Source organism: Diprion similis, chromosome 10 (genome assembly GCF_021155765.1).
Source record: "Diprion similis isolate iyDipSimi1 chromosome 10, iyDipSimi1.1, whole genome shotgun sequence".
NCBI classification, from domain to species: domain Eukaryota; kingdom Metazoa; phylum Arthropoda; class Insecta; order Hymenoptera; family Diprionidae; genus Diprion; species Diprion similis.
Genome location: NC_060114.1, coordinates 2,105,908 through 2,173,262, shown reverse-complemented (window position 1 = coordinate 2,173,262; position 67,355 = coordinate 2,105,908). Strand labels below are relative to the sequence as shown.

Sequence of the window (67,355 nt, the reverse complement as noted above, 5' to 3'; positions counted from 1 at the left end):
CTAAATTAAAGTGTTGTGTAAAGAGAATTACTTCAATCACGCATAGTGATGGTTGGCACGAGCCTAATTACTTTACAAACTCTCAGAATTAATTGAGCCGAACGAGAAGAGTTGAGGAGCTGATCAGCAGATTTTCGAACATCAACTACGTAAGTCAAGAGATTAACCAAATCACGCAGTGAATCATAATCAACTCGTGGCGTTCCTCTCAGAACGTAACAGCTATATGGAATTCCTTAACGAACCTGCTCCTTCACCTAGCCAGGCAAAATCAAAAGGACAACACAAACCCCGGAACACCAACTGATAAACAGAAGGGACCACAGCAACAACCTAAGCCTTTAGATACGTCCTGGGATCAAATGCCACCAAAACCAAAACAATGCACAGGAATACATGAAATACACATGGACATGTCAATCAAACACGAGTATGCAGTGCCAATGCCATTCAATCGAGAAGTACCGGCCGCAAAATCGACGACATCATCATCCCACTACGAGCCACTGAACGGAAACAAAAGAACCGATTGACAGACAATACCAAGCAAAAGGCACTTGAAGGGCAGCAGGTAACTTATCAAAATACAGGACTAATGTATCCTGTACTGCCGAACCAAGCCAACTCTCCACCCCAGTCATCGCGACCAATACCAATCGTGAGGAACATCTCGACGTCAACAATGAAGCGCGAAGAAAATCCAACACTTTCATCTACCCAACAACCTACAGCACCGAACGACCGTCAGGAAGAATGATCGAGCAAGAAGTTCACCATTCTTGCATAAGGGGGAGGTGTAACATCCGACGGGAACGTCCGTATGTTTTATTGCTTATGACTATTCCCTAACATTAGTACCAACTGACCGAAACTCTAAATGTGAGAACTCTGTAAGACAGTCATTCCAGGAAACTGCCTAACCACCTGAATGCCCCTAGATGAGGTATAACAACAATTATCGTTAATCAGGAGTCCAGAAACCGTATTACAGGATCCTCACATTATAGGAGACTATGATATTATTATTTTATTATCACAATTCACTAATACTATTATATCCAAATACTACATAATACTTAGCTGCAAACACGGAGTTTAGAGCCACATTATAGGCAACCTACGCTACACCCTACAGCTCGGGAGATAGATAAGACTTTAACGCAAAAGATTTATAACCAATATAATATAAAATTAATAACATTACAGAAATGAACTATAAAGGCCAGAGACTGCAATACCTCCAAAAACGTAAATACAAATTATCCAACATGAATTATAGAATCCTTTCCGAAACGCCGTATTATAGGCAACACGCCCAAACATGGAGGTAACGAAGACCTCTATTGCAGAACCGTACAGAACGCCACCTGAAGAGTATATCAGTAACATAATAAGAAAACCACCGAAGGTAAACTAACATACGGGACAATTCTGTAGGGCGAAGCAATCAAAAGGCAACCTAGAAAAATAATGATAAATAGACTATTATTAAATCATAAAAATCAAAACATCTACATTATTTCTGGAGACGAAATATAAAAATGTTCCAGAATGAATTATCTTTGTACTCCGATAAAATATATCAAACATTATATTATAAAACGCTCTTGTATCGCAGCTAGACATTAGGCAAATTAATCAATTATCTTCTACATCATCCATCATTATATTCTTTAGCACACTAGAAAATTCTAGAAGTAAAACTACGTTTGTAATATAACTCCCCGTACGCTCGAGAACGCTGACGTTGTATAAAATCAAAACCAACATAATGATGCAGGTAAGGCTCACACGGATTCTACCCTAGGAAACGGCGATCTAAGTCTGTGCGGCGATCTCGAGCATATGCGCGTTACGCGGCCGAAGGCTACCCCATAAAGTTCTGTTAGATTTCCTACTCCTTCAGTACAGCTATCAATGGACTGCACGCCTATTGCACATATATACACGAAGCTCGTACCCATAACATACACTAATTCAAATCCTAAAAGATGAACACCACTCTAGTTTTCAGTTTTAGATTACTTGTGAGAAGAAGTGGTATGGGACAAAGATAGTTGGGGGGACACTCCAAAGTCCAACTTTGCACCCGGCACAAATAAATCCCATAGCATAGCATACCAACCTAGTTTTAATTCTTAGAATAGGGGGGAGAAATGCGTTGTTGTGGGGCAATGCTTGAGGAGAGGGATTTACACTCCTACTGCTATCGATCTGAATAAATACGAGCACCCAGGGATCATTCGCTGTCTTGGTTTTTAGCTCCAGTAACTACTAGTACTCAATATATCCTCGCAGTAAAATCCTCTAGCACTTGCATTCCAACGACGAATCTCTGCCCGATTCATTATCCAATTTTATATTATTAAAATTGTTCATTCTTATTCTGTGTGTTTAATCAAAATATATACCATTTTAAACCAATTCCGAATCTAAATTCAGTGTTCATTCAAAACAAGTTCCTTAATCACACCTATTCAACGGTTCCAGAAGAAGCCATCTTACAAAAGGTAAAGTAAACTTCATTCCTATAATTTACAACAATTTCCAACTTCCCGTTAATACCCAATTACGCGAATTCGATCAAGTAGTCCATTTCACTTCAGTGATTAATCGATATTGGCGACCCACAACTACCGATGTGAAGTCCAGCTAAACATCCGCGATAATCTCTAGTGGCAGGTCTAAGGAATTTTCGTGGAGTGCCGCTCCGACGTCACATCAGCTCGAAAAGAGTGTCTCTAGGGGATGAGGCTCGGCGAATTAGCTATCGAACTATTAGAACGTAACGTAGCGTAGCGATTATCTGTCAGATCCGTTGACGTAATTTGAATAATATCCGTAAAAGTTTGATCATAGTTTTTCTTACCGACAGTCGCTAGTTCACATTGCCTCAAGTATTTGAATCGATAGAAGTCTATAATTGGGCACTCAACATTAGCCCAAGAGATAGAGAGAGCTCTTTAATAAATAAAAGATCTTCCTAACGAATATATTACAATCTAAAGGTAAGATTTCATGAGCAGTAAAAGCAGCAGCAGTTTAGTAACTTACTAGATGTTACTAACATTGGTTTAGTACTTAGAGCATATAGTAGATGGAGGGAGCCACGGACTTATGGACGGAGCGCAAAGTGACATTATCGACACGGGGGGCTATCCCACAAGACGAAAGGGGAATCAGAACGGCAGCCATTTGCGCGCAAAATTCAACGCGGTTCTCGTACCAGTTGAAAATTGATTCTGAATCCGTGTTCTAAATTCATGCCGCTTGTTCGTTTTACAACAGTCCAAAAAGAAATCGGAAGGCCGTGACAGTGAAGTATATTGGTGAAATAATATAAATTTATGTACTTGGTAAGTATGTGCATCTATGTAGAAATTTACTTATTAGAATATCAGATATATTTATATGTAACCGCGTGTGTAACCGCATCCAAATTTATTTTCATTTGCGTGGTAGCATTATTTGTAAACTATAAATAATACATGGTCGATTCGTATGCTTATTAATTCAGTTTTGAGCTCTGGACAACATGCCTCACTGTCTGGCAAAAGGTTGTCCTCATCGATCCAACAGAAAAAGCAGGGCTCAGTTGGAGCTTGAAAAAGACAACAAAATCACATTTCATGCGTAAGATACGTGTGAAAATTACAAATATCGTAGTGAAGGGCTCAGTATTATATTTCATTTCTATATATATTTTAGTTTTCCAAAAAGTGGTGACAGGAGAAAAATATGGATCGAACGTATGGGGTTGACGGAAGCTTCTCTACACAAATCCTGCTTCTTATGTTCATATCACTTTTCAAGTGAGTCATTCGATCGAACTTCTGTGAGCAGACTTAGGCTTAAAAATGATGCTGTTCCAATTGTGAGTTTCATCAACTATTTGTGAGGTTTTCCAATATAAGTAATAAATGACTTTCAGCTGTGCAAATGTGCAATATGTGTTTATCTAGGTCCATGCAGTTTGTGACAAATCCAATAATACAAATGACCAGGAAGAAGTTGTAGTGTTGAAAGAGGTATGCAACATAAATAGTGCTCAGAAAGTAACCACACGTAAGCGCTCCAAAGATGATAAAGCCTTTAGTGCAGATGAGGCTGAAAAAACATCTAAAAAGCTGAAATTTCATCATGCATGCATTAACGAAGCAACAACCACATGCCCCATAACCCATGAGCCTGTTTCTGTGGATGAAGTTGAAGAATCGACGGGCTTCAGTGATCGAGAAAAAGAGGAAATTGTTATTTGTAAATCACCAATTTCACTCAAATTCCACGTGATTGTTATTGCAATAGATCATTATCGTTTAATGTGTATCTTTTCAGCTGGTAAGGACTATCGTACCATGAAAGACTCTGCTTCTCAAACACCGCTACCACCAACATCAGTTGATAAAGCCACATCGGTTTCGAAGTCCATTATTGTTAACTCTCCAACAAAGTTACGATTACGTAAAATAATAAAACAGCAAAAAATCTCGTATCAGCAACGGATAAGAGATTTGAAACGAGGGACTCGCCTGAAAGAAAAACGAATCGCATCATTGAAGAATGCATTGTCTGGGTTGAAAAAACACAACAAGGTCACCGATGAAGAGCTGGATGTTTTACAAAATATAGGTACGTCCACCAAAAATCTACTGAAACGTGTAGTAACACAAAATAAACATGGCATGCTACCAAAAAAATTCGCACCTGAGCTACGCTCATTTGCTTTAACCTTGCATTATTACTCCCCACGTGCTTACAATTACGTACGTGAAAAATTTGACTCGTGTTTGCCGCACCCTAAGACATTGTCCAAGTGGTATAGATCAGTAAATGGGGAACCTGGCTTTAGCATTGAATCTTTTAATGCTATCAAGGAACGTGTTAACACAGTAGATCATTTATTGGTTGGTTCTCTGGTTTTTGACGAGATGTCCATACGCCAGCATATCGAGTATGATGGACAGAAATTTAGCGGCTATGAAGATATGGGTACTAATATAGCTAGCGATACACAAACCGTTGCCAAAGATGCTTTAGTGTTTTTGTTTGTGTGTATAAACAGTTCATGGAAAATACCAGTCAGCTTCTTCTTAACTGGTGGCATAAATGCGAATCAAAGAGTCACTCTAGTCCAACAGTGTTTAACCATGTTGCAAGAATCCGGTGTAAAAGTGATATCTTTAACATTTGATGGAGCTCCCGCCAACATTTCTATGGCAAAACAACTTGGTTGTAAGTTGGATGACCCGGCTACTCTGCAACCATAATTTTTTCATCCAGTGACATTGGAAAAAGTATACATTATACCAGATCCTTGTCACATGGTTAAACTGGTACGAAACACACTGGGGGATTCAAAATGCACAATCACGAATGGAAATGGACACTTGATTTCATGGGGTTATATAAAAAAGATCCATGAAATACAAGAAGAAGAAGGGCTTCATTTAGGCAATAATTTACGTTCAGACCACATAGCCTATCACAAACAAAAAATGAAAGTGAAATTTGCCACACAGGTACTTAGCACATCTCTTGCAAATAGCATTAAATTCTGTCGAACAAATTTGCAGCTGGATTATTTTAAAAACTCTGCACCCACCGAAGAATTTCTTGAATTATTTAATGATCTATTTGATATATTCAATTCTAAAAATTTGATGCAGGCAGGCTTCAAAAAGCCAATCCATTCTGAAAATAAAGCAGAAGTAATCACGAAACTTGATGCATGTCGGGATTACATATTAAGTTTAAAACAACGTGACACGGGACGCAGTATTCTCAATACACAACGAAGAATGGGCTTCTTAGGATTTTTAATCTGTATCGAAAGCCCGAAAGGTATTTTCCATGAACTGTGCGAACAAACAAAAGTACTGACACATCTACCAACATATAAGTTGAGCCAAGATCACGTAGAGTTATTTTTTGGCTGCATTCGCTCACATGGTGGTCATAATAATAACCCCACAGTCCGACAATTTAAAGCAGCTTTTAAAAAACTCCTCATACATTCTGAAATTCGAGACACAGATGCAGGCAATTGTATTCCGCTAGAAAACATATCGATATTACATGTCACATCCGCACGAAAACCAGAAGATATAATTAACTCTTCTACACCTGCTGCTCAACTGATCAATAGTGACTCAATATCCAACTTAAGTAACAGTTCTGCTGTTCTTGATGATCATTCGTATCTACCTGATATACGAAGTATATCAGAATTTTCTGATAGGATTATTGTATATATTGCCGGTTTTGTCGTCAAGCATCTGAGTAAGACTGTCATCTGCGAAACATGTATCAATGCTTTGTCAGGTACTGAATCAGATCCAAAAAGTGCTTTGATATCATTGAAAAGTCGAGGTGGTTTACATTACCCATCTGATAGCGTACAGCCATTTGTCGTACAGCGGAAAAAGTGATACGCTTTGCTCTAAAAGAAAGTGGTGGCAAATTTTTACAGAGAAAATTCTCAGAGGACTATTTGTCAACTTGTGTTCTGTCAAGTTTGACAGAAATGAACACCTTGTTCTATGATTTACATGATCATTGCCACGACCAAATGGCCTTAGAAAATCATTCTGTCCATTTGACATCAGCCATTGTCCGGAAATATGTGAAAATTAGATTGTATTACATTGGTAAAAAAATTGTAGATACGGCACGTAGTGACAGGCATACATTCAATAAGTTGACACTGTTCAGAGGTCAATGAAGGCTGTCTGTACAAAAATACTATTATGCTACTAATATTTTTTCTGCGGCTGTGGTTCTTTATATTTGTGACTATTTTTTATAAGCTATTTAACTGTCTGTGCCTGATAGACTATAAGATGTTTTTCAAATTCTTCATAATTTTGTGACATATTTTTTTAACCGCATGTTAGTTGATATCGACATTTAGTCGTCTTGTACTCACACTTTTGATACGTACTACATTCATTCCTACTGTGATAGAATTTAAGATGTTCACATTCTTTCTAATTTTCTTACATATTTTTTTAACCACATGTTATTTGATATCGACATTTAGTCGTCTTGTACTCATACTTTTGATACGTGCTACATTCATTAATTCCTATACTGTGATAGAATTTAAGATGTTCACATTCTTTCTAATTTTCTTACATATTTTTTTAACCACATGTTATTTGATATCGACATTTAGTCGTCTTGTATTCATACTTTTGATACGTACTACATTTATTCCTACTGTGATAGAATTTAAGATGTTCACATTCTTTCTGATTTTCTTACATATTTTTTTAACCGCATGTTATTTGATATCAACATTCAGTCATCTTCTACTTATTTTTTTGATACGTACTACATTCGTTTCTACTGTGATAGACTACAAGATGTTTTTCACATCTTTCCTAACTCTGTTATATGTTTTTTTTAACCGCATAATGTGGTGGTGTTATATTGTTAGCCTTTGCAACAAAAAATTAAAATTCCGTACATACGTCTATTTCATCATTTCATATTGCGAAGATTACCTACAGCCACGTTTTTTTGCAGATATTTTACACCGGAGTTGATTTGGCGTTACCTGTGACTAGGAGACTTCATTTAGATCCAAGGTAATATTTACTGTGGACAAGATAAGGTGTCGTACCCCTGAGCCGAAACCAATTTCTATATAAATATCGTACCTCACTTTTATTTTGAAAAGAGAAATGAGTTTGGCGCTGTTTTCAGCAAATTCAATCACAGAATGTATCTTAAATAATGTAAATTTACCCCACCAAAATCCTAATTTCTATACCCCGAAAAAATACTTCAACAAGCCATTACTATGTATAGTTAAACATTTAACTTTAGTCAATATTCATATAATCATTAGAAAAATTACTATTTCTGAATAAAACAATATAAATTATTATTCAAGAAAATAAGACACTGAATTCAAGCTTATATTTATCAGCAAACTCCATCGATAGTAATTATTATGTGCGGTGATCTGTTTGAACGTGGCGCGCAATTGGCTCCTATTAAGATGGCTGATCGAGCCGATTCCCCTTCCGTCTTTTGGGATACCCCCGCAACGGAATGCTCCGTCCATAAGTCCGTGATCGCCACTTATGGGCCAGGATAGGACAGACTCCCACCATCTACTATATGCTCTAAGGTTTAGTAATTTGATGCAGCAGCAGCGTTGCTCATGAATTTGCTGCTCTGCTGTTCGGATGAACGAACTTCAAGCAGGCAAAACTTACGCCGGAAATACCAGTAACTTCTAATGAATTACTGCATTTCGATATTAGCTCTCAGTGCTGTCAACGATCTTTCATCTCTTTTGCGCTGACGAGTTCGGGGCTGCTCTGCCTCTGTCCTAGGGAGTTTTTAACGATGCCAGCTAATTTTGGAACGCACCCTATAGTGGGTGTATTCCGCCAGGGAACTGTGGCAGTCCAGTAATAGTAAATTTTTCATCTTGTAACTAGCGGCTAGTAATATTTACTGGTCATTAACTGCCAAGGTGTTCCACCGTGCTGGACAGTAAATGAGTGTTATTGTTGTCAGAACTCAGAATAGCGTCTGGAATAAATCCTGAATAAATATATTTTATTGTCATCTTTTACATTTCAAATATAATCATTGTCTTTATTGACAATTGTTTTTTGAGAAGTGTTCCGTTTCAATAATTTTCAAAAATCAATCAAGTGACTGAATTCTTACTCAACTAACTTAACGTAATTGACAATTATTGTTGCACGTCAAAATATTGCGGAATTCTACTTAATTTTTATACTCACGAAATTATTATGGATAACGCAGAAGTATATTCATAGTCGCTTTGCATAGTCGTAGATCATTTTTTTACTACATCTAGTAGTAGTGATAGTGATGATGATATGGATGCGACTCATTATGAAATCCTCTTCAAAAATCAGGTTATACGAAGAATACCTCGAATAGAAAATTTCATTGACACGGTTATTATTCGTTACACAAATGTAGAATTTCAGCAACATTTCCGATACGTATTCAAAATACAAGATGAATCATTATTTTGACATGAAGCAATTTAATATAACATATTTTATTTCGTTATAGCATGAGCCGCACAACTTTTGTGTTTTTTTCGTTTCAGAGTCAGTGGTTGTTAATTTCTGTGTGAAATCCATTGTAATTTCAATTTTGATTTTCACCCGAAATTGAAGATCAAATGTATCACTCTTACTGTCCAGCACGGTGGAACACTTTGGCAGTTAATGATCAGTAAATAGTACCAGCCGCCAGTTACAAGATTCAAAATTTACCGTTACTGGACTGCCACAGTTCCCTGGCGGAATACACCTGTCTTAGACACCTGTATGCTCTTAAGAATACACCCAGTGTAGTGTGACGTCGGAGCGGCACTCCACGAAAATTCCCCAAAACTGCCACTAGAGATTATCGCGGATGTTTAGCTAGACTTCACATCAGTAGTTGTGGGTTGCCAATATCGATTAATCACTGAAGTGAAATGGACAACTTGATCGAATTCGCGTAATTGGATATTAACGGAGAGTTGGAAATTGTTATAAATTATTAGAATAAAATTTACCTTACCTTTTATGAGATGGCTTCTTCCGGAACTGTTGAATAGGTGTGATGAAGGAACTTGTTTTAAATGAACACATAATTTAGATTCGGAATTGGTTTAAAGTAGAATATATTTTTATTAAACACACAGAATAAGAATGAACAAATTTTAATAATATAAAATTGGATAATGAATCGGGAAGAGATTCGTCGTTGGAATGCAAAATGCTAGAGGATTTTACCGCGAGGATCTACTGAGTAATTGTAGCTACTGGAGATAAAAACCAAGAGAGCGAATGATCGCTGTGTGCTCGTATTTATTCAGAGCGGTAACGATAGGGGTGTGAAATCCTCTCCTCGAGCATTGCCCCACAACAACGCATTTCTTCCCCTTATTCTAAGAATTAAAACTAGGCTGATATGCTATGCTATGGGATTTATTGGTGTTGGGTGCAAAGTTGGACTTTGGACTGTGCCCCCAACTCTTTGCTCCATACCCCCTCTCTAAGATTGAGAACTAGAGTGGTATTCGTTTTTTAGGATTTGAATTAGTGTATATTATGGGTATGAGTTTCACGTATATGTGTGTTGGTGCAACGCGCTAGTGTATTCGTCGATAGGCGCGCGGTTCCTTGGTAGTTGTACTGAAGGAGTAGGGGGTCTAACAAAACTTTATGAGGTGGCCTTCGGGCGCGTAACGCGCGTATGCTGGAGATCGCCGCTTCCTAGGGTTGAATCCGTGTGAGCTTTACCTACATCATTATATTGGTTTCGATTTTATACAATGTCGGCGTTCTCGAGCGTACGGGGCGTTATATTACAAGCGTACTTTTATTTCTAGAATGTTCTAGTATGCTAGGGAATATAATGAAGGGTCATATAGAAGATAATTGATTAATTTGCTTGCTTAATGTTTAGCTGCGATACAAGAGCGTTCTCTAATATAATATTTGATATATTTTATAGAATATAATTAATCCTGGAACACTATTATACTTCGTCTCCAAAAATAATGTGGATATTTTGATTCTGATGATTTAATAATAGTCTATTCATTATTATTTTCCTGAGTTACCTTTTGATTGCCTCGCCCTACAGAATCATCCCGTGAGTTGTTATTATGTTACTGATACACTCTCCAGGTGGCGTTCTGTACGGTTCTGCAATAGAGGTCTACGTGACCCCCAAAGTTTGGGCGCGTTGCCTACAATACGGCGTTTTGGAAGGGAATGTTGAATAATTTGTATTTACGTATTTGGAGGTGTCGCAGTCCCTGGCCTTTACAGGTTATTTCTCTAATGTTATTAATTTTTCTATTATATTGATTATATATCTTCATGTTATAGTCTTATCTATCTCGTGGGCTGTAGGCTGTAGCGTAGGTTGCCTATAATGTGGCTCTAAACTTCGTGTTTGCAACTAGGTATTGTATAATATTTCGATATAACGGTGTTAGTAAATTGTGATAATAAAATAATAATATCATAGTCTCCTGTAATGTGAGGATCCTGTAATATGGTTTCTGGACTCTTGATTAATGATAATGGTTGTTATGCCTCATCTAGGGCCTTTCAGATGGTTAAGCAGTTTCCTTGAATGACTTTCTTACAGAGTTCTCACATTTAGAGTTTTGGTTAGTTGGTAACTAATGTTAGGGAATGATCATAAACAATAAAACATACGGACGTTCCGGTCGGATGTTACAGCCGCTCCGACGTCACAACACCATGATCCCTTGGTAACCTTCCTCTAGGGGTTTTTCGTAGACTTAATTAGGTTGCGTTCCAAAATTAGCTCCCAGTGCTATCGGCAATCTCTTATCTCTTTTGCGCTGCCGAGTTTGTGACTAGCTCTGTCTTTGTCCTGAGGAGTTTTCAGCACTGCCAGCTAGTTTCGGAATGCACCCTTAGTCGCCAGAAGAACGGCTGCAAGATTCTGAGGTTAGGTGTGATTAGTTGAGGTTATGAAAATAGAAAACGAATAACTTATAGCCGGGCGGTCGGATGTTACCAGCGCAAGCCGTTATTTTACGGATTTTTGATGCCAAATCATATGTATAGAGCTCAACTCCTTTACTCTAGTCTCCATGGTTATCACAATCACGGTGGTCCGTGCTCAGCACAGTTCAGTAGTACATTTTGTATTATTTCAGTTGTGAAATCAATATTTTCGTTTTTGTAAAACTGGAAATATACACCTATCAGAAGACAAAATAAAGCATGACTCGAAGAATAAGAACGGTTATGATAGACCTCAGTGGAACACTTCACGTAGACAATAACGTCATACCAGGAGCTGTGGAAGCTTTAGAAAGGTCCTCAAGCTATATTCCAATTCGCGATCAATTAGCATACTTTGAGCATTTGTGAACTGTGTGAACTTGGAATTAGTTGCAATGACATTACACCTTGCATTGAATGTTGCTATTTGTTTGTGCTGTGTGCCTGATTCGTTTATTTCATAGAATTCTTAGAGAACACAATGTTTTTATTTATTATTGATATTATATGCACTGGACTATTGTTAGTCATAACTATGTGATTTTACTACAATTACTTGCAGGCTACGGAATACCAATGCATCCATAAAATTTGTCACCAACACGTCAAAGGAGTCGATGAGATACTTGCATGGTCGTTTAAATGAAATTGGGTTTGAGATCGATAAAAATGAAATCTTCAGTTCGCTCAACGCAGTCAAACAAGTATTGATATCTCGCCAACTAAACCCTCTGTTGTTAATTGATGATGCGGCAATGGAAGATTTTACAGACCTTGTCAAAGACAGTCCACAAAATGCTGTGGTTGTTGGATTGGCACCTTCCAAATTTCATTACCATGAATTAAACAAAGCCTTCAGGTCAGTTTCCCTAAGCCAGCATCTACAATTACTGAAGTCGACTCTTCATAACTTGCAAAAATCTTTTATACCACATGGCTGTAGCAGAATTATAAATCAAAGGGTGACATAAGAAACAATTTCACGTAAGCAACTTATGAAAACATCTTTAACTCTGCAGTTTCTAAATATGTAGATTCGTGTGTGTTGAAAAAATCCAGGAAAAATCAAGAAATGTGAGTTAAGGTCTGAAAAAATCAGGCGGTTTCGAAAATAGATCAAACACTTCAAGTTGAGTAGTGTAGTTTATTCTGAATTTTTGACACCGAATTTAAAGTTGGATTTGTGGAAGTTTTTTTTTACACACTGCAGTGATGTTACTTGAAATTTTAGAATGTATGAAAATTTTTCAACTCACTATTCCATAACTTTGAATCAGGTTTTGATAGTGTATCCGTGATCATTTTACAACCTTTGAGCTTTTCCGGAGAAATCTTTTGGTTAAGCTAAATCAAAAATTCTCGTATATCATCAAAGGCTCGTAAATAATAGAAGAACTGCCAAGTGAAATGCGACCTTAATTCATGTAGTTTAAAACGAGGTTTAGAAGGTTTTGTCAAGAATAATTGAACAATAATTCGTCTCAATTGACCTTTTATTCGTACCTTTCAGAAGTGTTTTACTCATTGTTAGTGATTTTTGAGTTATTTAAAAACGTATATCAAGAAACTTTACTTTTGCCTTATTTGGTTAAAATCAGAAACGAAAGTAGATAATTCATTAGACATTTTATTCGTGATGATAGGATTAGGAAGATAAATGAATGAATCATAACAGCAAAACCATTGGTACATATTTAGTATTGCATGATGCATAGTATGTTTTTTATAGAATCAATATGGTCGAGACTCAAAAAGTATTGATCATCTGTGTTGCTGATTGCTTGCTTGTTTCTGTTCTATACTGGAAAATGTAATGAGATACAGTTCATTAGAACTCAATAATATGGAAAACCAAATAATGACTTCGCTATTGCGGAGAAGTCAGGAAAAATCGGAAATCTTAGCTAGCAAAACCAGGAAAATTCAGGGTATTTTAATATCAAGATTGTGTAGCCAGCCGAAGGCAAGACTTCACTGCCAAAGTCCTGAAGACAAGAAGTTATGGAGAGTCTATTGTGTGAGAAAAAAAAATTTTGTTTGTCACAAAATTTAATAAATCACTTCGAGAATGCTGCAGACTTCTTTTAGAAGGTGCATCATTGATAGCTATCCACGAAGGACGATACTACAAGCGTGAAGATGGCCTGGCATTGGGACCTGGACCATTTATAAAAGGCCTGGAGTATTCCTCAAATATGAAGGCTGAGGTAGTCGGTAAACCTACGGCTGAATTTTTCAAAGCAGCCTTAGGAAGTACGAGGCCAGAGGAAGCAGTTATGATAGGCGATGTAGGTTTTAAACATAGGTATATAGCATGAGTTTGTTCTAATATTGTTTAACAATGACGTGTCATGAAGGATAAATTTCAATGTAAGGATGTGAGAGACGATGTGGCTGGGGCCCAAGCAGTAGGGATAAGAGGAATCCTTGTGCAGACTGGAAAATACAGGGAGGAAGACGAAAACAAGATATCACCAGCACCGTACAAAGTATGTTCGTCGTTTGTAGAAGCTGTCGAGGCTGTCATACAAGAAATGTCTTGAGCATTTGGGTTCATCAATTGCGATTTAGGTAAAAAAAAATTAATTCAAGATTAAGTCAATAAACGGAGCCTGAACCCTCTATAGTACCCTGGGTCTTTTGAAGCACAACCCAAATTTTTTCCTTGAATATCTCCGAAACGCAGGAAGGGCGGAACCAAGGGGTTCACCACTCGGCGATTGACCGTACACCTGACTTCAAGCCTTCATGAAGTCAACTGACTTCGACTGACTTTGACTGAATCCAACTTTAACTGACTTCAAGTGACTTCAACTGACTTCGAGTGATTTCGACTGACTCCAACTGACTTCGACTGACTTTGATTGACTCACTGACTTCAACTGACTTCAAGTAACTTCGACTGACATCTACTGATTTCAGCTAACTTAAACTGACTTACTGATTTCAATTGATTTGTGATGACTTTAAGGGACTTCAACTGACTACACATGACTTCAATTGACTCCAAGTTATTAAATGGTTTTGGGGCAAAACAACACTTTTCAATTGCTGATATTAGGTATTTATTAATGGATGTGCGAGTGTGTATGTTTCTATGTTATTCATGTTTATTTAGGGGTAAGAGTACATATTCAGGTAATTTAATAACATTTTACGTAATAATATCACAAGTATCACAGTATTACCCGGTATCACCATACATGTTCATTATTAATTATATGTTATTATTAATATATAGCATAGTATCAAGTATCACCCGGTATCACCATATACCTACATATATTCATTATTAATTATAATCAACTATTTCTATTTACGAATTTGCTTGCAAATTACATTATAGTAATTATCATAAAATACTTTACTTATACTACGATAACATAAAAAAAGTAAAAAAAAATTCCGTTTTATTTAAAGAAATAATCTATGACTTATCTTATCGATAACTTAGCTGCTATATTGAGGAACGTTATCTTCAAACAGAGGTCAAGGAAGCGTACATAAATACCCTTCAATATTGCGATAATAAGTTTGTTCCGGATGAATAACTAAGTTATTTGATTCAGCTACGAACCATGGGGAAGATAAACACATGATACCCTTAAGATTCTTAACCAGAGCTTCGACAGTAGCACTCTCAGCGGAATACTCAAGTTTCCGACCTTTTCCAGAACTGTCAACAAACGCGAGAATTTTACCAATAAATACATCACACCCTTTTTCACCAATATAGGCACACCATTGACCAATATGAACATCTTCGCATTGCACAACATCCGCCGCAGAATATTCGTCTGATCCATTGGAAACCCTTTGTCCAACTTTGCTAGAGTCCCGACCCAACAATGCGCCTTTGACTCTATGTAACCGGTCACTACTCAACTTATTATAACCACTAGAATAGATCCAGCACATCATACTCTTTCTCATTATACCTTTTCGACCATTTGGGTCAGTGTAGTGAATAAATGGTCCGTCTTGGGGAATTTTCAGCTCTCTCACGATGAGTACTTTCTGGAGCGCATATCAACAGAGATAAATCTTCGTTAACGGTTTCACTCTCGTTAATACTGAAACAACTTCCTCTTCTTCCGTAGGTATCTCGGCAGGTACTAATTCATCGCTATTCGAAACTATCCCACTTTCGTCGTCCTCGTCAAAAAGATCATTTTTTATATCTACCGATTTAAGAGATGAAGGAATATTATCAATTATTCGAGGTTTCATTTCGAAAGAAATAACAATATCACTTGCGTCGCATCGGGCTCGGTCAATTGTAGTCCAGATTTTAGTTTCGGTCAATAATTTCATATCGCGAAAAATGTTCCAATTTTGTATTCCACATTGACTTTGTCGTTCGAATCGCGGGAAAGAGTAATCCTATCCGAGATCTTGCATAACTTGAGACTGGGATAGAATTCTTTGAACGCAGTGAATAAATTCGAGCATGCTAGAGTTTATCACGGTTGAACGCGTAAAAGTCAAATATCTTGCCCATCGGAAAAATTGTTCACATGGTTAGCTACTGAACAACCATGGAATGAAAAGTTCTGGAGATTGTTGCAATCTGAAGAATTTTATGGCAGCTACTATAGCATATCCTCAGTCAACGTAGCATGGGCATTGAGCTCTAGGTATACAAGAATACGCATTACTCGTTATAAAATTTCGTGTAACACTATAGTCATTATCCATAAGCCATTGCTGCCAGAGGCGCAAGAAGAAAACGCTTTTCCAAATGAGATAAATTCTTTCAATTGCAGCAATATCTTTATCCAAATAGGAATCCAGAATGTTTTTAACTGTTTGTAGAAAAACGATAGTACCACCAGTGGATGGAATTCTACGTAACAGATTGATAACTCGGGGGTTGCAAATTTTTTGAACTGCTTGGAAATTTATTTTGTCAGCTCTATTTAAATCGGTCACAGTTGAGGCATGCTTCCTTTGCTGATTCATCAATTAGTATTTTGAGATGAGTTTCCGAAACTACGAAATTTCCAAGTGGTACGAGGATTGACGGCTTCAAGAATACGGTACGTAATTTTGTACCGATATGTGTATTATCTTGAATGTAAAGATGCGACTGCTGTATAAAGATTTAATGAACCAACTATTCCATTCTATCGGCAAAATTGGCGGCTGTGGGATGGCTTCACACTTGATTGCTTTTAATAAACGTGAGTTGCCATCTGAAGAAAATCCTATCAGAGTTATTCCGTCAAGCGCAGTTTGTTTTCTCCTCCAAGCCCATCTTCGTATTACATCAATTGACGTGAATCGGTTGTCCGTTCCGAAAAATGACAGGCAAAACGGAACAACACCTTCCTGGAGAGGCTGCGCCATTATCACATACACGTAGTTTGCAATAGTCCCCGTTTAAAAATATTTCTGAATTAATTCAGCGGAAGTAGCTTGAAATGAACCACAGACTGGTAAGCCATCACTATTTAATGGCGGTACAAAACCAACTACCTGATTAAAACGAGAGTCATATTGGATACGACCAATTATTCGTGTTGCGTCTTCACTCACCCATTCCTGCGGCGGAAGAGACCTTTCTTGTAAGTAGAGACCTTCGAATCATGAAATCAAAATTGTCCTCCGCATACTGGCTCATTGACCTTTTTGATACACCTACCAATAGTTTTGACTGACGGAAGAGAATCAGGAAGATTTTTTTGTAAAATTTCGTACATATATCTACCGCATAAAATAAATATATATGACGCGAACAATGTCAAAGACTCTTCATATCTATTACCACCGTTTTGTTTTTTCATGTTACTATCAGCTGTCTGCATCAAGACTTTTAGAAAATGACTTGAATTTTTGGTACACTTTGAACCGAGCGTTGAACACTCCGTCCTAATTTCTTTTTCTTCTAAATAAGCTGTCCGGGTTTCTCTTAGTTCATTATTTTTTTTTTTTTTTTTTTATCAGTTATTGTATCTCATGCAGAATAGGATAATAATCTGTAATGCGAGATTGATTCCCGGTTTGACGATTCAAAGTTCTTTTTCGTCTGTTTGCTCTGGAGTATTTAAGCAATTTCCATTTCGACCGTCTACTCGGCTGGGATCGATAATTTCACTGAAGAGACTTGATCCCACTGGACGCTCCAGATTTTGAAAACTTGATTGGACCTTGGATTGGACTTTCGCTTCAGTTCCTTCAGACGTTTCAGACGGAGTTGTAATTTCGGCTTTCACTTCCATCTCCTCGGTCGGTGTGTTGTACCTGCATCTCTTCAAAGTCTTCGATTTCGCGCTTTCCTTCGAGTCAGGTAATCCGATGTCATTAGCGAGGTCATTACATGATTTTGGTAATGTTCTTTTTTTTTCCTCCGTTTGCTCGAAGAACTCCTTTTTCGTCGTCAGCTTCGTCCTCTCTGGTATCCTGACACACTATGAATGGGTTAACATCTATTGTTACCTCTTCCGGTTCTTAACTAATAGTTTTTCTGAACAAGGAACTGTTGGCAGCTTTGGTGTTTGAAACTGCAGAGGTAAAATTTTTTTCCCGTCAGCAGGAAGTACTTCCGGACCGTGCTTAGTCTTTAGATGCCTCCGGTAATTCGATACAATCCATCTGTTTTTTACTTTACGCGCTGTCACTGACATGCAACAAAAAATGCACTTCGTCGTATCCGAGTGCGTTGAATCCCTACACTTTCGTCAATTTTGATAGTGATTTCTAGACTTGCTAGTCTCTCAATTTCAGTTTCTTTCAATGCGACTTTGTTATCTTTGGCGAAAGCATTAATAAAATGCTTTATCAATTTGGTCACGTTTCTTCGTTCGGCATTGAGATCAGTAGCTTCTTTGTCGTTATTCGTTTTACGGAGATCGGGCCTCGACGGATCCAACGGAAAATGAGATGTTGACTAACTAATTTTACCGAAATCGTCGTCGTAAAAATTATACACTCTTAACCAATTTTTTCATGTTGTTTTCAAACACAAGATGCTCAAATGTAAACAAATTCCATATAGAAAATCGATTGTAAGCACTTTTTTACTAGACTGTTGTACAATCGTTCTTGATGAATTAGGAAAAATTTACGCTACGTCATGATTTAAAAAAAAATAGAAACAGTTATAAATCATTCAACGTATCCGAAATAAAAAGCACGATTTTCGTTATTTTTCTCAACGCAATCACAGCTTTTTTCAACTCCAAGTCCGTGAATAAGTACCTATAATTGACGGTCAAATTTTCCAGTGAAATATAACGGTGCTAAAAAAGCATTCAAATTTGTTATGCAGAAAAGCCTACAACAAAATTTGATTTCTTTCACGTAACTAATCAAAAAAAATTAAATTTGTTTTTAGATAAGGTTTGCTTTTGCCGAAACCAGAATAATATTTCGGATTTCAGGAGGAGTTAACATTCATTGTAAATAATAATTAAACAAACTTTGGTTTCGCATTTAAATTTTTTAATAAAAGTGATTTAAATGCAAAACTGAAGTTTGTTTAGTTGTTATTTACATCAAATGTTTGAGAAAATAGGCTACATTAAATATTTGAATAAATATAAAATTCTTCATAAAATCGGAAATATCGTTCTGGTTTCTACAAAAGCAAACTTTCTCTGATAAAACTGTATTTTATTTTATTAGTTACATAAAAGAAATGAAAATTTTCACATCTAGAACCCAGGGTCAAAATTCGTGTTGAATTTATCAACGCAAAAAACACAAAAGCAAACTTTATAAGTAATAAATGGAGATTTTGGTTATTATTTGATGGATGGAATCAAAATTTATTTACAGAAATTTAAACTCATGAAAAAAACATTTTCTTTTTGTTGACCTCGTTCCTAATTCGTTCGTGTTTTTTTTTTCTTTCTTTGCCCTCTGATATGGAAAAATGAGTAAAAATGGGATACAGATGAATGTGTCATACCTGCATATTTGGAGTAACCGTTTTTCATTTTTTTGTTCCTATTTTTTTTTCATTAGGTTACATATATGTTTTCCAAAACTACCAGAACGTTCGGGGAATATCGTGTGGGTTCTTACTCTCTCTGCCACAGATATGCGTGTATGTAGATAAACGGGGGGAACACGATCCGCGTCGTTGGGGCTCATTTTTTGCACCACTACCCGCGTTTCGGTTCGGCTCCATTGTTTTGGCAAATATTTTTGCGTCACTTACGAAAAAATGTCGCTTTGTACATCAAATGCTCGTATTGCAAATTGATTTTAAATATTTATTAAATGTTTATTATATTTATGTAAGACAAATTTAATTTAGCTATCTACATAGTAAGTAGTTCAATAAGGGTCAAATTGTGATTAAAAGAAGTTAAATACAATCAAAGGAAACTTACAATTTTGGTTTTCATAACTTTAGGCAAAATAAACTATAAACCATATTTGTAGAAATTTGTAAAGTCGTTGAAATTTCAAATCGCATGAAGTGTTTGTAGTGAAAAATTATTATTATTGGATCGAATAAAAATAGAAGATCGATCGATACGAGTACAAAATGCAGAGGCAATTCTGTAATTCAATTTCTCTGGGTACAAAATACAAGTTTTATATGTAATTCATTTCTTCTTCATTACATAAGGCGAATGTAATTTGCAAATAATTTACTCCGCCTAAGGATCACAAAATAATACCGTATACGTAATATATGGGGAATTCCATGCGAACCCGACCAACGTCGGACTCTCACCATTTCTGATTTTGTTTAAACATTTTCTGCAATTCTTCTAACTCTGAAACAGTGTCCTTAATTTTTTCAGATTTTTCATTGAACTGTTCAATTATTTATAAATATTTAAAGTGATTTTGAAAAGTACCCTTCTAGAATTGTCAAAAAATTCTCAGAAACTTTATTTTATATTCCAAACATCCCTCTGCTGGGCCGAATTCTGACCATTTTTTCCAACACTTTGAATTTATTTTGGACAGCTAAAACATTGTTTGGACGGCACATTCATTTTTTTTCATATCAGCTTCATAATTAACCCGATCTAGATATGCTCTAAGTGAGGAACAGAAGTTTTTATAATTTTTCGGCAATTTTCATACCGTTTGAACAAAGTATTAGTTGACCAGAAAAATTAAAACAGCTCCCGGTGTTGAAATTGTTGGAATAGAAGATAGAGTGCTGGAAAATTTTTTGAGATTTTGAAAAAAGGTTTTTTTCAAAATCACTAAACATTTATAAGGAATCAACGAGTTGGATAAGTAATCTGAGAAAATTCAGGGTATTGTTTCATAGTTGGGATAATTGCAAAAAAAAAAAGAAAAATCAGAACAATATCAAAAAAGGTGAGGGTCTGACGTAAGCGTATAGTAAAAGTAATGAAAAATTCTTGTGATTTTTTGAGGACAGCGAAATTCCACTTATGCTGGCTAGCTATGCGAGAGTAACAAGCATCGTCGTACATATTGGCTTTGTCTATTTTTCTAGGGTAGCCTTCGTCGCTCACAAAAATAAATAAAATTCCTGATCGATTAATGAGATGAAAAAATCGCGCATTCAGTTCGGTTCTTGGAGGCGTCCAAACAGATGTAACCCCTTAATAAATTTAGCATGAGGATTTCACGCCACGCGTTAACCGGCCTTCAAAAATGTCAGCAATTCCAATATATGCCGGTGAAATTTGCGTTCGGGAAACCGGACCGTTTCATCTCGGAAATATGCGATGGCACTGCAGAGGCGGGTATGGATTTCAGAAAGTTCAGACACGAAAACGCCCGCCGTCTATGAGAGTTCACTTCAGAAAGTAGGAGTAGGGGGAAAAAAAATTGCACGTCAACACGGATGAAAATTTTTGCATGGTCAATTTGAGTTACGCCAAATAAGTCGAACTGCCAAACAGAAGGTACAACGTCATAGAACAGGGAACTTCGACAAAGAAGAACCTTAAGGGGGCACATTCGAGTAGATGGCTAGAAAAGTTGGTGAATGTTGATAGTTTTTATCTAAGTATCCGGAAAATGGTAGCTATAAAAATATTTTTCTGTTGGAAAATCTGGCAGATTTTTCCTCAAGCGCATTACAGTTTTTCTGGAATAATTGCGAGGCGAACAAGGTTCGCTCAGAGCGGATGAAACTGCGTTTAAACATAGACTTATAAGATAGACTGAGCGCTCTTATGAGTCGCTTGAAGCAAGGATATAAAGGACAGAGATATGCCCGGAGTATTTCTCTCTCTGTTTGGCGATATTAGTGGCGGGGTTTGAGTAGAGGAGAACGAGGAGAAATACGCATATGACAGGCGCAAAGCTGTTCCACTTCCACTGCTCCGTTGTCTCCCACAATGAGGCCGATTGAAAAGAGAAAGCATTACTCCCGGATATCTCTGCCCTTCATATGTAAGCGTCAGTGCCTCTTATAGAAGCGCTCGGTCTATCTTATAAGTCTGTCGAGGAAGAGCCTCGGAAAGGCGATGAAGACGAAAAATGATCTTTCTGGTTTAAGTTACTCATCTTCAAGCGTAACGATCCCGACACGTCTGGTCAACTCTCTCGTTTTCCCGTGACTGTCGATTTCATTCAAGCGTAGTTATCAACAACCCATTTGTTTGTTACTAAGGTCCATCGCTATGCTATATTCATAGCTTACCAAAATAACTCTTGACGCTTGATATGACAGACTCATCAAGAGTTCAAGTTCTTATTTATTAATTTCAATGTGATAAATAAACAAGGATTTGTCAAAGAATACATCGACACGTATTTGAAGTACTCCGACAAGTCTATGCGTTTAAATTGCGTCTCAACATAAGTATGTAAACGAGGAGTTCGTCGGTAGGACTTGAACCACTAGAAAGCAGCTGCAGGCGGCTGCTGAAAAGCTTGCGTCTTGAGACGTCGCGCATTTATTGGCGCGCCTAGTCTAGCCGGATCTGACGTGCTCTCTCTCTCTCTCTCTCTCGCTCTCTATCTCTCTCTCTTCCTCCCTACCTCCCTCCCTCCCTCCCGCCCTCCCTCGCTCCTTCCCGGCCTCTCGCTCTCTCTCTCTCTCCGCAATTTTGCCCGACGCATCGGCGACATCCTTTCACCCAGTATCCTTAAACCCCTCCCCCGCCCCTTCCGTCCCTGGCCGGCGAACTTGGCAATGCTAATTTGTCTCCGGTGCTCATTTTCCCTCTTATACCTAACAACACTTTGCGTAGCAAAGAGCGCGCGATTTGAAAGATTAGATGAAGCTTTTGCCGTGCGCGGGAATAACGAAAGAAAAATACAACGCACGTGCTCAATTGGTCACGTATTATTTCACCGATTACGGCCAATGGTCCGCCACTTTTTACCTTCAGATCTTGAACGGATATATGCAGTGGATGTGCCGCCTGATCCGGAAAAAATTTCGAAATATGCTCTAAGTACCAACACCGGTAAGTCTAGATAATCTCATATGAAGACTGAGTGGTTTTATTGATTCTTTGTTCATCAGAGTGTAACTCCCAAGTAATCTGTACCGCGCCTCAATTTTTACGAACATATCACGTGTCTCATGATATAATAACGTATTTGCCGAGGGCGAATTTGAAGTTGAAGGGCCGTATAACTTTTTTTACAATTTTTGACACCTTATCTGCACCTTTTTCTGGCAAATTTAGTTTTACCGAGATTGAAATATGACTATATCTGAAAAGTTGCATGTGTGTGAAGTTGGCCCAGCACTTTTTGAAAATTGTAATTATAAATATTGTGCCAAGTTGTGCTAAACGTGTGCTAACTTGTGCCGTTTACGCGCTTGTCTTAATTTCAACGTTTTTCGAAAAAATTGCAAAAATCGAAAATGTGATAAGCCCAGCACTTTCGGAAAATCAGCAAAATAAAAATTGTGCTAGATTGTGCTCGATTTGTGCTACCTTGTGCCGTGTTCGGTTTTTTCAAAAATCTGTACTTGAGCAAAAAAAAAAAAAAAAACTGAAAAAAAATTGAAAAAAAATTAACGAGTTGGGATGAGTTGTGCTAGGCAAGAACGTGAACTTTTCCCTTTCACTAAAATCCCTCCGGCCTACCCGTGCACTCGTAAGGATGAATTTTTATTCCAACTGACTTTCAAATTTCCGAAATTTTCAAAATTTCGAAAATCCGAAAATTGCGCTGAGTTGTGCTAGGCGAGTACGTCAACTTTTTCCTCTCACTAAAATCCCTCCGACCTACCCTTGCACCAGTGAAGATGAATTTTTATTCCGGCTGACTTTCAAATTTCCGAAATTTTCGAAACTTAGAAAATCCACGTATTGTACTGAGTTGTGCTAGGTAAGTACGTGAACTTTTTCCTTTCACAAAAATCCCTCCAACCTTCCCTTGCACTCGTAAGGATGAATTTTTTTTCCGGCTGACTTTCAAATTTCCGAAATTTTCTAAATTTCGAAAATCCGCAAATTGTGCTAAGTTGTGCTAGGCGAGTACGTGAACTTTTTCCTCTCACTAAAATCCCTCCGACCTACCCTTGCACTAGTAAAGATGAATTTTTCTTCCAGCTGACTTTCAAATTTCCAAAATTTTCGAAATTTAGAAAATCCGCAAATTGTGCTGAGTTGTGCTAGGCGAGTATGTGAACTTTTTCCACTCACAAAAATAGCTCTGACCCACCCTTGCACTAGTAAAAATGAGTTTTTCTCCAAGGTGACAATCGAGTTTTCAAAATTTTCAAAGTTATTCGTTTTCTCCAAGTTGTTCCGAGCTTGCGCCAACTTGTGCCATAGCCCGTTCTTCTAAAAACTCGCACAAGACTCGAATAACTCCGAATATTTGTTCGAAATAGACGAGAAAAGCGAATTCTGATGTTCAACTCTAATATAAACTCTAAATAAAAACTTTTCACTCGTTTTCTGATAAATTTTATTCCTTTCTGGAATGACTTCTATAATGTTTTTTCTGAAAAGTGAAAATATCAAACGTGTACGTAATTCAAAGGGCAGTTTGCCGAAACAACCAAAGTGCCAGATTTTAAATTGTTTTGGAAAAACAAAAACTTCGTGAGAGATAAACACAAATGTTGACAGCCAGTAGATTTTGGAAACTTGATTACTGACAGCCTTGACCAGCGAAAATATCAACTGGTGCATTTGAAAAAAAAATTTGCTAAAGTGGCCTCACACCGAAACTCTGTAAACTCATTCCAATTTTCATTTCTTTATTTCAGAGGGAGCTCACCCTGAATACGGTTATAAAAACATTTTTCACAGCAATATAATGTACTACTATGTCTCCTGCATATTGTTCATAATAATGAACATGCTCAAAATTGGTAGTTTATACGGTATTCTGAAAGGCTTTTCATCAGGACCCTTACATTCGTACATCAGACAATTTCTTTTTTTGGATGAATGTTTACTAGTCAGCCGGAATAAAAATTCATTCTTAAGAGTGCAAGGGTAGGTCGAAGCTATTTTCGTGAGAGGAAAAACTTCACGTACTCGCCTAGCACAACTCAGCACAATTCGCGGATTTTCTAAATTTCGAAAATTTTGGAAATTTGAAAGTCAGCCGAAATAAAAATTCATCTTCACTGGTGCAAGGGTAGGTCGGAGGGATTTTAGTGAGACGGAAAAGTTCACGTACTCGCCTAGCACAACTCAGCACAATTCACGGATTTTCGAAATTTTCAAAATTTCGGAAATTTGAAAGTCAGCCGGAAAAAAAATTCATCCTTACGAGTGCAAAGATAGGTCGGAGGGATTTTTGTGAGTGGCACAAGTTCACGGACTCACCGAGCACAACTCATCCCAACTCGTTAATTTGTTTTCAATTTTTTTTTCAATTTTTTTTTCTACCGCCAAGTACAGATTTTTGAAAAAACCGAATACGGCACAAGGTAGCACAAATCGAGCACAATTTTTATTTTGCCGATTTTCCAAAAGTGCTGGGCTTATCACATTTTCGATTTTTGCAATTTTTTCGAAAACCGTTTAAGTTAAGAAAGGCGCGTAAACCGCACAAGTTTGCACACGTTTAGCACAACTTGGCACAATATTTATAATTACAATTTTCAAAAAGTGCTGGGCCAACTTCACACACATAAATCTTTATGCATTTCATGCAATTCCTTGGGATATTCCAAATTTACCTCCAATATGTAGCCAAACTCCGCCTCGTCTGTGATGGCAAAAACATCGAATTGTCTGAAATCTAATATCCATTCGAAAGAACTGCATGGCAGAGCAAAGCTCATAGCCGCGCCGTACAAGTTGTTAACGTCGAAGTACATGAGATAAGACTCTTCGAGCGCTGGATTGAAAGCATCTCTCATGTATCTATTGTTAGCCTTTGCATATCGGTGAGAGCATTGTGACACACCACCTCGAATACCTTTTTCTATAAACATAAGCATATCTATGTCAGTGAGAAGCTCGAGCTCGATACCGGTACATTTCAACATTGCGTCAAACGAAAGACCGGGCGCTGTAAAATAATGTAACGGGTCCAGGTTGTATTTTGCATAACAATTTTGTCGAAAGTTTTCAAAAACGTCAGCCAACAGAAAAACATCAGTTTGCAAATATAAGTCTGAATATTACCCCAACGTTTTAAGGTTAAAAGCTTGCCAAACTTTACACGCGTGTGCGTAATCGTTATCCGAAATATCTTGGTTGTTTAATTTTTAATAAAGTCTTTCTTTAGTTGGTAACTTTACGTCCTCGAGCTGCTCCCAACCATCCATGTACTCGTACGGAAAAACACCTTTCCTGGTTAATAACTCGAATTTTTCAGAGCTTGTGCAAAATTTACGTGTAATTGCTTTTTGATTATCATTCAAATATGTTGCCAATTTTTCGAGACTACTGGGCATAAAACGGAACGAATCTAGAAATCTAAACTTTATATCTGTCCCCTTTACATGTTTTGTGAACGAAATGTACTTTTCTTTGTTCATGGGTAGAAGCTGAATAGTACCCTGAAAAGTTGTGGCCAATGCTTTAATCAAAAAATGCGAATCGTAACTCGACAGATTGTGGAATATCACTGGGATAGTATGCGAGTTTTGATAATTAAGATTACAGCTTTGATGCGCAGGAGCACGGTACTTTCCTGTGAAATGACAGTGATCACGGTGTTTCACGTCTTCGCGCGTGAACGGCTTTTCACAAATATGACATACCTTTGATAAATTAAATTCGTTAATTTCATTGAAGTTTTGAAATACGTTTATAACGAGTGTGCCAATTCCTCCAACTCGTTCACAAACCATTCGATGCAAGTCTCCCCGCGGTTAATTTTGAACTTTGAAATGGAATCGTTCAAGGTGCAATGCAGGTAATATGCTATACTGTAAGGAATATGATTTTGGTAAATTGTTCTATTTTCTGACACTTGAATATTAGTAGCTTGCAACGAGCATTCTAGATCCGCGTAAATACAGAACGGAACGGTTTCTTTGTGCTTAAAATTTTTGAATTTCAGAATCTTTTCCTCTTCCTCGGGTAAAACAACTTTGGTCTCGTTTAAACTCATGCAATAAACTCTATGGTTTGCCAAACATCTTTCAGATTGGAAGTGCATCAGACATCTATCACACAACCAGATACGAGGATGGTGCTTAGAAATTTGAGAACTTGTCAAGCGTGATAAATTGCAAATCCAAGCAAAATGAAAGATTCTATTTTTTCCACAATATTCCGTATCAATATCATCGTCATCGTCTGTAATTTCGGTTTCCACTGCCAAGAGATGAATTACGGGTTTATCAGACTTATTCTGACTCAAGTGAATCGGTACTATTTCACTTTTTTCCACCATCTTGGTCTATACCATAAACATTGATGGAAAGTCCGTTGAGTTTTTCAAATTTCGAAATAGTATTTTTATCTAGAAACATAGGAAAGTTGATACTGTCATACCGTAGCACTGAGCTGAAATGTGGATACGAGCTGGTTATGTTGGGATTTCTGTTGTTAGCTGGGTACAAAGCTGCGGTGACCGACCAAAGGAAGCAATACGAGTCGTTGTTTGAGATGTTTACCACAGCCTTCTTATCTCTGATGTGCTTCGGTAACGGGGTGTAGGTATATAGACCACCTCGAAGTGGCGTATACTTGTTAATGTTGACGGCAAGATTGATAATTTCAAGTAACGACCAGCCTGAATCCTTTTCCTGGAAATCTTCCACCTTTGTTAACAAACGGTTTGTTACATTTTCGATGAACCATTCGTTAATATCCGTTGTCTGGAGGATGATTTCGTTTTTCGTCTTAAAGAATTTGTTCTCTTCTACTGTGTGATCATCCTTTTTTACTTCGAATTTACAAGCCAGGATGGCGTTTACTTTTAGGCTCCCCGTTTTCCGCAAAGCGTATTTCAGTCTTATCACAGCAAGTAACTTTGCGTCTTCTAGAAACCTCTCCACGTCTTTATGCTTCAAATTGGTGATGGATCCTGTTCGTATTCTTCCCTCGAAAGCAGACTCCAATTCCTCCCAGTGTACGCGATCGCTTCGTCTTTGTTTCCGCGTACCGTCACCCGTTCTCCGAAGCCGTTTGAATTTTTCCGCCAGCGACTTCAAGAGTCCGATCGTTGTGATAATTTTCGTTTTCTCACCTATAGCTAAAGCCTTCCGCAGAATTTTGTTTAGAAGCTGGATATTTTGCGTCCCAAATTTAATCCATTTCTGAATCTCCTTTGGCGATGATTTGTTCAACATTTTGTACGCAGATTCCATAATGTTGATCAAGTTCAAATATTTCGCGGATTCCATCTTTCTTACTTCTGACGTGCTCTTGACAAGTTTAAACGTGAATGATCGTTTGCTGTGATGGTAATCCTTTTTATAGAGCGAGCTATACATGTGTCTATTACTCGTGGTGTCGTGTCATTCGGTGAACATGGGAGCCACCATACGATATCACATTTCTCCGTTTGCAAAACATAAACACAAGGGTTCGTTACATTAGAGTCCTGGAGAGGTATTTGGTGGGGAGAAAGAACGTCACGTGGTTGATATCACTTCGGACTTGGGATTTTTGATAAGAATGTCACGCGGTTGATAACGCATCGAACCTTGGACTCGAACAGAACATCACGTGGTTCACCCCAGCCCTTCTCGGAACTATTAATTGTCGAATGTTACGTGGTTGATATCATGCTGGTCCTTGGACCACACAAGCAGTTTTCGAGAAAAGAATGTCACGTAATTGATATCGGGTTAACGAAAACAATTCTCGGAACTGTTAATTGCGGAATGTAGGGTGTCAAATATCACACCGCAAGCTGCTCAAAGTTAACCGGAACATTCCTGAGATGGGTACGTTGGGAACAGAAGGGTTTGCGTCTCCGCTAAACCTCGACCGTCGGTAGGGGGGAATAACAGCGAGACCGATGGTAAAGCCGCGTGATTTTGACCTTCGGTCGATGAAACAGTCGGTAAAGCAGCAAGATTTTGACCCTCGGCTGATAACACTGTCGGTAAGGTTGAACCTTCGGTCGATAAATAGGTAGCGCCATTTTGATCGACGGTCGGTACAGTAGACTGTGACGTCATCGCGGAGAAGGGTTTGAGTCTGGGGGGAAATGTCGGTAAGTGTCGGTAACAGGAATCTATACGCAGAATGCCCCTTGTATTACTACTGAACCATTGATTATAGAATAAGGTTCCGAATGAATTGTGAGAAATGGACATGTCTTCCTGCGAAATGAATGTGTTATTTGTCAGAAATATGTACGACTACAAAGACATTTGGTTTGGTGTATTTATCCAAATTACTGTCGACGTACCACTATTCGGGACGCTTGTTGTAACATAATGTTGTATTATTGTGGTAACATTTATGTACATATATGATTCTGTAAAATCAAGCATGAGACTAATAAAGTGAATCATGTTATGTAGCAATTTCTGTTATGTAGAATGATCCAAACGGGCCAATTTCGAATTTGAAATTATTATTCGGAGTCTGGTAAAATTGATTTGTTGAGATTCGTTACAAAATTTTTGTAGTCTATTCTTTTCTGAAAGACCCACGAGAAAAGATGTATACATTTATTATTCAGACGATTTCACTACTTACCGTTGCATTCAGCAGTTTCCGTGCTTATTGGAACGTCGTTTTCACGTAGTCAAAGTTTCCGAGGGGCATCATGAGTCACATTTACATTGATCGTATTATCCCCGAAACCGTATTATACCTTGAAACAAATTTTTTATATCTCGGGTTAAAAATTCCCGTAGTCATATTCAGCGATATTCGTAAACGCCACTGGCTTTGAGCCGATTAAATAACTACGCTCCTGGACGAGCTGCCACAGGGCCCATTGTTACGCAAGCGGCACTTCGTGCTGCGGTGACTACGCCAACCAAGGAACGCTCGGCTGTACCGACCTAGGATTGCCATCTCTAAAATTTGGCAACCAGGACAAGACGCGTGAAAATCCCGGATTTTAGAGCCCAGAACCCGGACATGTCAATAGGTTTTTTTAAACATAGTCAGTGTAATAAAAAACCATTGAAAATGTCATAAATCACCTTTTTATTTATTTTCAGACCTTAAAATCAAATTTAGTCATCTTATATGATAAAATTTTATCATCATTTTAAATGTACCAACAAAACAGAATCTTATTACAGTTTGTTACAAATTGTTTCAATAAACAATTAGAATTTTTTTATTCTTAAAATAAAACACAAATTATTCATATACTCTGTTATGAAAATAAAACCTTATTAAAATATTAAACCTAACAAAGTTCAATTAAATTTTTAAACAAAAATCTTAAAAGTACTGAGATCATTTTAGTATTCAGTCTTACAATTTTTGAGGTAACTCTTTTAACTCAATAATAATTATCTTTTTTAAATTTTTATCAGCAGCCATTTATGCGACAAAATATCTCTTAACATAATATGAACTAAATTCTTAAGCAACAAAACTGAACCTTTTTAAAGTTTGGACTTACTGTAATGTAAGATAAGTTACATTATTAATTTATTAAAACATAAAATAACCAAAAACTATACTCATTTATATCACCTTAAAATTTTAATCAACAGCCATATTTTAAATTTCTTTTACGTAATAAAAACAATCATAACTTAAACTACAAAAATGAAAAGAAATTATTGCACTCAAAAGTACATTATTTGACTATTTAGCTATCAAAGCTTTTTCCTCAGCCTCTTGCCTTTTTTACTTTTCAGTTTTTTTGTATTTATCACTCTTTCCGATAGCCTTCAGAATATCTTCCCTTTTTAGAAGGAACTTGTAAAAATCAATGCAGCTGTATTCTTGGAAATTGAATTTGATTTTAATTACTGACGAGATTGTTTCTACGCTTAGTAAATTTCTTTCTTTTCTCCATTGTTGTGTAATTAACGAGAATATCCTCTCCACGTTGGCATTATGAGCCGGAATGCAAAAAAAATACTGTGCAATTTTCAGCAATTCCGAATATAAATTCGCATTCGGTGTTTTAAAAAATTGTACCCAAAGTTGATTTGAATTTAAAAGCTTATCTTGTTCACTTAGGTTTTGGCTAAAAGCCTCTAAATTCACCCACTCGTCAATTAATTTTGCGTCGTCAATATCTATGTTCTTGTCTTTTAGATAAAGGACAGTGTCTTCAATAAGAGTCCATTCTGTGTTGTTATTAATTTTCTGCAAAAACATCCAGTCAAATTTCTCAAATTGTTTTAACGGTTTCATCCATTCTTCAATGTACGTTTTGATTTCCTTGTAGAAATCATGCGTGCATTTTTTAGACTCTTGTTTCGTGTTTTGATCTTCTTTATTTATAATACGCTGAACATTCAACGGCACGAAACTTTCCTTAATTCGGTCATCTAAGCTTTTTGTTATGGATGCAAGTATGCTTCTGGTTTCAAGGACTGAATTATCACTTTTCTCTAATTTCTGTATTTTTGAGTGAACGGTGTGCATAATTGAGTGTATGAGAAACAAGTATGCCTCCGAGAGAGGATTTTCAAAAAACTGTTTAATTAAAACAGGTGGCCTTTCTATGCTTTCAAAATAATCGTTTAATGGACGGTAGAGCTTAAGGAGTCGCTCGATAGCTGGAAACAGGCTTAGCCAACGCGTCTTGGAATGATACAGAAGCTGTTTATATTCGACCTCAGCTGTTTCACAGAATTCTTTAAGAGCTTCCGTTCGAACTGTGTAAGTGGCAAAAAATTATAAATTTTTAAGATGATGGATTCCACGTCTACTGGCAGTAAATCACATCCGTGGTGCACTGCGTTGCTAATGACATGTGCAGAGCATCCCACACCAATCATGTTTGGGTTTAGATTTTCTTTCAGCTTGTGGAAAACATTGTTGGTTCCACATCGTTTTATTCCACCGAAGTTTGTATTGCAATTATCTCCAGCAAAAGCAATACATTTAGACAAGAGGTTATGCTGGCGAAGCTGTGTTATTATAAGTTCAGTGATTGTGTCGGATGTCTCGTCTTTAGTGTTTTCTATTTCGAGCACCTTTGTAGTGATTCCGTTTTTTTTTGCATCAAAATATTGAATAATCAACGGGAATAATTTTGTGCTTCCATGATTACTAGCATCAGTAGCCACGCTGATGAATGGTATATCTTGTAAATCTCTTTCAAGTTCTTCAACCGACAAAGGGCTCAGCACTCCGGTGGCTATCGCAGTTGCTTTTGTTCGATTGCATGTAACTTTTTTTGCAACATCTGACCCCGAAAATATTTCGCGGTTGAGAGCACAAGTGCAGTCCAATGAATTGAAGGACATATGATGGCTTACTGTATGATAGACGAGTGCGCCTTCCGCTGCTTGAATAAGGAGGTCCTCCGATGTCGATCTTACAAAATATGTGGCTATATTTGAAGTACTTGATTGATTTTTCAAATTTGTTTTATGTTTCTGAGTACTTAAATGCTCATTTATGTCTGTAACGCCTTTGTTTGCGATTGAAATACTCGTGGAACAAACGGTACAAAACGCTTCCCAGTCATATTTTCCTTTTTTTAACATCGGAAACTTAGTTTGGAAATCACTGTTAAATAAGCATTTACGCTTAGGCATTTTGGTATCTAATCTGAAAAGTATAAAAAAAGTAAGAATATAGTCACTAGAGAGTTTTCAAACAAGGGGTTAAATTAGAACTATAATAATGACTAGCTGTGCGACTTTGTCATCAAAATAGCATACTTGAAAATCTGTAAAAGAATCGAAAACTCTAAGCAAGAATCTCCGTAAACTTTTCAAAAAGCAAAATGATACCGCATCTTGACCTAATTTACACCCCTCCATGATTATTTTTGAAAAAAAAGTAGCCTTTGTCCTTCTCTGGGATATGAACATTATTTATGCCAAATTTCAGCCTAATCTGTTCGCGTAAAAAGGTTACAAACAGACAGAGTTACTTTCACACTTATAATGAAAGTGTGGATAGCATTCAGAATATTCAGATGAGCAGTGTCACACTACTGTACAGAATTACAACTACGATATGTAATAAAAATCTCGTCTACTGACCACGTGTACGTAGGTACACTCGCTCAACTGTAACGACGTCTATACTAATAACCGTCCTGCCACTCACTGCCAGTGGCGGCGAAGTCAAAGTGCACACCGTGGCAACTGGACGGGAGCGGCAGAGGGACGGTGAATTTGGCGAGTCGGTTCGTCGGTTGATCGCGGCGAGTGGGCACAGTGCGTGTGTCGCGGGCGGCCCAAGACTTCAAATTTTTAAACCCGGACTACAAATGAAACCCCGCCCGGACGCTCCCCGGATGCCCTCTAAACTAGGATAAATCCGGGGAAACCCGGACGGATGGCAACCCTACTTTCAAGCCAATGTCTACAGATTGTCGTTCGAACAAACTCGATATTTATTACAATGTATGCGTTGATTGTCACGGGCCACGGCCTGTTCGATCTCGCATCATGTGCGAGGAGCAAGACTTTTCTCTCGAGGAGCGTATTGCGTTTCGCAAATCGTGAAAGAATTTAAAACGCTCATATGGTCGATGATATTAGACGTGATTAAATAGTAAAAAGACCGCGTGATTGCCTGTTCGTGTAGTCAATCATTATTGTTTTTTCAGTGGATTGTGAACAGTGAATGCTGTGATCGGGGTATTTTATATTGTAGATGAAGTAGGTGATAAAATTATTACCTACGAGAGTGTCGAGAGTTTATTTGTGGTTTAAAATACGAAATTGACATTGTAATAAAACTATAAAATTGATGGATATGTATATTGAATTGTACTTTCCACCTTTTTTTTCAATTTCATGGGGCAACCAAAAATTTTGTTCCAAATTGGGTGAATAAAAATGTGCGTGAAATGTGATTCCGTTCAGAAAATATGTAGATAATATTTAGTGAATTCATGTTTGCTTCGTTGATATGAAGATGCAGAAATTGAGAATGTCTGTAATTTGCCATGACAAGCTCAGAAAAATATGCCTGGAATTTCTTCAAAACTGTTGTTTCTAAATTTTTAGGCAACGCAAAAGGTGCTGATTATAAAAATATTTTCCAAAAAATGTTAAGCAACTATAAAAACTTAGGGTGTAATATGACTCTAAAAGTTCACTTCATATTACATTGGCGCTAGTTTTTCATATTGTTGTGATAATTTAAGGAGGGGAATGGTTTCTAATATCATGTTGATTTTATTCCTAAATTCTATGAAATTCACAGAAAAAATCAGGGCAATAAATTTTTTTTGCGCTGTGTAGCTTTAGCTAAATATGAAATAATAATAATCATTTTTGATCCGTCAGGTATCTTATTTCATTCCACCTATCCCATGTCTGCGTGAAAAGGGCGGCTTTTGCGCGCAAGCCTAGGGCGGCGGTTAGGCTTAGGGTAGTTTCTCTACAATTCGTTTTTTTACAATCGTCTGAGAAAAATACATATCCATTCAGTCCAATATTTTACATGAGCTGTCAAAATCGGACGGAGCTTGGCCCTGCCAATCTCGAAGTATTAATTATCAAGATTTCAACTTTCAACACGTGATTATCCATCTTGATGCTCCATACTCGAGATCTGGATTTCGGTGAATCCCTCAAGATCGCCTATTAGAATCTTCATGAAAAACGAGTATGCTGTAGGGGAAATCGCGTGTACATAAGTCGGTTCTTTAGCCGTATAACACACATTCTGCATAATGGTTACTGCATCTATGCACGTAATATTGCATGTCAATTAGGGTGGTACTACGTCGTATGAAAATCAAATTCCAAATCTGTTTCAAATCGTTCAAAAATCTGTGCTACAAATGTTGACCCTCTATAGCAATGGGAACCCATGCACTACCAAACTTGCATTTTCCCCGTTCACGGTTGTTTTTCGGTTGAAATAAAATTTACAACAATTCCTGTTGGCGGCAAAGAATTATAACCAAACGTGTTTTACTGAATAAAAGTTTAATCTTTCCAAATATACAAATATTAAGGGTGAATTTTCTCCGGCTCCGGATGAGGGAGGGGCTTAGCACTGCCGATGTCGCACCTCTTGCTTCATCACACTGTTATAAAAAACTAGCTCCTACATTAAGGCGTCCAACAACACCTCCCTTGACAAGGCCGAGAACAAGACTAAGTAATTACGGCTTAACATAAGAGCTGGTATTTCACAGGCTGGTTCCATTTCAAACCACCCAGCAAGGTCGGGACGAAAAATTGAAACGACTTGTAAATAATTTATATGATTCTTTCGGTAATTTAAGGGGACCTGTATTTGGTCATTTTGCTCTAAAAAAATTTCATTCCTCTGCACGTCTATTACCATTTTTTGTCAAAAACTGGTTTTTACTGATTCCGTAAATTTCCTGTTTTTTTTTAAAGTGTTATAACTTTTGAACGAATAAACGGATTTGCGTGATTTTTTTTTTCAAAATGTGCGTATTTTTATCTTCTTTCATAAAATTACAAGTTTAGGAAGATCGACACAAAATCGCCGGAGTTATTCAACGTAATGTAAAATAATCCGAAAAAATTCAACCCCGATTTTCGGGAATTGCATATTTTTTTTTCTCTCACCGATTTTTTCTCGAATAGTTCTTTAAAGATACTCACTCTACGCACAAGTTTCGTTAGCAAATTAGTTCTGTAAAAAGAGTTATGAATTTTTCAATATCACGAATTTTTTATATTTTCAGGTAGCTTATATTTTATACTGTAAATCGATTTCTTTATGTCGCTACACTGTTTCTTTCTGTTTAATACATGTATACGACGAAATAAGTGCGTAGGAAAAGTATGAAAAATCTATTCAAAAATAAGACTATATTAATCCCAAAACAGTTCAATATTACAATAAACATGAATTCACTATAACAATGTTTGAAGCATCTCATACATCGTCAATTCATTTAAATTGTTGCTTCTTCAACCCAAGGGTGCTGACTTGTTCTTGCAGTAGAGGTACAGTTCGTATCTAAGTATATCTTTTTTCCAGACGTGAGTCTTTTGAATGCCTTTGATTGCTCTAACTTTTTTCCATTCTTCTGTTTTACTCTCGCGGAATAGCTGTAATTCTTCGGGTCTAATCACACAAAGTTTAATAGCTGATGTATATTTTTACACGGTTTCGACACATACCTGAAAATATAAAAAATTCGTGATATTGAAAAATTCATAACTCTTTTTACAGAACTAATCCACTAACGAAACTTGTGCGAAGAGTTAGTATCTTTAAAGAACTATTCGAGAAAAAATCGGTGAGAGAAAAAAAAAAATGCGATTCCCGAAAATCGGGGTTGAATTTTTTCGGATTATTTTACATTACGTTGAATAACTCCGGCGATTTTGTGTCGATCTTCCTAAACTTGTAATTTTATGAAAGAAGATAAAAATACGCACATTTTGAAAAAAAAAATCACTCAAATCCGGTAATTCGTTCAAAAGTTATAGCACTTTAAAAAAACAGTAAATTTACGGAATCTGTAAAAACGAGTTTTTGACAAAAAATGTTAATAGCCGTGCAGAGGGATGAAATTTTTTTAGAGCAAAATGACCAAATACGGGTCCCCTTAAATTACCAAAAGAATCATATAAATTATTTACAAGTCGTTTGAATTTTTCGTCCCGACCTTGCTGGGTGGTTTGAAATGGAACCAGCCCATAACAGTGTGATGGAGCAAGAGGCGGAACATCTAAAAAAGTAGTCAATTCGGTGATGATCTTCCAATTGTCGCGGATTGGCGGCAGTGAGGCACGGGGGAGACACGGGGTAAGCGACGCAGCACAGACGTAATACACACGCATACATTGTAAGCCTTACGCCTCTCCGCCGCTAGCCATGGTTGGGAGAGGGGGCACCGGATTGTTATCCGCTCTTGATTTAGAGGCTTAAAGAAAAGCTGATTTCCGGCGATTTTTTTTTATCAGGAGAGAAACATCGAAACTTCGTAAAATTTCGATTATATTTTAACACACATTTGAAAAGTACAAAAATATTTTTTGATCATCAAATTGTCGCAAAATAGTGGAGTTATTAGCTGACTATTGAAGCCTCGCCGCTGGAGTCTCGAATTAGCGGGAAACAGAGCGCATAATTCTTGCCTGAAATGTACGAATTAAAATTATTTTTAATTGACCCATAGTTTTATTATCGGCAATAGAAATATGTGTCAATTAAAAACGTACGTTTCAATTGTGTGTTAAAATATACTCGAAATTTTACGAAGCTTCGTTGTTTCTTTGTCGATAAAAAAAAAATCGCCGAAAATCACCTCTTTCTAGGCCTCTAAATCAGGATATGTACTGCGTTAAATACCACCTCATGTACGGAGCATCCCATCTCATCTGGATCAAAATTAGCTGGTCCGTGATGTATTAGGGTTGCTCTGATTTTTTTTACATACAAACACTTTTCGCATAATTATACTGCTTGTCTACCCAATGAAGGTACTTCACTTGCGATTTTCAACTATCAATGCTAAAATAGCGTTTCGATTCTGTGTATACGAAAATTAAAGATCGAGTGGAAAGGAAATGTTATCGGAACAATTATGAATATTAATGTTATAGAATAAATTAAGCGCGTCTCGAATAGAATTCCACTTCAAAATGAATAATTTTCCCATATCCATTTTATACACGCATTATTATTGATAATCCAGTTTGTTTCTTGGAAAACTATAAAATTTATAGTATGCATTAGGGTGATATAAAAACATCGATATTTTTTTTCATCGGAGCTCCATCAAAAACCGTTAGTACATAAAAAATAATAAAAATAATTTTACCAAAATTGGAGATAAAAAAATAAAAAATTTCCATAGTACTCGAGCGACTTTTCGGTCTTTGAAGCGAAGCTTTTTAACGCCTAACTCATGAATAGTGAAACGTCAGAAACGGAAGTTCGACGCATATCGTTGTTGCTAGTAAGCGAAACAGAATACTCGAGAAGGGAACTGCGTTAGGTAACTCGTACTTTCTGTTTTTGTTTATTGTTGCGGTCTCTGCTTATTTAAATTAAATAATACAACAGAATTAATATTATTGTGAGATCTAATATACATATTAGGGTGATTTTTTTTGAACGACTATTTTTTTTTCAGTCCCCATCGAAAATTTTGTTCTATATATCGAACAAAAAATTCCCTAAAAGTTATAGCCCTTAATATTAATATTAAGTACTCGCCCAGGGCGTGAAAAGGTTTCCCATATAAAATACACGTGAATCGAAGCGTTTTTTTTTTCAAATCTCTACAACTCAGTGGAATTTTATGATATCACATTGGTCTTGGTCGCAATTTACGCGTAATTGAACGATCTTCAAAAGTGTCTGAAACGTTGTGAGTCCAACTTACACTGGTGAGATGGTACAGGTCACTAAAGTTGATTTTTACCCAAAATTCTCCATTTTTCGCTGTTATCTCCAAAATGATTAACTTCCTAATACATATAGTATGAAAAATATGAATAATAAATAAAATTGTGCAATGAATATATCAGAAAGCGACAATTCAGTGGATTTCATATACAAAGCGTAAGAAGCTTCGCTTGTCAGGTGTCCCACGACACCTCATTTTTTCTGTTTTTTATTAAAAATCGCGTGGTGAAATTTTTTTTTCTTTTGATCCTATAGCAGAAAGTGGTCGTATTCAATACCATCATGATTTTTTTTTAAATTTCAGTACTTTGCAATTTTTTTGAAGCTGCCTCAAGTAATTAATTTACCGTTTTTGTTTTGCATTTTCAGCTCAAAATCATAAGATTAACAGTAGTTCAGCAACAAATAACAATTTTTTCATCTCTCTAAAAAGAAGGAAACAATCATTTTTTGCATGAAATAATAAATTAATAATAAATAAAAAAATAAATTAATTAATTGAGGCAGCTTCAAAAAAATTTCAGAGTATTAAAGGACAAAAAAAATCTAGCTTGTATTGTATACGAACACTTTTTGCCATGGGGGAAAAAAAAAATCATGTCGCGATTCTCAACAAGTTGCAAAAAAAAAAAAAAAAACAGAAATTCGCTGGGCACTAGCTAAATTGTTTTATCTTTCAATCATAAGTTTGCCTAAAATTACTCTTTTGAGAGGTACTAACGATTTTTGATGGAGCTCCGAGAAAAAAATTTGAAGATTTTTTTTGCATCACCCTAGTATGCATCCGTATTAATCATACATGGATCATATACATTAATATAATTTATAGATCGTCTATACATACGTACATATATATGTACTTTTTGGTCTCTGCATCATTAATATATCTGATCTATCATTATTTATGATCCGTGTGTACATTCTTTCTCTGGTTTCCTATACTTTAATTAAATCACGTTTTTCATATGAATATCGTAAGAATTTTTTTCTTCTTATTAATTACTGGTATTGCCGACAAGTTGGTAAGTTCGTACAGGCTGAGTATTGATTTGGGCTTACCATTGGGAAGACTATTACTCCAAAGGTTATTGCAGCCAGCAACATGCCGAGCTCGGTAAGCCTCGGATTTTCTGGAATATGTTCCTAACGCCGCCGTTGGAATAACTGAGAGGGCGCAAGCGCGCGGCGATTTTCGGTTGTCACACCAAAGCCCATAAGGGTAACTGTCTTCATATTCTTCAGTCAACGACTAAAGGAATCACGTTGACTATATTGAAGTTAGAAATTTCCGCATATGAGCCTTCCACAATTCTGCACTGCTCTGGATTTTGATGTGTTCTGAATTCTCTGAAGTCTGAAATGGTTGTAATTTTGATTCAGTTCTTCTTCGTCTGATGTCTAACGTGATTCTGTGTTTTCTGCTGCAAGCCAGGGCTTAAATAAAAAATTAAAATCAGAAGGGATTCAAAGGATTGTGATTGGTGGACGGAGTTCTTAGATACGTCAGTGCAAGGCAATTGGTCGAGAAGCGCTGAGCGATAAAGTGCTGCCGGAAATCCTGTGTTCGCAGAATGCGCTTTTCTTGACTGCGAGCTGCTAATACTTTTTTCTCTGACGTACAATTTGCACAGTTATATTTACAGTTTTTATTTTGTTTGCGATTTATTTCGAATATTTGTCACTCCGAGTCTTGCTAATTCTGATCATGCTCTTTCATGGTAATTGTACGTCGGTAAGCTAGGGTGCGAAGAGGCTGGACCGTAGAAATTCAACGAGGCTAAATTTAAGCAGACAATATAAAAGTAGACGGATCTGTTTGTGGTTCAACACTTTACAAATAATCGAATAAGCGATGCGAGTAATAATACCACAACATGATAATTATCGCGTCTTGTTAAACGTTTCCGTAATCCGCGAATTCAATCGGAATCAAAGTACGAAGTTTCTGATACTGAACGAAGGGCAAAATTATTCGATATCGAACAGTTTTCGGGGTCTCTACTCTACCCGCATTTCTATCGAAACTGAACTCAACATTTACTCATGCGAATCGAAGTTGTGAATGAAAGAGCGGTTGTTGATCCTTTGCGTTGCTGGAGGATCATGACTCGGGATGGTCCCACGAAATCTTGTGCAAGGACAAGAACACAGCACGGTTGATTGTGCATAGATTGTTTCGGCCTGCGAAAAACAGAAAGATTTCTCTCCTTTGACGCATGAGGAATCAGGAAAGTTTTGAGATTCGAGTCGCAGCGTCGATTGTGTTTCAATAGCGAGTTGATACATGTGTACCTGCATTTGCTGCAACACTTCCCCGTCACAACGATGCAAGACGAGTGATGCCCTTCTTATCGAATACATAGAAAATGCTGTAACCAATGGCTTGAATACGAATGGCCAAAACACTTGCGCTACGTGAAAGTGTTATTCGTCATCAAGAAAATGAATGCGATTTCTTTGCAAAATTATGAGAAAATACAGAACCAAGAGAAGCAACAAACGTGCTGTTACGTGCCAGCCGGTATCCACGGGGGCACCCTCTCTGTATCCTACATTACCGATGTGCAGTTACCATAGGAGAGCTTTAGGAGCTCTTACCCGTAGTTCTTAAACTAATACCGACATGCACAATTATAATCATAACGTGCAATATTCTTATATCGACAGTTCTCTACGCTATATTAACCGTTATTTCATCAGCTAAACTTATATACATATATGGTACATATATTTTTCTCACATTTGACCGTTATATTTTTCAACATTAGCTTTTAAATAAATCCCTTAATTTACGATCGCAGCTGCAGTGCTTCAAAGTAATAAACACTTGCAATAATTCAGGGCAATAAACACTTGCAATAACTCAGAGTAATAAACACCTGCGATAATTCAAGTCAATAATCACTTACAATTATCACTCAATAAAGATAGTCGAGTAGACTAAACAGAGGAAACGTGGGAAGAGAAGTCATGAATAGCTCTCAGATAAAGAAGCCTTATTCTCAGAATTAGGAATAGCGCCCTTATTTAATGATCACGCGGCCAATTAGCGTATCGCCGCTTGCTTTCTAAACCAACCACCTCACGCTAATTCCCCGCCGAGATCCTACGCACTAATCAGAAACTCTACCCCCATACTAATTAATATCATCATCCAATCATCCTAGACCCGCGAGAAACTGTAACCCTTTCGAACTCCTCCTACTTTTCCACCTCTTTTCTCAACCTTAATTAAAATCAGTGAAAACAGTTTTAGATATCAGAGAGATCAGAGCAGAATAAATCCAGACATCAGTGAGAACAGTTTTAGATATCAGAGAGATCAGTGCAGAATAAATCCAGACATCAGAGAGAACAGTTTTAGACGCCATAGAAAACAGAACAACTTTAGAACAGAGTTTAATCCACAAATCATAGAAAAGTTTAGACTCAGTGAATAAAGTCAAACTCAGAACCTCGAAGATTTAATAACAGTTGCGATTGTAATAAGCAAAACAGCAGTTTATAAACCATTGTAAATTCGACAATTGAGAATGTAAAGAACATTGTTGATTATTAATAAATGTTTATTCTAAATTAAAGTGTTGTGTAAAGAGAATTATTTCAATCACGCATAGTGATGGTTGGCACGAGCCTAATTACCTTACAAACTCTCAGAATTAATTGAGCCGAACGAGAAGAGTTGAGGAGCTGATCAGCAGATTTTCGAACATCAACTACGTAAGTCAAGAGATTAACCAAATCACGCAGTGAATCATAATCAACTCGTGGCGTTCCTCTCAGAACGTAACAGTGCCAACGAATAAATTGAAACCGACATTGAAAATAACGGACAGATCTGGTTGGGATGACCACTTTTACGGGCGAATGAAGTTAGGCATAATTCTAGTTTAGATGAGAGTGAAAACGTATTCAGGTAATTTCAGGAAACTATGGAAACGGTGAAAATACTTCCATTTTCCTTTTACGTCGCGTACAGATGGAAAATCATCCATCGTCGATGAAAGAGTCTGTAAGGCAATCCTACAGTGAAAATTCTCCGAAACTCGGCAACATCACTTTGTACCGCTAAATAACTTGCGGCGCGTCTCTTTTTTCCCTTGGCCGTCGGATTCTTCACTTTTCGTGACTCACCTGCGTCGTGTTCGGATTTGTCACGAGCCAAGAGGCAACCAGTCAGCATTAGATTCATCGTTTCAATCTCTCTGGTCCGTTATAAATTTTCGAATTGATATTTCTCCGATGACACGGTGAGACAGTAATAATTGCGAAAATCTATTTCTCGGATTTCAAACACTTTTGTGGTTACACAATCAGCCCACCGTCAGGTTGTGCCACGTGCTTCTTCTCGGAAATGAACGTTGTTTCCGGAACCACCAACGTCGTTGTGTTTTGCCGGACGTGACACTTTTCCTGAATTCATTCCCGTCAGCAGCTAACAATATGCGACCGCAGGATTGTTTGTACGGAAGTATCGCGTTAACAATGAAATGGTACAAAAATCGTGCATAGTGGACGTATTTTTTCGTATCGGAAGAACTTCGAAACATCAATTTTCAAAACTTATAATTTTACAGATAAGTGATAAACCGAATACCGTCCAGTAAAGTTCAAATATTCTTGGTAACTTATAAATTTATTCTACTGCTATTATTGGATGTTAAACCAGATTGAAATTCATTTCATTTTCAAATTTCAATAGATCTAGTTCTCATTTCTAAGGCTTTAGTTCACAGTCCAGTCCAACAAACATTCCATAGCATTCACCTCTGTTGTACTCTGTCGTCTTGATATTTATAAGTTTTATGCTGAAAATAAGATAATAAATAATGACGATAAACATACTTGTATGTGTATGATTGAATTCACTGTGATATGATTCTTCCAGTCGGCGCTTGTACCCGGCGTGTCGGCGAGCACAGCAAGCACCAACGTCTTCGTAACGTTGGAGAAGAAAGAAAGAGAGAAAGAAGAGGGGTGAAGGAAAGAGATGGAACAGCTTATCCTCAGTCTTGAACAGTATGATGCATTGAAGAGCAGCTCTTATAAATACATTGTAGAATAATCGCTTCAATCGATGCCCGGCTTTGATATTTTTACGAACAGTTTGCTTGTTACCAAGGTTAGATGGTACACATCATTGGCGACTGGTAAAAGACTCTCAATTTTTTTATTTTTTACCAATCAATAAGTTCAACATCCATGATAACTGAAAGTATATTTTATACACCCGGCAAATAATGACATAAAAAATTCATTGAATTTCGAAACTTTTTCTCATAGTCCCTATGCTTTCTTATTCCTATATTATACATTCACAAGTTTTGTAAGTTCGCGAATCACCTACGCAAAGTTTTTCTTTCCAGCTAATGCAGTTAAGTCACTCTCAAGGCTGCACATTTCTCTTTCTTCTTCTTCAGCGTGCCTGCAATGTCCTGACCCTGACTCGTTCCACGTGATCTTGATCCATTCACCCCCGACAAAAGAACTGCTTAAACCGCATTCGGAATGGGGTATTCTCGACCGTTTCATCTGCAATCGTTTTGATATAAATACGTGCGAGGAGAAGCTTGACGAGCCAATCGAATTGTATTGAGTGAAGGGAGGTTGGATCGGCATCGTAAGAAGACGGGGAGAACAAATTCAGATGGTCTCAAGCAATGCTCTTCATTGATTGTTTGAGGAACCTTCTTTATCGTAGAATCAATCCACTGTCTTACTACACTCGAGGCGATGTGATTCTATTGCGATACACATTGAAGAAGTGCTTGATTGATGTGTGAGGTAGGCTAAAAAAAGTTACCGCTTTAACTTGACTTTATCAAACAATACGATCGCTTACCTTGACTGGCATTCGTCGGTTCGGTTGGATCCGGGGGGATCGGATCCTGATTCTCGGGGTCCCGTTTATTCCGAAATTCCGTGATGCGAGCATACGCCCTTTCGCGTCGAGTATACAATTGGATGTAATGCTGGAACATTCACTCGTGTAAGAATCGGACACGTTTCCAATAACTTTCGAGTAACAGGAAACAGAGTATCACACGTGACCCAGAGGATCGTCGAGGGCTGATATACTTGTGCGACGGAACTTTAGAGACTATTTGTAGTACAGAATCACGTGATGCGATGTGTAGTTTAAGGATATTAAACAAGTTGACCACATGTTTTTAACTCACCATTTTGACTGTCTCCTCCATCAAATCACCGATGCTGTGCTCAAGTTCCACAAACGTGGGTCGTTTCGACGGATTCGCTTCCCAGCATTGCAGCATCATCCGATAGCTGTGACAAGCGTCGGGTTAAGTGGTTGAAAAAGTGAAATCAGCACTGATTGGTCGAACAGAAGCAGAGATACTCACATAGTCTCGGGTGAGTACTTCGGTCGCTCCATTCGGTAACCACCGACAAGTGTTTCGCACATGTCTTGAGGGTTAATTTCGGGGTAAGGAGTCTTGGCGAGCGAAAATAATTCCCATAACAAGACTCCGAAAGACCAGACATCAGTTTTTACTGAGAATATCCCGTCTCTGAGGGATTCGATGGCCATCCACTTGACGGGAAGAGGGTCGTTTCCCTCGTCCTTGTACTGGTCGTCCTCCTGGAGGGACTTGGACAAGCCAAAGTCACATATTTTGACGACGTTTTCTTCCAAAAGCAGAACGTTCCTCGCTGCCAAGTCACCGTGCAGCACCTGAAGACGGTCAACGGTTCAAATTGTTTTCGGTAAAACTGAAAGGCAATAATCATGACGTGCACTAATCCCAGTCGTAAATTCCTGACGTCAACCTTTTTGGCAGCAAGATATTGCATTCCGCGTGAAATCTGCCAAGCCCAAGACACCAAGTCTCGCGTGCGAACTGGATCCAATTCTGCATTCGTAAAGTCACCCGGGTACTTGGTTGGCGGTTCAACTTCCGGTAATTGTGAGTTGTTTCCGATGACCAAATCTCCCGTCTCTTCACTCGTACCCCGTTGATCGGTCCTATCACCCAAATCTTCCACTGCTAAAATGGCGTCTTCCCAACATGGTGCCGAGTTTGTACTACTCGAAGTTAAGACACTAGACAAGAGGAATTGTTTGCAGTTAGGACACAATGGATTTGAGCTATCGCCGCAACGCATGTATGCGTGAAACTGATTGTTGAGAGTTCGCCATCAGCAGCTGATGTAACTCATTGGTGTAACGAATTGCCCGTCTTGAGAGAATGTAGGGCCAGGACGTTCCAGAATACCACTGCGATGATGACTTACGTTGTCGATATTCTGATAAACTCTGACCAATGGCTATTCAGTTCCACAATTCCAAGATGATTCTTGGGCTCATTCAAGACTCAGCTACTTACATGATAAAATAGCTCACCTACGGCTTCTGTCGTCGATCGGATAATCATCAGTAATTGGATCTGGGATTTTTGCAGGGACGGTACACAATTCATCGACGAACTTCGACCTGCAGCGCCACAAGTAGTCGTGCAAGTTCCCGAAGCGACAAAATTCCACGATGACCAAGAGTTGCCCTGTCGACGACGATGGTATTAACGGAGTTCACAAATGATCACTGACGCGTCTGGGTCCGCATGAGGAATTGAGATACGTCGAAACACCCACCATAATCAAGATTCTTAGTGCAGGCACCAAGGAGGCTGACGATGTTCGGATGGTGACCGAGATAGACGAGAATCTTGAGTTCGCGAAGAAGAGCTTTCATGCAGTGGAGGCTGGCTGTCGGTCGGACCGTCTTGACTGCAACCACCGAAATCGCTTCGGGTCGACGGATCGTTTTCGCTCTGGCTTTCCAGACTATTCCAAACGAGCCACTTCCCAGTTCCTCGTCTACAGGGTGAAAAAATCAATGTTAATCCATGCAATGAACACACAGGCTTGAAATGTGATCCGCGTTTTAGAAAAGTGAGACAGAGGTGGAAACTCATCTCACAATCCTCGAAACGAAGTAAAAGATATGAAAAAACATTTTCTTCACAAGTCTCGAATATAAAGGGTTTTTCCAATGAATGAATGAAACTGAAATAATTTTTTCAATTGTGTTTTCAAAATTGTATGTAACGAATTGGCAGAACAAGGGTTCGGGTTTGCGTTTACACCTTAGGACAACTGGAGCTTAGAACGAAGGTTGAATAACTCGGTTTATTTAGGATATAATTCAGAAATTTTTAGCCGTGTTTGCAATAACACAGGAAACTGTCTGGAAATTATTGAGGGTAGTGACGGAGATTATTTCTACTCGATTCCTTTTACATATTCCTGATCATCATTCGTACATTCGTAGTAAATACGACTTCATTGTCAAAAAAATTATCATTTATGGGTATAATCTTTAACCAGTGAAATAATATTAGTTCGTATAAGCACCGAACTTTCCGAAAAAAGTCGATTTTTAGTTTCTTTTACGCAATGTTTCATTAAATCGTGAGAATTCCGGAGTATGGAGGATTATAAAAGATATTCAATGTTGAAATTCGGTTCCTGCATGTTTTAAAACAACATAGGATAAAAATTCACTCGAGTTGCATTTATATTTAGGAAATTGGCTTTCTATCTAAGAATCGTATGAAAAATATTCTTTCATTGCTCTTGCTTCCGATTATTCGGCTGCGAATCACCATTTGGTGATTTTTGTTATAAGGAATGGAAAAAAAAGAAGAAAACGAAACAAAACTTGATTATTTTCAAATAACTCGAAAACCGTATGAAATTAAGAGCTCGAATTTGGGGTGAAGTGTTTTTATTTGATACCAAAGAGATCCTCATAATGTTGATAGAGAACTACGCCGGAGTAGATTCGGCATGCTTATCCGGCTATGCACTTTATCGTTACAGATAAAAATTTCTTCACGATAGAAATAATAATATCCATGAATACCAAGTCTCAAAAGCTTTCGTGGAAATTCCCATTCCTTGTCGTAGGGCAATAAATCTGCCTGATCATTCATGGAGAGTTCCGGATTGAAAGAAGTCGGATTCTCGGTGTAGAAATATGCGAGTCGTTCTCTCAAAATTCTTCGCTTCTGAGCCTGAAACACAGAGTATCAACAGTCCGTTGTTCGTTCGACTCGTAGAAAGATCCAGGTCGTTTTCTTCAATACCTTCTTGTAAAAACGCCAGGCTCCCAGAATGGCGAGGAGGAAGGAAATTCCGGTAAGAGGTAGCCATATTTCAACTTGGGTCCCGGATTCCACTTGTAGAGAATGAATTCGTCAAAGTTTGGCGTATTTATTGTACAGTAAGAGTTCAACACAAATAGCAGAAAATTATTGCTCGTCTCATATTTTTTCAATCATTTTAAACACGTACCTACGCTTTCGGTGAAAACTTCTCTCCGCACGTCACTTGAATAACAATCCGTACTCAAGTTGCTGAAGCAGGCACTTACTTCCAAGTCGTGGCTGGTTGAAGGATGAAGTTGTTGAAATTCGTAATAAGTTGCCGAAGCATAATTAGAATCAACAATTTCTGTTCCGTTGTACGTATAGTTGACTGTTATACGGTACACATTCACGTGAGCGCGTAGCTCTTCTGGTGGGCTTGGCCATCCGATAATTATGGAATTTATCGTCTTCGATATCACAGTGATGTTTGGGAAATATGTAAGGTCTGTGAAAGAAATAAATTTTTACGACCGGTTCACACATCATAGGATGCTTCCTACAGATTCATATGGTGTTGAACTAGACAAAATGATGGACATTTTTTCATTTTTTTGAGCTCCTACAACGCATTCCGGAGTCTCCGTAACAGTCAGGATGAACTTAATCTCGATATGCATCGCTCACGCGTAGTCTAAGCACTTACCTCTTTTCGCGGGCGTAATAAGTCCAGAGTAAGTGCTTGCGAGTCTTCTTCCCGCGCTGATCACAACAAGTTCGAACCAATAGAAAGTGCCGCGACTCACCTGCCACATGACGTAGCGGTTATATGTCTTGCCCTCTTCAACTCGCACCGAGAATACATTTTCCCGTTCAAGAGAATGCCTTTCCGAAAATCGTATCAGATGCGTGTCTCCTCGAGTTTTCTTGTCGAACCAGCGTAAAAAAACGAGCTTCGACCCGATGACACTGGCGCTGAGTTGCAGTGGTGATTCGTCAGAAACTTCGAGTCGAACCAAACCTACTTTAATCGGAAGTCTGTAATTCATTGCCTGGCATTCGTATTTCCCATAAGAGTTTTCGTTCGAGGTAAGCGCAATATACAACATCATCCTGACGTGAGTCCTATTGAGATTCAATGTAACGGGGACGCCGACTAATTCACTCTCGAAGCGTGAGGAGACGTCTCGCCACTCAAAGTTCGATCGTCCGTATCCGAAGAAATCGCACAACAGTGCCGTCCGCTCGCGCGGTTTCGCATACACGATCTCAGCTCCTACAATTAATTCTTCTGCGGGCGCTAGAAAAAAAATACCGAATAGACACAGCGTCTCGAAATGTAATTCGGTATGTCGAGTAGTCTACATTATTCACATTCATCCACAAGTTGTTTTGTCTCAGAGAGTACAATTTACTCTGTCATTTTTTCCATGCAACTATCTCAGAGTGGATCTTACGTATCACCGTGACGAGCATTCTTCCACCACGGTGCGAATCCTTGATCATCTTCGCCACGCAGGTGTAATCGCGAGCGTTTCCTCCCCCAGCATCTCCGACAACTATAGTCCAGTCGATCCCACCATCAGAATCACTAAAAAAAGTAAGGCGTTCCCCCTCCTTGGTCCACCAACCCTCGTATCCCTGAACACTAACGCTGCAAGTGAAGGAGGCTTCGCTGCCTGCTATTGTATCTTCCGCATCTCGAGTTACGTTCATTGTCAGTTCCGAAGACTTCATGTCAGATTGCGATTCTTGTCTCGCTCTCAAATGTTTTCCGCCAGCTGTGAAGTCGTATGGTTCAGGTTCATTGTCGAATCATATATCAACATGACGTTGTAGAATATTTAATCTTTTAATTGTATTTTGGCCGCGATTGTTATGTAAAGGAATAGCGTCAAAATAGAATATTGTGTAACAAGGGACGAAAGTTGCGATTATCAACTTTCGATCCGTGTCACCCACGATAGTTTTTATACCAAGTGCGTGAAAAGTGGTCGAGCCTTGCGTGGTAGTTTTGCGGGACGCGAATGGCCAATTTCTTCTCCCTTAGGACGAAAGTAATCTCCCAAGAAACGAACGTGAAGCAATTGTGAACTGCGCATTCGCGAATTCAACCTCACAACACTTGGATGAAATTGTCGACTTTCGATCCGCTTTTCATGCGCGAGTGATAAAAAAAAATGGTACCCTAACCTCACCACGTTATCGCCGTCAGTCTTCGGTGATGCCCAAAGAAAGAAACGTGAAGAGGAACTTATTGAATACACGAACATCCTACTCATATTCGACTAACAGAGCTGTGAAAGACAGAGAACGAACAGAGTTACGTGAAGTTTTCTTATCTTGGATTTTTCGACTTTGCTGCAATTTACAGTGACTTGCAGATGTCTAATCACGGAGTGTCTGACTGGACGGGTAGGTATTGACTTTGTTACATTTCGGACCGAGTTGCGCTTTTTTATTGTAGTTCAGTCATAATTTGAAGTTTACGCGAGGTTTGTTACTGCTGCTGTATAACGCCTTGTCCAAAAAATATAACCACTGTTCTCTAAAATTCGTCAACTGTTGGAAATGTCAATACTCAGCCACGAGTTTCAAGTTTGACAGAGAATTCCGATTTGACCTTACTCACATAGTACGCACAAGAGTATATTGTGTAGCTAATGCGTGAAGCAGGCGATATCCGACAGGTGTGAAGTTCAGTTACACGAGGCAGGTATCGCCTTCCCGCACTAGCTACACAAGCTATTTTTTGTAACACATGCGTAGGAAAGTGTCATTTCAGAGGCAGACCAATGCATGTCCACAGTGGAAATTAGCGCGTATCGAATGTAGGCATGCGACAACTCTGTTATTCAGTAAAAAGGCACTTCACGCACGCTAGGCAACCCTCGAAAATGACACTTTCCAGTTAGGTGTTACAAAGATTCTCCCATGTATTCATGCTACAGCTTGATCTGTCTGTTGGTGAGACGACGGTGAAAAGAAATTGATTCATCTAATAAGAAATCTCGAGGTGACCGATTACGTAGACCATTCGGTTCGCTTCGAGCAAAGGACGTCGTGGCCTAGTGGACTGCGGACTGACTTCGCAATACTATTTTACCTCGACTTTACGATAAAAAATCAATCATCGGCATAAAAGTTTAGAGAACGAGGGATCTTCGACGAAGTTGACGCTGAGAAGAGATTCCAATGAAAATGCGCCAGTAGAGCGTACCGGGTGAACTTTACGGAAGCGATGCTTCGTGGCGAAACAACCGGAAAATCGTTTGTGCGACGATTGCGAACCTCACTTCCGTTAAACGGAGTCTGAAGAGTGAACTCGATCGTTACCTGTGTCGTCGGTCGTCACGCCTCTCACGACGTCACTCGCACGTCGGTCGGGGCAGAAATCCCCAAAGCAAGCTCGAACCACCAGATCGTAGCTGATCGAAGGCGAAAGGCGGATGATTGCTTCATTACCTTCATCAGCCTTGAACTTCTGCAAACGGAAATGTTTTTCCTTCTTGTTGCCGCTTTCCACTGATATCATGTAGGCGTCGATGCTTTGCCGGAGCTCCGGCGGTGGCTGCGACCATCCGATTCTCACGGTGTCCGTAGTTTTATTCACCCACCTCACAGTTGGAACATATTCCACGTCTACGTAAAAATGATAATTTTTAGAACATTCCAGACGATGAGTTTCATTGTGCTCATATTCTACAGGCTTGACTTCCGGTAACCAAATGTTAACAGATACTACCTGACTATTCTGTAGGTTCTCCGCGAGCTGCATAAAAGTAAGACTTAATTGTGAAATGATACCATGAAAAGTGTCTCGTTTTCGAATGTCGTAGCCTACTTCGAACGAAATAAGGTTTCTCGGACGCTGTGCAATTAACGTTCGTACACCTCAACCTCGTTCTCGATTTGGTACGGATCGCGATGTTTTAATTCCCTTGTTATACGTAGTGTCCTGAGGCTGCATTAATAGATAAATTGACAATTCGGCCTGCTTGATGTCATCGATTTGTGCCACTTTCCGTTTATTGAATCGTGAGTTTGGCATATCCATTACCGTAACTGCCAGGTTCGCTAAATATATTCGTAGAGTTTCGAATAATATAAAAGCGATCTGTTCTGATTGCTTCGACCTTGAGAGAGATGGAATCAAATCCTCTGGCTCGAAGTCCGCTAGCTGCTACACGGAGAGAAAATTTGGAATGATTCATTTGGATTGAATTCTACCGGTTCGCTGATTTCGAGTTTGATCTGTCGCAGAATTCGTTCCAATCTCTAAAGTACGATGCGTCGATCGTCGAGGTGAGGCCCGTCGATGCTCCGTTGAAGTACCTCTATTTCATTATCCACTTATTTTCCGTCAATCATCTGCTTCAACCACGTCGATGAGGAGTTGCTACTTATTCCAAAGCATTTGACGTGGAACACTTTAAATTTTCTCTCCGTGTACTACAAACTGATCGGAGTTACTTCTCGCCAGGCATCTTTGGACACTAAAGTCGTCAGGAGTGACACTTCGAAATTCTAGTTTCATTAAAACGTGAGTTCTGCTCTTTCTCTGAACATAGACGGCAGTTTAGTTACAAAATCCACCTATTATTGGCTGAATGAATCCTCTTGTTTCCTTTCTGTCACGTCACAACGCGAAACTAACCGATACGATTCTGGTTGTCCCGATAATCTGTAGCAGATTTGCATAATTGACCCACAGAATGGATAGAAAACTTGACCTTATAATACCCGATCTACTCCTAGTGGAAAGAACCTCCGCAATAATTTTACGGGAATTGTGTTCAAGTGAAGACGTCTGTATTTTTGATACGTCGTAGATCTTGGCTTTCTGAAAAAAAGTCTGCACGGGCACGACCGTCCGCTATAAATAGTTTCGGCCCTAGAGACCATCAAGCCTCAAAATGTTCGTCATTGAAATGGTCATGTCCGTTTACATGCCTAAATATTATTTATCAAAATAATAATTTTCTTCGTAGTTTTTATCGAACAAGGAAGTACCAAATACAGGGCGAACATTGCGTTGAATTGTTGCAAACGTTTTTCAAACGTAAGGTTGAACGATATTTAGATAAAAGTGATTGGGTAGATCTTTACCAGACGTCGTCACCCATCTTGAGAAAACCCGTCGAGCTGGTAAATCAAACCCCCCAGCTGTAAGAATAACGCCGTTGATTTCGTAGACCGTGCTAGGTTCCAACTCATCTATGCGAAAGGATCCTGCGTGAATAATTCGCTCCGGAGAGGAAAGTAGGGGTGTCCGTAGCCATCCATCCGTGCTATTTTGCCTATACTCAATTTGGAATGAGAAGGCATTGCTTAGGATTATTTTCATTTTTAAAAAGCCGTGGAATTCCCATTTTATATAAATGGATTCTGGTTCAAGCATTCCGACAGTCCAAATCCGATCAGTTTGGTATTCTACGAGCTGGATGTCATCCCAAACGGTGATATTAAAATTCTTTTCTGCCGTACATCTGTAACCTCCATAGTCTTCGGGTCTGACGCTTGTAAAGTAAAGCTCCATCGTGCCGTAAGTCTCGTTAATCCACCTAGGATTGGTTGGATAACTGTCCCAATCCCCGTAGACTGATACTCCCTTCTTGCTTTTCCGCCATGTAAATTTTGTTAGGTTCTTACTCGCAATGCTGCATGAGATGATTGCTGGTTTGTCCGATGTTGCGTAAACTCGATACCCGTCTGCAGCTATGCCATCGGGCCCTGTAAGAGAAGAAAAACGATGAGCAGACCCGGTTGAGGTGACTACTTTTAATCGGCTAGCAAACCTTGATTCTTCTCGAGTAAGCTGTCGAAAAACGCGGAACTTTGCATTATTGATGCGAATACTCGACATTGTTTCCGTTTCTCTTTGTGCCGTCTCAGAAGCAAATATCTGTTATACAGGGTGGGTCGAAACGGAAATAATGCTAGTTCGTAGCGTGAATGAACTTTGAACGCGTCCACCAATTTCCGAGACCTTTGTATGCTTGAAATTGGGAGAAAAAAAGGTTTCGTTTCGGATTTGAGAATGTGAAAAGTCTTCATTTCTTGCCGAGATACGCTGTTTCGAACGATAGTTTGGGAGAGTGAAAAAATTAATTATTGAAGAACGTTCATGTCGATCGAATGATCGAACGTAATCACCGACAAGTCGAGTTCTATTGCAATTGTATGAAGGGCCTTTTCCGAACGACCGTATCCCTCCCAACAAACGCTTGACCTCACTTTATTGTCGGTATCAATAATTCAGGGTAGTTCTTAGGAAGTTCAGTTTTGAATTTCGGCGGCACGCCCTCGAAATCAAATTTAAATAATTAAAAAATAATTCCCTAATTTCCACAGACTTTTATTTCAACTCTGACCTCTGCCTCGAGGATCGTGGATTTCCCCATTCAAAATACACGTGTTTCGGGCACGTTCTCAGCATATATTTTATAGTAAGAGTAACAACGTTGGAGAAAATTCGTAACTGCAGGATTTCAGTGAGCATTGGTGTGAATATCCAAGGAAAATTTATATCGTCATACCACGCAATTCACGCATCACATACCTTGGAAATCTGACCTTTTTTTGCATTCAGAGGAGTTTCATATTGTCTAGATTACCTGGTGTGACGATGTGAATTTTCCCTTAAATAGTAGCACTGATGCCCGCTATAACCTTGCAGTTGTAGATTTTCTCGAAGATTGTTACGTTTGCAATAAGATATATGCTAAGAATATGTCCGAAACGCGTGTATTTTAACTGGGGAAATCCACGATCCATGAGGCACGGGTTAGAGTTGAGATAAAGGTCTGAGAAAATTGGGGAACTATTTTTCAAATATTTAATACTGATTTGGGGGGCCAGCCGGCTGAAACCCAAATCTGACATTTTTGAGGACCACCCGTATCGTAATCGCCATGTCCATTACCGCTTTTTTCATTAAGAGCCTTTTCCACCCGCTCAACTCGCATCCTGAGCCTTCTATTTTCCCGGTCTTTGTGCGAGGACCCGGCTGCACTATTTCTTTTCGGCATTTTTTCACTTTTGATCAGACTCGCGTGTCACGCTAGCGGCCCAAAGAAGAAGAACGACTAACGCGAGCGAAGAATCGACGCTCGTTAGTGAAAGTTTTGAACTTACAACATGCGGCGTCATCGGGGCACAGCGGACGTTGCTGCATTATAGGCGTTGCTACGCGTTTAGATTTCACCCACGTTTCAAATCGGTCCGAGTTTATCTCTTTCATTTTTGGCTCAAACTGTGATTGCAACTTTGGAGTAGTCAAACCTCGAAAGCTGAGTATCAAATGACGCGTTCGATACGCCACACGGAAAGTTGGACCGACGAAATTGGACTGAACTACGATACTTTATGGATGTTTAGGAATCGGTTCCGACAGCATCCCGCAAAGTCAATATTTGTCAAAACGTCGAAGCCCTCGTGCTCGTAAATTTCTCTTATTTGGAGGCAGATCAATGAAGGCTTTTGTTTACTCACATCGTGCGCCACCGCCAACTACGATACAACGAGCAAATAACAAAAGTATCAGCCACATCTTCAGAGTCCATTCGATTTTCAGGATTTTTTGCTCCGATTCGATCCGACAACGACAATCACGTTACAGCAGACACTGGTTGGGTCCCTGAAGTCGTTGTTGATTGAAAATCACTCCACTCTCAACTCGTGCAGCGGCTTCTTTTCGGAGGTGGAGGTTGTTTCACAAATTCTCGATGTCGTTCTGCCTCAGCCTGGGGTCAACTTTGTTCCACGTTCAGTTCTGCTGTTGCTGAACGATGAATAATTGCGGCTTCGGATGCGGAACTACCGCAAGAAAAATGCAAGCCAATCACTTGAGCTTTGTTATCACCATTCATGCAACGAGTCTAGCGGGGTTGGAAGCGGAAATACGTGGTTCCTTGGTTTTCATTCGCATCCTTCTCATAATGAGTTTATCACGTCTTCTTTACCGAAGCTTCTGCAAAAATTGTTTCTGTTAAACGTAACGAAAAATTTGCCGTCAAGTTGTACCCGATGTTGATCACGTTTACATACCGCAACTACATCATCAAATGCATATTCACTCTATTAGGCATTCTGGGTATATGTTCAAGCCTGAGTAGATTTTCAAAATAAGAAGAATCGGCTGAACGTTTCGAGTAGTTTCCGAATTTAGTTGGAGCGGGTCGTAAAAGGATAATTGAACGCCTAGTCGTTTTAATTTCTCGTCAATCCCGTCTTAATCTGGGATCAGGTTGTGGTGGTTGGTGCCTACTATGCAGTATTTCGAAATACTTGTTTTTACTCGAAACTTCAATTCAAATACACTCTTCCCCACACTTACAGTTTCTCTCAATCGATTTTCAACAATCGGGTTTACAACAGTCGCACTCACTCATATGATCCGCTAATAGAATCACGCTGGCTGTATTGAAGTTTGATGTTTCTCGATATGATTGTTTTATACTTCTGCAGTGCTCTTAATTTTGACGTTTTCTGAATTGTTTGAAGTCCGCAGTGGTTCGAATTTTAATTCGCCTCATTTCTGCCCGATGTCTAAAATGATTCTGTGTTTTTCGCTCCGAGTTAGAGTTTGAACGAAAAGTGAAATGTAGGGGCAATTCAAAGGATCGTGATTGGTGGACAGAGTTCTTAGATAAACAGCGCGAGGCGATTGGTCGAGAAGCGCCAAGCGATAAAATGCTGCCGGAAATCCTCTGTCCATAGAACGCACTTTCCTTGACTGCGAACTGCTAATACTTTTTTCTCTGACGTGCAATTTGCACAGTTATATTTACAGTTTTTATTTTGTTTGCGATTTATTTCGAATATTTGTCACTCCGAGTCTTGCTAATTCTGATCATGCTCTTTCATGGTAATTGTACGTCGGTAAGCTAGGGTGCGAAGAGGCTGGACCGTAGAAATTCAACGAGGCTAAATTTAAGCAGACAATATAAAAGTAGACGGATCTGTTTGTCGTTCAACACTTTACAAATAATCGAATAAGCGATGCGAGTAATACTACCACAACATGATAATTATCGCGTCTTGTTAAACGTTTCCGTAATCCGCGAATTCAATCGGAATCAAAGTACGAAGTTTCTGATACTGAACGAAGGGCAAAATTATTCGATATCGAACAGTTTTCGGGGTCTCTACTCTACCCGCATTTCTATCGAAACTGAACTCAACATTTACTCACGCGAATCGAAGTTGTGAATGAAAGAGCGGTTGTTGATCCTTTGCGCTGCTGGAGGATCATGACTCGGGATGGTCCCACGAAATCTTGGGCAAGGACAAGAACACCGCACGGTTGATTGTGCATAGATTGTTTCGGCCTGCGAAAAACAGAAAGATTTCTCTCCTTTGACGCATGAGGAATCAGGAAAGTTTTGAGATTCGAGTCGCAGCGTCGATTGTGTTTCAATAGCGAGTTGATACATGTGTACCTGCATTTGCTGCAACACTTCCCCGTCACAACGATGCAAGACGAGTGATGCCCTTCTTATCGAATACATAGAAAATGCTGTAACGAATGGCTGGAATACGTTCCAAAACACTTGCGCTACGTGAAAGTGTTATTCGTTATCAAGAAAATGAATCCGATTTCTTTGCAAAATTATGAGAAAATACAGAACCAAGAGAAGCAACAAACGTGCCAACGAATAAATTGAAACCGACATTGAAAATAACGGACAGATCTGGTTGGGATGACCACTTTTACGGGCGAATGAAGTTAGGCATAATTCTAGTTTAGATGAGAGTGAAAACGTATTCAGGTAATTTCAGGAAACTATGGAAACGGTGAAAATACTTCCATTCTCCTTTTACGTCGCGTACAGATGGAAAATCATCCATCGTCGATGAAAGAGTCTGTAAGGCAATCCTACAGTGAAAATTCTCCGAAACTCGGTAACATCACTTTGTACCGCTAAATAACTTGCGGCGCGTCTCTTTTTTCCCTTGGCCGTCGGATTCTCCACTTTTCGTGACTCACCTGCGTCATGTTCGGATTTGTCACGAGCCAAGCGGCAACCAGTCAGCATTAGATTCATCCTTTCAATCTCTCTGATCCGTTATAAATTTTCGAATTGATATTTCTCCGATGACACGGTGAGGCAGTAATAATTGCGATAATCTACTTCTCGGATTTCATACACTTTTGTGGTTACACAATCAGTCCATTGTCGGGTTGTGCCGCGTGCTTTTCCACGGAAATAAACGTCGTTTCCGGAACCACGAACGTCGTTGTGTTTTGCCGGACGTGACACCTTTCCTGATTTCATTCCCGCCAGTGACTAATAATTTACAACCGCAGGATTGTTTGTACGGAAGTACCGCGTTACGAATGAAATAATACGAGAATCGTGGTAGACGTATTTTTGTATCGGACGAACTTCGAAACATCAATTTTCAAAAATTATAACCTTACAGATAAGTGATGAACCGGATACCGTCCAGTAAAGTTCACATATTCTTGGTAACTTATGAATTTATTTTACTGCAATTATTCGATGTTACACCAGATTGAAATTCCTTTTATTTTTAAACTTCGATAATCCTAGTTCTTATTTCTAAGGCTTTAGTTCACAGTCAAGTCCAACAAACATCCCATAGCATTTACCTCTATTGTACTTTGCCGTATTGATATTTGTAAATTTTATGCTGAAAATAAAATAATGATGTATAAAAATAACCATACATATGCATAATTGAATTGACCACAATATGGGTTTTCGAAGCGGGCTACAGTTAGCGGTTGTACTGCGGCGCGTCAACAGGCACGGCGAACACCAACGTTTTCATAAATTTTGAGGTGTGGGAGAGAGAAAGAAAGAGAAACAGCGAAGGAAAGCGGAGCCACAGCCCTAACTCAGTCTTGAACAGCATGACGAATTAATAAGCAGCTTTTATGAACACGTTGAGATTAGCCGCCAACCAAGTACCCGGGTGATTTTACGAATGCGGAATTGGATCCGGTTCGCACGCGAGACTTGGTGTCTTGGGCTTGGCATATTTCACGCGGAATGCGATATCTTGCTGCCAAAAAGGTTGACGTCAGGATCTCATGACTGGGATTATTGCACGACACGATTATCGCCTTTCAGTTTCACCGGAAACAATTTGAATCGTTGACCGTCGTCAGGTGCTGCACGGTGACTTGGCAGCGAGGAACGTTCTGCTTTTGGAGAATAATGTCGTCAAGATATGTGACTTTGGCCTGTCCAAGGCCCTCCAGGAGGACGAACAGTACAAGGATGAGAGAAACGATCCTCTTCCCGTCAAGTGGATGGCCATCGAATCGCTCAGAGACGGGATATTTTCGGTAAAATCCGACGTCTGGTCTTTCGGAGTTGTTTTATGGGAATTGTTCTCGCTCGCCAAAACTCCTTATCCCGAAGTAAACCCCCAAGACATGTGCGAAACACTTGCCGGTGGTTATCGAATGGAGCGACCAAAGTACTCACCTAAGAGTATGTGAGTATCTCTGCTTCCATTTATTCGGTACGTAAACAAATCATTGCCGTTTCCACGATCCGAAGCATCTTACCCGGCACTTGTTACAGTTACCAGACGATGCTGCGATGCTGGAAAACGGATCCGTCGAATCGACTCTCTTTCGATGTGCTTGAGCGCTGCGTCGGTAATTTGCTAGACGTCAAAATGGTGAATTCTAAGTATGTTCATAGCACATTCCTTATTCTTAACCTACCTTTTGTATATCACGATTCTCTAATACCTGCAAATAGTATACAAAGTCCCGTTGCACAACTATATTTGGCCCCAACGATCTACTTACGTTAGTCGCGTGTGCAATTCCATTCGCAGCCGCTGTAAAGTAGTAGCAAAAATAGGAGGATCACGCAACTTAGGAAACCTGACCGATTCTCACACGCGTGCATGTTTCAGCATTACCTTGAATTGTATACTCGACGCGCTAAGGTGTGCACCGAAATCACGGAATTCCGGAAGACACCGGCTATCGAGTGTCACGATCCGAGTCCCCTTGAACCAGTCAAACCGATGAACACGAATCCAGGCAAGTTATTACTTCAATTGATTTCATCAACTTGAGAAATTCTAACCCAAGCTTTTTTATGTACCATCACACACAACCGCGAACCCTAATTGTCTAAGTTCAATCCCTCAAACACTCGTGACGGAGATTGAGAAGATCCATTACAAACAGTACGATACTCATACGTTTACTACTTTACAGTGCATGATCCATCAACTCTCAGTCGAAGCGTGACATTTTCTTTCCATTTTCTCTTACTTCTATTGCAGCGGTACTTCAGCAAACTGGACAACTATTGCTAAATTCTGTCTTCAAACACACGCTCGGACGGAGGATCGACGTTCCGTCATGAAAGAGTGGATTGTTTGACCTGATGACGGATACGATTTTTCAAAAACTCCACGTAGGAGTGTTGATGGAAATTGCACGGATCTGTTTCCGAAAAAACATACGATACGATATTAATTCAACGTATTTCACGGTGCAATTTTGTTGACTCGGAGTAGAAGGTTTTTGCCGCACGTATTTATTTCAAAATGATTTTAAATGACACAACTGAAGGAACCCCATTTCGGTTGCGGCTCAAGCAGTTCTTTTGTCGGAGGTAAATGTACGAAAATCACCTGAAACGAGTCAGGGTCAGGACATTGCAGGCACGCTGTAGAAGCGAAACAGAAATGTGCAGCCTTGAGAGTGATTTTACTGCAATAGCTGGAAAGAAAAACTTTGCGTAGGTGATTCGCAAACTTGTGAACAAATAATATAGGAATAAGAAAGCGCAGGGCCAATAAGAAAAATGTACGAAATTCAATGAGTTTATTATGTAATTAATTGCCGCGTGTATAAAATATACTTTCAGTTATCGTGGATGTTGAACTTATTAATTGGTAAAAAATCGAAAAATTGAGAGTCTTTTAAGAATATTAAAGCCGGATATCGGTTGAAGCGATTATTTCACAACGTATTTATAACGGCTGCTTCTCAATGCGTCATACTGTTAAAGACAAAGGATAAGCTGTTCCACCTCTTTCCTTCACCCCTTTTCTCCCTCTCTTTCTTTCTCTTCCAACGTTACGAAGATGTCAGTGTTGGCCGTCCTAGCCGACACGCCGCGGCACAACCGCCGACTAGAAGAGTCATATCACAGTGAATTGTATTACACACATGTAAGTATGTTTACCGTCATTATTTATTATCTTATTTCCAGTACAAAATTTGCAAGTATCAAAACGGCAAATTCCAACAGAGGTCAATGCTATGACCTGTTTGTTGAACTGGACTATGAAGTAAAAACTTAGTAATTAAAACCTGAATTATTGAAGTATCAAACTGGAATCGATTTGACCTGGTGTAACATCAAATAATAACAGTCCAATAAATATATAAGTTAAGGAGAATATGTCGAATTTACTGAACAGTATTCGATCATCACTTATCTGTAAGATTACAGTTTTTGGAAATTCATGTTTCGAAGTTCGTTCAATACTCAACTACGTCCACTGCGAATTTTGTATTACTTCATTCTTGACACCATGCTGCCGTACGAACAACCCCTGCGGTTGCATATTGTTAGCCATCGGCGGATATGAAATCAAGAAAAGTGTCACGTCCGGCAAAAGCACAACGACGTTCTTGGATATTTTGGAAACAATAGATATGACTATGCGAAATGAACGTGAAGAAAGAAAGCATAAGCAGTGACAATCAGGAAAACCGCATTCTGAGAACAGAGGATTTCCGTCAGCACTTTATCGCTTAGCGCTTCTCGAGCAATCGCCTCGCGTTGACATATCTAAGAACCCAGTTCGCCAATAACGATCCTTTAAATCCCTCCTTCGTTTCATTATTCAGTGAAATCCTAACTCGAAGCAGCAAACATAGAATCATTTTAGGTATTGGACGAAAAAGAGCTAAATTAAAATTTGAGCCACTTCAGACTTCGGATAATTCAGAATACGTCGAAATTGAGGAAAGTGCAGAATTATAAAACGATCGTATCGAGAAGCTTTGAACTTAGATATAGTTAACGTAATTCTATTAGTGAATCATATGAGTGACCAAGACTATTGTAAACCCGAATCTTGAGAAACGATTTAGAGAAACTGTAATTGTTGGTAAAAGTGTATTTGAATTGAAGTTTGCAGTAGAAACAAGTATCTCGAAATACTTGATCGTGGGCACAAACCACGACAGCCTAATTCCAGATTCAGTCAGGATTAACGAAAAATTGAAACGAACGCTCATTCAAATATCCTTTCAGGACCCGCTTCAACTAAATTCGGATACTACTTGAAACATTCAGCCAATTCTCAACATTGAGAAAATCTGTGTGAGCCTGAAAATGTAACGAGATAAAATCAGGCCCACAATTCCTAATGGCGTAACGATGGGCCCGATGATGTAATTGCGGTATGTCAATGTGATTGCCATTCGGTACGACTTGATGAGCAATTTTTTCGTCACGTATTTCAGAATTAATTTTTGCTCATTTGAAGCATCGCATATCAGAAGCTCCGGTGATGACGACGTGATGACCTCGTTATAAGAAGGACGCGGATCAAAATCAAGGAACTCAGTATTTCAGCTTGAAACCCCATTAAACACGTCGAACGTTTGCTGATAACAAAGCTCGAGAGATCGGCTCGCATTTAATTACATTCGGCGGATGTATATCGTTCAGCAAGAACAAAGATAAAATTGGAACAATGTTGACCCCCGGCTAAGGCAGAACGACGTTGAGAATTTGTGAAATGACCTTCATCTCCGAAAAGAAGCCGCTGCACGAATCAAAAATGGAGTGAGTTCCAATCAACAGCGATTTCGTGAATTCAACAAGTGTCTGCTGTACCGTGATTGTCGTTGTCAGATCGAATCGGGGAAAAGAACATCCTGAAAATCAAATCGACCCCGAAGATGTGGCTAATATTTTTTTTATTTGTTCATTGTATCGTGGCAAACGATGAAGATTTCAGTGGCTTTCCAGCTTACATTGTAGGTTAGTCAAGAAAATCCATTAATCATCTGCCCTCCAACAAAAGAAATTCACTAGCACAAGGGCATTGATGTTTTGACAAACATTGACTTTGCGGGATGCTATCGGAACTGATTCCTAAACATTCCTCAAGTATCACGAATCAGTCTAGTTTCATCGGTTCAACTGTCCGTGTTGTGTATCGAATGCGTCGATTGATACTCAGCTTTCGAGGTTCTTCTACCACAGAGTTGCAATCTACGGTTTCGGCCAAAACAGAAACCCGGACTGATTTAAAACGTGGGTAAAATCTAAACGCGTAGCAACGTCCGCTATGCTCCCATGTCGCCATACACGCAAGTCTAATTGGAAGTGAAGAAATGTCGAGAGAAAGAGTGCAGACAAGTTTTCGTATCAAGACCGGGAAAATAGAAAGCTCCGGCAGCGAGTTGAGCAAGTGGAAAAGGCTCTTAATAAAAAATGCAGTAATAAACATGGCGATTATGATACGGCTAAGGTGGTCCCTCAAAAGGTCAGTCTTGAATTTCGACCGGCTGGCCCCCGAAATCAGCTTCAAATAATCCAAAAATAATTCCCTTATTTTATCAGGCTTTTATCTCAACTCTGACCCGTGCCTCAAAGATATAGGTGTTTCTGCCACATTCTTAGAATATATTTCATTGCAAAAGGTGTGTAATTCATCTAGATTGCGCTGTATGGCAATGTGAATTTTTTCTTAGATATTGACACTAATGCCCACTATAATCTCGCAATTGCAAATTTTTTTGAACATTGTTACTCTTACAATTAAATATACGCTGAGAATGTGTTCGAAACACGTGCATCTTGAATGATCCTTGAGGCACGGTTTGAAGGGTTGAGATAAAAGTCTGTGAAAGTTAGGGAATTATTTTTTAATTATTGGAAACTGATTTGGGGCGCAAACCGGTCGGAATTCAAAACTGACCTTTCTAAGAACCATCCTAAATTATTGATACCGACAAAGGGAGGGCTAGTGTTCATCGGGAGGGCTACGATCATTTCCGAAGAGGTCCTTCATACAATCGTGATAGAACTCCACCTACGAGTGATTAGGTTTAATCATTCGATTGACTAAAACGTCCTTGATTAATAAATTTTTTCATCCTCTCAGAAAATCGTTCAAAACCCGTTTTTGGTAGAGCGTATCTCAGTAAGAATTTAAGATTTTTCACATTTTCAAACCCAAAACGAAACCTCTTTTCCTCCCAATTCCGAACAGATGAAAGTCTTGGAAATTGGCGGACGCGTTCAAAGTTCATTCACGCTTCGAATTCGCCTTATTTCCTTATCGACCTACGCTGTATGTAACGAAATTATGTTAGTTCAAAATTCTATGTTAAAGGAGGTCATACAGTTTCACAGCTTACAAACAGATATATTGAAATTAATGGCAAATTAAATGCAAAACTTTATATTAACGAGATTATTAGACATTCGTTCTTCACATTCATTCATTTGAAATGCACCAATCAGCCAAATATAGTTATATTAAATAACATTTTTTGTTCTTAGCTTTGAATTTTAATAAATTTAAATTCTGTTTTACAAATGACGCTAAATTGTATGAGAGAGTGAAGTTAAGTTAAACAGAATTTTTCAAGATCAGAATAAATTTACGTAATAATCGTAAATGTGCTAAACTTAACTGAGTTTGTGGTGAAGAATAGCGGTTCGTTGCACAATACACTTACGATCGTGCGCTTAGATGAAGTTTGTCGAGAAAAATGAGGGCCTCTAGTTAAGATAATCATCGTTGATCTTACACATGTTCTCCCACAGGGTTCGATGTATGATAATTCGTTGTATTATAATTGAGACCGAGATTGGACTATTGTCACATCGACGATACTTTATTTTAAGTGAAGTTGTAAAGACTTTAAAAAGAAATTGAAATACGACTCTACAAGAAATATCTATTATCGTTGTGACCGATCGTGTGAGCGTCTTCTCGCAGAGTGTCTGGTCAAAGCTAATCATCTCCATTCTCCCACCGACTCATCCACACCGTGTTTAAGCTATCGTCCAGCTTAGCGCGCTAATGTTTGAATCTCACATGTACAACGGATATATGCTCGTGAGGCAGCATAAAAAGTTCCACATTTTTTTACAACTTTTTGGAGAAGAGTCAAATTTTGCTATTCCATAAAAAATAGCCACCTCAACCGGGTCTGCTAAACGATCTTTTTTCTGTTTTAGTCCGCAAAGGCATAGTTGCAGAAGCGGATGATGTACTCGCAACACCAAACAGACCGGCAATCATGTCGTGCAGCATTGTAACTCAAGCGACAACAAATTTGACATGGCAGAAAGAGAGCTCGAGAGTAGGAATCTTCGAGAATGTGGAAAATTCGTCAACCACTTGTAGATGGATGAATGAGTATTTCTGCACGATGGAGCTTTACTTTACAAGTGTCAGAACCGAAGACTATGGAAAATACAGATGTGCGGCGAAAAGATCCAATTGCACCATTTGGGATGACTTCCAGCTCGTAGAATACCAAACTGATCAGATTTGGACTGTCGGAGTGCTTGAACCAGAATCCATTTATACAAAATGGGAATTGAACGATTGGTTCCATGGGGATGAGGATGAATTCGGAATTACGTACAGGCAAAGTGGTACGGATAAATGGCGACCGATACAAGTACTTTCCTCTCCGCGGCAAATTCTTCTCACAGGTTCCTTTCGCGTAGATGCATTGAAACCTAACACCGTCTACGAAGTCAAGGGCCGTCTCTTGTTTGAGATGATTCTGTCCCTTCCGCGTACTGTTTTTTCAAGATGGGTGACAACGTCTGGTAAGATATACCCAATCACGTTTACCCACGATTCGTTACAACTGACATTCCAAAAACGTTCCAAACAATGCAAAGATATGTTTGTTGTTTGTTCTGTATGCAGTATTTCATTGTTCAAGAGAAAATACGAGAAAAATTATTATTTCTAACAAATAAAAGTTAGGCACGTAAACGGAAATGGCCACTTTGAGGATGAACATTTTTAGATTTGATGGTCACCAGCGCCGAAACTATTCACAGCGAACGGTCGTGCCCGGGGAGACTTTTTTTCAGCAAGCCAAGATCTGCAACGTATCAGAAATACAGACGTTTTCACTAGAACCCAATTTCCATAAAAATATTGCGGGGGTTCTCTCAGCTAGGAATAGGTCAGGTCATTTGAGGTTTAGTTTTCCATCTATTCTGTGCGTCAATTATGGACACGCGCCACATGTTATTGGGACAAACAAAATCGTATTGGCTAGTTTCGCATTTCAACGTAATAGGGGGGAACAAGAGGATTTACTCCGCCAGGCGGGTTACTTGAACGGAGCATCGACACGCTTCACCCCGAGGATCGACGCGTCGTACTTCCACAAATTGGAATGATAATTCTGCCGATTCGCTGATTGTGAGTTAGAGCTGGCGCGAAATTCATTCCAATCCGTAGAAGTGTTACGTGCCAGCCTGTGTCCACGGGGGCACCCTCTCTGTATCCTACATTACCGATGTGCAGTTACCATAGGAGAGCTTTAGGAGCTCTTACCCGTAGTTCTTAGACTAATACCGACATGCACAATTATAATCATAACGCGCAATATTCCTATATCGATAGTTCTCTACGCTATATTAACCGTTATTTCATCAGCTAAACTTATATACATATATGGTACATATATTTTTCTCACATTTGACCGTTATATTTTTCAACATTAGCTTTCAAATAAATCCCTTAATTTACGATCGCAGCTGCAATGCTTCAAAGTAATAAACACTTGCAATAATTCAGGGCAATAAACACTTGCAATAACTCAAAGTAATAAACACCTGCAATAATTCAAGCCAATAATCACTTGCAATTATCACTCAATAAAGATAGTCGAGTAGACTAAACAGAGGAAACGTGGGAAGAGAAATCATGAATAGCTCTCAGATAAAGAAGCCTTATTCTCAGAATTAGGAATAGCGCCCTTATTTAATGATCACGCGGCCAATTAGCGTATCGCCGCTTGCTTTCTAAACCAACCACCTCACGCTAATTCCCCGCCAAGATCCTACGCACTAATCAGAAACCTTACCCCCATACTAATTAATATCCTCATCCAATCATCCTAGACCCGCGAGAAACTGTAACCCTTTCGAACTCCTCCTACTTTTTCCACCTCTTTTTTCAACCCTAATTCAAATTAGATCAGAATAAATCCAGACATCACAGAGAATAACTTCAGACATCATAGAAAGCAGAACAACTTTAGAAAAGAGTTTAATCCAGAAATCATAGAAAAGTTTAGACTCAGTGAATAAAGTCAAACTCAGAACCTCGAAGATTTAATAACAGTTGTGATTGTGATAAGCAAAACACCAGTTTATAAACCATTGTAAATTCAACAACTGAGAAGTTAAAGAAGATTGTTGATTATTAATAAATGTTTATCCTAAATTAAAGTGTTGTGTAAAGAGAATTATTTCAATCACGCATAGTGATGGTTGGCACGAGCCTAATTACCTGACAAACTCTCAGAATTAATTGAACCGAACGAGAAGAGCTGAGGAGCTGATCAGCAGATTTTCGAACATCAACTACGTAAGTCAAGAGATTAACCAAAATCACGCAGTGAATCATAATCGACTCGTGGCGTTCCTCTCAGAACGTAACAGAAGTACGCCACGTAAATACAGACTCGGAATGTATCGACGTGAGTCAATCCGGATAGTCTCTCCGTGTAGCAGCGAGCGGACTTTGAGCCAAAAGATTTGATTTCCTCCCCCTCAAGGTCGGAGCAATCTGAACAGATCGCATTTAGGTTATTTGGGACTCGACAAATATATATAGCGAACCTGGTGATTACGATAGTCGATACGCCAAACTTACAATCAAATGGCAGGGAAGTGGCAACAGGCAAGTAGGCCGAGTTTCCGATTCATCTATCAATGCGTCCA

General features: G+C 38.8%; 2 protein-coding genes and 1 pseudogene across 2 annotated transcripts; 1 reads left to right on the top strand and 2 right to left on the bottom strand.

The window, feature by feature from the left end:
* Positions 1–11,661: 11,661 nt before the first annotated feature.
* LOC124411304 (haloacid dehalogenase-like hydrolase domain-containing protein 2) lies at positions 11,662–14,154 on the top strand. Its single transcript, XM_046890368.1, has 4 exons — positions 11,662–11,851; positions 12,100–12,396; positions 13,615–13,825; positions 13,913–14,154. Exons 1-4 carry the CDS (start codon positions 11,757–11,759, stop codon positions 14,078–14,080), a joined length of 771 nt encoding a protein of 256 aa, XP_046746324.1. The 5' UTR covers positions 11,662–11,756; the 3' UTR covers positions 14,081–14,154.
* Positions 14,155–30,475: 16,321 nt separating this feature from the next.
* On the bottom strand, positions 30,476–32,714 carry LOC124411372. The gene is made up of 5 exons (XM_046890465.1): positions 32,710–32,714; positions 32,429–32,524; positions 31,692–32,287; positions 30,938–31,623; positions 30,476–30,484 (listed from the first exon to the last, which is right to left on the bottom strand). Exons 1-5 carry the CDS (start codon positions 32,712–32,714, stop codon positions 30,476–30,478), a joined length of 1,392 nt encoding a protein of 463 aa, XP_046746421.1.
* An 11,040-nt stretch (positions 32,715–43,754) lies between these two features.
* LOC124411371 lies at positions 43,755–57,440 on the bottom strand (annotated as a pseudogene).
* Positions 57,441–67,355: the final 9,915 nt, after the last annotated feature.

What these genes read in the sequence shown, in the direction of transcription:
- LOC124411304 (XM_046890368.1), top strand. Translation starts at nt 11,757, where the DNA reads ATGACTCGAAGAATAAGAACGGTTATGATAGACCTCAGTGGAACACTT. An exon ending in GCTGTGGAAGCTTTAGAAAG is followed by an intron (nt 11,852 to 12,099) that starts GTCCTCAAGCTA and finishes AATTACTTGCAG; the next exon opens with GCTACGGAATACCAATGCAT. An exon ending in GAATTAAACAAAGCCTTCAG is followed by an intron (nt 12,397 to 13,614) that starts GTCAGTTTCCCT and finishes AGAATGCTGCAG; the next exon opens with ACTTCTTTTAGAAGGTGCAT.
- LOC124411372 (XM_046890465.1), bottom strand. An exon ending in GGAAAATATGACTGGGAAGC is followed by an intron (nt 32,288 to 32,428) that starts GTTTTGTACCGT and finishes ATATTTTGTAAG; the next exon opens with ATCGACATCGGAGGACCTCC. An exon ending in CAACGCAGTGCACCACGGAT is followed by an intron (nt 31,624 to 31,691) that starts GTGATTTACTGC and finishes CCACTTACACAG; the next exon opens with TTCGAACGGAAGCTCTTAAA.